Below are 72089 nucleotides of genomic sequence, written 5' to 3' on the forward strand. Positions count from 1 at the left end.
CAAACTATATCAATTAAAGTTTAATTATCATTTATTATCACTAAGGCTTTAGATGGTATTACTGGCTTGTATTCAACTTTATATTTGAGAACTTTAACCAACATTTCACGATTATGCATTAGCATATAAAATATAATTAAAACTACTATAATTATTAATAAAGTTGATTTGTATCTTGCATTAAATCTTAGACATTCATTAGAAAGGAAGTCATACATCACATTATATAGTTTCTTAATAATTATTTCCTCCACATATTAGTGAAATCATGATTAAGAATCCTTTATATATTAATAAGATTTACATATGTCAAAAAACTACATTATTTGCCTTCAAATATCCCTTTCTTGAATTTAGAATATATATTTCATTTATATAATAAAGATAACATTGTCATAGATAAGTTTGATTTAAAACAACTTTAAGTCAAAAGTGTTTGCATATAGAACTTAATTTTATTAATTAGTATATTGATATTTACTTTATAATTCTAGTAAGAGATCTAGTGTCATAAATAGAAGTTACTCATTTTAGAATATAAATATTATCATTATGAAAAACGACCAAGTAAATAATTAAACATTTAAATAAAATTAATGAGACATATATATTTAGACATGCTAAATTGAGAACATACATTGTTCCAAAACAAACATTGTTTTATATTACAAGCAATTTATGTTCTAATCATAAATAATAGGCTAAACTATGAGAGTGTAGTTCCAACTTTCTGTGTTCAGCTGGTTCAACTTCTGTAACTATCTGCAAGCGATTTACAAATATTATATTAACATTAAGTACCAATTACATGAGTGTTATATGAAAAACATTAGTTATATCCAATAGTTACCTGAAGTACTAGTCTCCCCACACTTTATTATCAGATAAGAGGAGCAGTTACTCTTCCAGTGTCTAGTATCTCAATAAAAAAACAAGATCAATCTGTGTAGGCATTCTTCGATTTCTTTGGCTTAAAGGTGTTTATTCCATAAAACATAGGCCTCTTAGATCACACAAAGTGACTCCTTCCAACCTTTCATTATTCCATTGTTTGATCTGGTTTAAAAGAAATATTATTGTATTTATTTGAATATTTCTTAACTTATTATTTCATCGTGTGTGTATATATATATATATATATATATATATATATATATATATATTATCCGAGACTTCCTAGAAGTCATGAATAACTATTCGTAGTATGATGTTAGAAGCATCTTGAGTCTCACAGTGATACCTTTACTAGGTATCATGTTCAGTTCTATTGCTCAAAACAAGTTGTTTAGGACTAGGAAATTTAAGTGTGTACAATTTCACATCTCTCACGAGATTGTCTCTCAAGACATGAACCCATTCATTGAAGTTGTATCTATTGAATGTTACTATTTTATTAAGCCATTAAAGAAAATAATAACTCATTTATAAGAGTGGATGATTTATATCTACAAAATTTTAGCAAAATTCATTTAGTACTTTAAATATTTAATCTTTAATAATTAATACCCTTTTAGTTTCCAAAAAAATTAGTTATCAAAGTCTAGGATCCAAGTTTCAAAACAAATAAATAGTTAGGTATCCTTGATCCCATTCATTTGAATCATGCACGGTAGATATCAATCATTAATTATATTCTACTATATAATTATTATATTTATGTGACCGCCAATAACAAATTTAATTAGATATGTTTGATCTAATCTATAACTCAGAACTCTCTTTCTTAGGTATCCTTTATCAAAAAAGATTTCCGATCAAATCATCCAGTTTGAAAAACTTATATAATCAGCATATAACTTGTTTATAGAAATTACGAAAACACATTGACCATCAAAAGATAACATTAAGTGGTTAGGTGTCTTTTATCCCACTAGTGTATACAAGAGATATGTGAGCGTTCTTCAAAATGAACTGGATAGATTTGAGGTTTGTAAGAGATCTTTAATGTTTTATAATTCTAGTTTTAAAAAACATATTATATCATGGTTATTGCATTCGAACAATAAGTCATGGTATCCATTACAACATATATATATATATATATATATATATATATATATATATATATTTTTATGTAAAATCACATTTTAACAATGTTCTTTTATAAAACCCGATTTTATATAATTGACACGATCGAATTCTAATAGCTAGTATTAAGTTTTACATTTGAGCGCTTTATAATACTTGTAAGCCTTTTAATAAAACTTCATTTTTTAAAATAAGGTTTGGAGTTTGATATTTTATAAATCTCAATTTTAATCCTGAAATTTTACCGGTTATTAGTTTTCATAAATAAAGTTTTTTTTTTTTTTTTTTTAAATTTTAAAACTATTTTTACGATCTTATGTTAAAATGTAAATTTCATTAAAATGTAAATATTATTTTTCATTTGAAAAACTAATTTATCAACCATAACATAATAATAGCATGATAAGTATTAAACAATACAAACATACAAAAACATATGTGTATAAACCAACCATCTAATGACATTTTATGAGCCGCCACAAAATCCCAAGTGCATTCTTAAAGAGGCACTTAAAGGGACCAAAAACCTTATAGTAAAGTTTTTGTAGTAACACTTGAGAAAATACTCATTTCTTGAAAAACTTGAAAAGTTTCTTGAAAGTAATATTACAGTGGCATGCAACACTTTTAGAAAACGTCGCAAAACGTTTTGTATTAGGACCTACAACTCCCATGGAAACTGGCAATAACAATACCGTTAGCAACAATTTGCAGAAAAGATTTTTTTTTCCCCTGCACACTAAAAAGTTGAGAAAATCACCTTTTGATCTTCAAAAAATAATTCTTTCTTCATTTTTCTTACATTTATGTATAAAATAAATTATTCCTAAAACTAATTTATTACTTACAAAAATAAATAAAGAAAACTAAACTATTTAACTATTACATACTATATGAATAAACAAATATTGCAACTATTTTTCAACAAATCAACACATGCGACAACACAATAGTCATGATTAGTTTATGCACATCATATATATATATATATATATATATATATATATATATATATATATATATATATATATATATAGCCCTCACTATTCCAAAATCCTTTGAATTAACGTCCAATAATTACCAAACACTCCCTGCCTTCAGAAACCTTTACAAAATCACTCCTAAATTACATCTAACCCTCAATATTAAAAAATTATAACATTTAGCTCTCAAAACCACTGCCTTGCTGAATTATTACGAACTTAGGCTACAATAAAACAAAATAAGAAAATGATATAATTACATCTCGGTGTCTAGGGCTACTTATTTATTTACTTATTTTATTTAATTTAAATGAAATGTTACACATTGGCGGCACTGCGGCTGTTTGCGGTGGCTGCTACCTTCGTCGAAGTTGCTGGAACCAAAGGGGAAGGGGGGGGGGGGGGACTCCGCTTCTGGTTGAAAAGGAGTCTTCCAAAGAGTATGTGGTAGGAGGTGGAGGTGTATAGTTGGGCAAAGTGGCGACGGTGGTGGTCTGGTTACTAGAAAATACAAGAGAGATTACACACACACACACAGAGGTAGAGATAAGGTGAGCTTCAAGAACTAATTTTTCTTATATTTATAGATAGGAGAGAGGTGGTGCACCATAAAATTTTGAAAAGTGCATCACCTAGGTGGTAACATGTGTCTCCGTCTCGAACTACATGCAAATACCAAAAAACAACCGACACCGTTCCAACTTTCTGAATATGCTCGTTAGATCTCCCGAACATGGTGATTTAAAATTTGTAATCAAAATTCCCTAAAATGATACTATGTTAAAAGCATTTTTGAAGTTATTATTCGGTTATAATAACTAATTTCAAGATAGTCCTGAACCATAAAAAATATATTAAAATACATCGAGAATGAAATAAAATATTATCGTATAGACTAAATTCAAAAACACGTAATGAGATCTGTAGCGAACCCCACAAATCAATATATTGTTTGTTTATGCGAAAATAATTTATATTACTCATATTAGCTTCCTTGAAAAGGGTGTATCTTTTGCGCACGATCTCCGTTTTCGATGCTCTTTATATCCACGTAATCATGTTAACATGATCTATCCATTTAGAGTATTATTTGTTCATGACACCACTTAATACTTAAATCTTATTTATAAATTCACTGAGTCATTACTTTATTTATTGTGAATAGTGTTTCATTAACGATCAATGTCCATCTAGGACAAAAAGGGTATTCCTTATACAATTGTAAATATGAAAACCTTATTTGCATAAAAAGGATGGAAAATGATACATTAGGTCTATTATAAGTGGCGTTCACGGTAACTGGAACCGGTGAATAATGATCTATGTCTGTTGATTGTCAAACTTACCTCAATCACACGTAGGTTAGCTAGTCCTCTTCTACTTCCTTTCCTTAGTTAAACACTCTCTAACACCACGTATATAACAAGTAGATGAAAGTCAAAAAATAACCAAACTCTTGAGGGATCATAAAACTTATAGACTCTTTTAAACATCATTTTTCAACTATTCCTAACTATTTAAATTGGAATCGGGTGAAATGGATGAGCCAAACTCAAGTTAACAAAAGTAAGTGGCATTTCTTAGATTGAAATACGACCCGTAGTTTGGTATGCAACACACAACCCATGATTTGGGGTCTGCACACACACAATAAATTTTCTCTTAATATGGTACACTACTTTCCATAACTCTTGAAGTCCTTTTACAATTAACTTTTTAGCACTTGTATATGTTCTCACACATGATTAGGAAGTATTTTATCATCCTAAAAGACTCCACTCAATCCATTAAACTCTCACTGAAACATTTTAAGGAATACTAATCCTTAAGCTTTAAATGAAGGTTTAGCTAGTCTAATTTCAAATTGCACATTTTAAAACTCACATAGTTTGTTCCTAACTCATTGAGTATCCATACGAATGTTGTTAAGTTCAAAAAACTACCATCAATCTCATTATAAGCACTTAATTTAACTATGGAATCCTCAATTCCATTACATGTTCCTTAATTGGCCTTCGACCAAAACAGTCACTAGCATTCCTTCTTGTTAATTACTCCAAACCATCTCAACTCCAAGTTTATGCATAATTCCACAATCATGTATAATCTCGAGCATTCCAAAGTTGCAATATCCCAAAGTTGGGTTTTCTAAGGTTCTTAGAGATTTCAACCCAAATCCTAAAATCCATCAATGGGATGGTTGGATTGAGATTAGGACCATGGAAACTACTCAAGCAAGGTTACAATACCAACCCTTAATTAAAAAATTAAACTAAAATCGCCATTAGGGTGTTTCCGACATCATGAAATCGATGTATTAGTTGATATGAAGATAAATTATGCCTTATTAGCCTTTGATTGCTTCCCTTCTTTCTTGGATGTTTCACACTTGCTTGATGCAAGTATTAGATGCACAAATGAAGAGAAATAACCATGATTAACCCTTTTCCTCGCCATACATGAACAGGTGGAAATGAGGGGATAGATTTCATCTTATTTCTCAAACTTGTTCACATTTAGTCCCTAAAGATTACTTATCTTGACTAAAACCCATCAAACCTCAATATTTGTGATTTTAACTTAGGTTTTAACATAATAAGTGATTCTTCATCCATTTATAACTTAGGTAGTCTCTTCCATTAATTTGACTCAACCCTTTGGATTCACATTTCCAACTTGACACTTTTGGTCCTTTAACTTTTGAAATCATACTATTTTCACTTCTCGCTTTGTTAACATCAACCAACTAATGATATGATTATTCCTTGATGAATTAGATATATAAATTATCATTTCATTTATTTATTGTATAAAATTAAGAACCTAGTCTTAAACTTTTAGGATGTTACAACTATCTACCACTCAAAACGAATTATGTGCTTAGAATTACATTGTGAGGGATATCATTAGAATTTCATTCCATCACTTCTAAAGTTATTTGATGGTTACATCATCATGGTTATTTTTTCACAATTTCAACTCGACCTAATAATTAATAATGCGTCAATAGTGGTTATTAACCCTCTTGGACACTTTTAACCGTTGTCCCTTTTAAACTTTTAACAAAATATTTTAACAATGGTATTTAATATTTTAAGACATATAGTCTCATCATGTTCCAACAAAATTTAAGGAGTGTAATAAGCCTTATCAGGTCCTTTTAACCTTTAAGCCAACATATATCTATTTCCTTACTTAGGTTGTTATTTGTGCAAGCATGTCCCCTTCGTGCTCAAGCATATCACCAACATTTCATTCTCCACTAATTCTATTAGTAAGTCATTACCCAAATGTAGTTTCTGATATATCTTTTCATCTTGCCCTTTTAAACCTCCTCTAATATTAAAGTCTCAAACATAACATAGTATTTATAACTTGGCCTGAATGCCTTCTATAACACCATCTGCATGGTGATACGAGTTCGAGTTGCATTTGTCCAAGTTCAAATTTGGATGATGTGAATGTGAAAGGCTATACTTTTGTGGTTTGGGCTAGGAATTCTTTTGTATAGTGCTTGGTAGGTTGATAGAGCAATAGTGTAGTGGTATGATGATAGATTGATAGAGCTATATGTGTGTTTATGTGTGCAGCCACACAAGTGTGTGCGGCCGCACACGCCGTTTGCGGCCGTACATGTGTGTGCGGCTGCACTCATATGTGTTGGTATGGGGTGTATATAAACGGTTGTGTCAGTCTTGTCAGGTATGAATGAACAATGTATGTGTGACAGGGTGTGCTTGACATTTATATGATATAAATGTGTGCATGCTTGCTTTGATTCTTCTTCTACTCCTTCTAACACTCTATTTGATTGTTGTTATCTTATTGATTACTATTTTGGATCCATAGTTTGGGACTTACAATTGGTATCAGAGCCAATTCAGTATCAATTTGAGCATTTTGGAGTGTGCGGTTGAGAAATTTTACCATTTCTATAGTAAATTCATACTATTTAATCAAGGAACTATTGTTAAACAATGTTTTTGATAGTTTGAAATCAAAATTCATTGAAAAACCTGAGATTGTTGGGTGTGTGGTTGAAATTTTTGGGTGTGCGGTTGAAGTAGTTTAAAGGTGTGCGGTCACGTGTGCGGTCAGGTGTGTGGTCAGGAGTACGACCAGTGTGTGCAGGCAGTGTGTGCGGTTGGAGTGTGCCGCTAGTGTGTGCGGTAGTAGTGTGCAGTTAGTGTGTGTGGTTATAGTGTGTTGTTGCAGTGTGCGGTTGTAGTGTGTGTGGTTACACTTATTCAAATATTTAAACAAATGGATTCTCAAAGCATGACAGTACATCAGGATTTTGACACCATCATGGGAACAACTTCTCGAATTCCCCGACTCTTAGATGTTGAAGGCTTTCCGGAATGGAAATACCGGATCGAGAAGTATATTAAAATGAAAGACTTCAAGATTTGGCGCAATATACTTAGGGGACCAATTCGAATTACTAATGTAGTGGATGACACAATTGTCGACAAATGGGTTGAAAATTATACAAATGACAATTTTGAAAAGGTTGAAGAGTAGGAGAAAGCCCTTGCTACACTTACAATGGCTTTATCTCCAGAAATCGCTCAGGGTTTCCGTGAGTATACATCTGCGAACGCACTTTGGGAAGCATTAATAGAAGTTTATGAGGGTAATGAGGATATGAAGCAGAGTTGTTAGGACATGCTTCGACAAAAGTTCAACATGTTCAACTATGTCCTGGGTGAAACTCTTGAAAACCAGCTCTAGAGGTTCATTACTCTCACCACAGAAATGAGTTCTGCAGGTGTTTCAGTAACATGATCAGAAATCAACAAGAAGTTGTTAAACTCCCTTCCAAAATCCTAGGATATGAATGTCTCAGTGATCAAGAAAACAAAAGATTTAAACAGGCCGAGTCTGGCAGAAACGATGGTTATCATCAAGTCTTGTGATCTTGATGACAAGCAGAGGGAGGTTAATCATGTAAATTCTTATTCCACTGCAAATCTAGGGATCCAAGCCACAAACAACAATGATTTTTCAGGTTTCACTATTGCGCAAGCTCCTCAAGTTTCTTCAACTCCACATGTTCCACAAGTTCAACGTTTCATGACTCATCAATCGATTCAACCTACACCCTATGTTATCCCCTCCATGCAACAAGTTCAAGTTCCTCAACCTCAAATCATTTCTCAACAAGTTAATCCCAGTGTTGGTTCATCTAGTGTTGGTTCATCTAGTGTTGTACCTCCTAAGTCTCATGGTTTCAGCTCTCAGATGTCAACCATGAAAGAAAAAGAAGAAAATATGGCTCTTGCCACGGGTTTGGTAAATTGATACAATGCTTTTGTGGTTGGAGAACTCTCCCCACAACTTTTGTTTTCCAACCTTGATCAGATTCATCCTGAAGATGTAGAAGAGATGGATATAACCTGGCAGATGGCCATGGCTGTGTTCAGGGCAAAGCAGTTTTCTAAGAATACTGGTAAAAACAACTAGAGTGTAAATTCTGACAAAAAGGTCGGATTCAACAAAGGCAAACTTCGATGCTACAATTTCCATGAGCCAGGGCACTTTACTAGGGAATGTCCAAATCCTAAAAAAAGGGAAAATGCTGATCGACCCATGGTAAAACTATAAATTTTTTGCGAGAATCAATAGATTTAATCAAGAGAGAGAACGAGGACTTAAAATATGAGTGATACACATTTAGGAAAAACCAAAAGCCCTTAAAGACTCAACTAGAAAATAAAATAAAGGACTTTAGCAAATTACAAGAGGATTACAGCAACAAATGTGAGAACTATGACCATATCAAACAAAAATTTGAAGTTGTGACCGCTGAACTTGACTCATTGAAAACATGTTTTGAAAATGTTGAATTTAATTTTAAAAAATTCAATGGGTCAAGTGAAACTATTGCAAAAATGATCGAGGGACAAATGCACTGGAGAGATATTACTCATGGAAATCAGATAAAAGTTGGACTAGGATTTGAGAGTTTCCCCCCTCCCTTCAATCATCATTATATTGCTATTCCTTTGTCTCAAGAAGAAATTAACAGTGAACCTTACATGGTATATGGAAAGTCAGCTTCTAAGCAACCAATACAGTTAAATAATAAAATTTTGGATACTAACGTTTCAAATTTGAGTGCAGACTAGTCCATAGCTCAGGGGGAGCAAAGAGATGAAAAGTCTGATGTTCTTAAGTCTAATAATGATGATGTGTCAAAGTTTGGTGTTAGTCTATGTAATGAGTCTGCATTAAATTCGAATTTAAACAATTTTTTGTATGGTGGTATTGTTTTTTCTAATGATAAGATTACAACTGATAATGCTTTGTCTGATAATGTATCTTTGTCTAATTCAAATGCTTCTACACCTTCAACATTTGCTTCAAAATCCTGTGATTGTTCATGCAAATGTGAAAGTGTTAGAAACAAAAACAAAAGAAAGAAACTTGTCAAAAACAGTGTCAAAACCAATGATAATAAACAAATTTGTTTTAACTGTGGCACTGCTGGACACATTGCAAGAAACTGTTTAAACTGGATGTTTGTATCTCACACATCAAAAAGAGGAGAGAATGAATTTCAGGGACGATCTTTAACTAGAAAATCCCCCAGAATTCGTTCTCGGAATGGTGACTTGAACATAAATCCAAACAAGAAAATGGAAAATTTTCAAAAGAATAAACCGGTTTTCCATAAATTCAATAATAGTTTGCCAAAATTAACTCAGGCTAAGCCTAAGTCTTGTCAAAGGGAAGGACCGGATCTTCAAACTCTTTGAGTGGAAAATCCATCGGTTTGAAGCAAACTAACAAAGTTTCAAAACCTAACTTTAAGTGGGTACCAAAATTGAATTCAGATCAGTCACCATTAACCTCTAAATCTAATGAAAGGGAAGATTCAAATGAAAAATCTGCGAAAGTAAAGGGTAAACCCAGGATTGTGATGACATGGGTTCCCAAATCTAAATAATTCCACTAATCGTGCAAGGATAGTTGCGGAGGAATGTCGTCAGACCCTGGTATGTCGACAGTGGCTGCTCCCGGCATATGATTGGAGATACATCCCAACTGCGTGACATTCAAACATTTAATGGGGGTATGTCTCCTTCGCGGGCGGTGATGGCGGAAGATAACTCAGAAGGGAACAGTTTCAAATGGAGTGCTAAGTTTTGAGAATGTTAACTATGCCCCTGAATTAAAGTACAATTTGTTAAGCGTATCCCAGATTTGCGACAAAGGCTACTCAACTCACTTTACAGATAAAGAATGTCTGATCTTAAAGCTGGGCATTGTCTTTCCAGAAGAGTGGATTCTCGTAAAATCAAAGCGAGATAGGAATGGATATATTATCGACATGAACAACAATTTTCCCAATGAAGTCAATTGTCTCTTTTCCAAAGTCTCAAAATATAAGGCAATGTTGTGGCATCGTTGACTCGGTCATGCAAATGCAAAGAATCTGAATCATCTTGCTAAGAACAAAATGGTCCGTGGTCTTCCTGTCAGAGATTTCATTACTTTTGAGAAATGTGTTTCTTGTGCTTAAGGCAAACACCATCGGAAACCACATCTGCCAAAGTAGGTCAACTCCATTAGTCAGGTGCTCCAATTATTGCATATGGACTTGTTTGGTCCGGTCAACGTCCTCAGCATCAATCGAAATTCATATTGTCTCGTTGTGATAGATGATTTCTCTCGTTTCATGTGGGTTTTCTTTCTGTCCAACAAAGCCAGGATTGTCGATCTTATCAAGAAGTTCATTGTGACGATAGAGAGCCAAACCAACCACGAAGTGAAAGCGCTTCGTACAGATAATGGAACTGAATTCAAGAACGCTGTTCTTGATCATTTTTGCGCTGAGAAAGGGATCATGCATCAATTTAGCTCCGTCCGAACACCACAACAAAATGGTGTTGCTGAATGGAAGAATCGAACACTACAAGATGCTGCAAGGATGATGCTTTGTGATTCTAAACTTCAAGTTTTCTTTTGGGCAGAGGCGATCAACACAACCTTTTATGTTCAAAATCATGTCCTGATCAACAAAGCCCAGATGAAGACACCATATGAGATCCTCTATGGACACAAGCCATCTGTCAGCCATTTCTGAGAATTTGGTTTCCCTTGCACCCTTCTTCACTTGGAATCCAACCCTAAATTCAATGCCAAAGCTGATGATTGTTATTTTGTTGGTTACGCTGCTCGTACTGCTTACCGGGTATACAACAAGAAGACAAAACAAATTGTGGAGGCTTTCGATGTTCGTTGGCTTGAAGAGAATGAGACAGACGCTAGAGTGGGTCCTGATTGGTTATTTGATTACACATCTCTATTCAAATGTTTTTGTGTGTCGTTTGATAACCAAGTTGGGTCTTCATCTGGCTCGAAGACTACAATTGAAGACGATGAGGAAGAGGTTGTCTACAGACCGCCATTGGTTTCTACTACTGATCTTCCGGTGGAGTCATCTGTTTCAACTGCTTCTCCAGAGTATCCAACATCACAAGATGCTCCAGATGCTGATGCTACTCCTCTAACTCTAGTTGAAAGAGAGTTAATGAACCAAGATGCTTCTGCTGTGACTAAAAATCTAATGGAACTTCTTTTCCCGAACAGATCGCAAATGAGTTTGTAGCAAATCCACCACATGACGCCAGTACATCTACCGTGGATTCTTCAGCACATGATGGAGCCATTAATATCCATAATCTTTCTGTCACATTCAATGGCATCAGGTACGAAATTCCCTCTCGCATACAGCGCGATCATCCGATAGACAACGTCATTGGCCAGCTCTGCGATGGTGTTCGAACGAGAAGTCAGAGTGGAGATGTCAACACATGTCTCTACTCTTCCTTTATTTCGACATGGCCTTAAATGAGCCCAGTTGGGTTGATGCCATGCATGAAGAGCTTAATCAATTCGAAAGGCTTAGGGTTTGGAAGTTGGTGGAGCTCCCTAAAGGCAAGAAAGCTCTCGACACTAGATGGGTGTTTCAGAACAAGCAAGATGATTCAGGTGTAATTATAAGAAATAAGGTGAGATTGGTGGTTCGTGGGTTCTGACAAGTTGAGGGTCTTGATTATACAAAGGTTTTTGCTCCAGTTGCACGCTTGGAGGCTATCCGTATCTTCCTTTCTTACGCTTCTCACATTAACTTTGAACTGTAGAAATAGAATAGGAAGACAATTAATTCTCAAGTGAAATCATTAACTTTGTGATATAAATTTTAAAAGTTGAAACTTCAAAAGTTTAGATTAAAGTCACATACACAACTCTTAACGTCAAATGATTCTCAAGAAAATACATGTCCATTGTAAATAGGCTGGAAAAGACAATTGTATAAGTTTGCTGCTATAATAAATTCATATTTATACAAAAAAAAAACAAATGGATATGCAGTATGTTCATATTCCAAATGTCTAAAAAATTTCTATCTATTTCAATTGTAATATGTAAAGAGGAGTCATAGAATAGAGTCAAGGATCATGGCTATTTATATTCTTAAAACAGCATGTATAATTGTACTACTTAGGATAAAGAAAGGTAGTTATTTTCATACACAAACAAGAAATCAGGTGAAAATAAAACATGAATGGTTTGAGCATTTACCATTCGGTCCATCCTCCGATTTCTTTCAGTCTTTATTTAGAATGAAAAAGGGAATAAGGTGAGACCTTAAGCTTACTTGAGGAGGGCATTTTCGTCCTATGATCCTATCACTAGTTCATGTAAACTAAAAAGGAAATAAGGCTCAGAGTAAATCTATAGTTTATATCTTATACAAAAAGGCTTGTTATAATTATAATAATGATATTATCAAAACAAATTTCAGACTCCAAATCAGCAATAGAAACAGAGCATGTTATGGTGCCAAAGCATCAAATTTGATGCATGTATCAGAAATTTAGAATTAACGATTAATTCAGATACAAGTTTCTCAAAACTTGAATTTCAATCCAATATATCATTATCAATGTTATATACAAGGATCAAACTAGGTTCATTGTCACATACACAAGTTTGTCCTATAATGTTGGTTGAATATAGAATCATATACATTCAAGATGTACAGCACAAGTAGGAAACAAATGCAAATTTGATCTAAATTGAACAATTATTGTTAATAATTGGTTAAGTGATCAAAACTTACACAATCGTATATACAAAAAAGCCTACATGATCTAGTGGTGATATCATGCGTTTATAACATCCTTTTTATCAGTTTTACCTTGTACGTTACTTTACACAATTTGCTATTAGAGAAATTTATTGGTATATAAGTTTGATGATAAGAAATCGCATGTAGATATTCATCAATGTAATAAAGATTTCAAATCTGTGGTGTAGCTTTATTGAAATCGTCATGCTAGTAATGTACAGACATAAAGTCGTTGTGCAGTGGAGTCCGGGTGGTAAAGTGGCTGTTGATTTCGTATCTGGAAAGAAGCAACTCGTCGATCAAAGGAGAAAGAATATTTATCGATGCTGATGAGGTCGGAGTTGAAGGCGATCGTCCCATGTGCCGGGGGTGTTCGGCGTCTACCAGTCACCGATCGAGAGAGAGGAAAATGTGAAAACAGTTGTGATTGAACGAGAGAATGTGATGACATATTCACGATTTCGGGAGTAGAAACCTATGGGACGATCCACACCCGTTCAATATTCTGATTAAACAACAAATTAAAAAAAACATAAAAATACATCTAATTTATTTGTTTTTGGGAAGACCTGTCGTCCTTGTATGCTTTCCGTATCCCGCCAAAATTCCCGCCTAAATTGCCGGGGGCGACATGTCGTAGCTACATCTTTTCAGAAACCCGCCAATTATCAGCATAACCTGTTGCAACAACACATCGTCTCTATAGATTAACGAGTCAAAAAATGGTGGTCAACCCTGTCGTCTCTATAGATGATCTATAGAAACGATTTTTGTCGTCCCTATAGGTATCGTCCCTATAGATGTGTATTCTTGTAGTGGCATGATAGTCTTTCGAGGTAAGATAAGGACCAAAAGCACAACAAAAATAAACATTAGGAATCATCCGAGTTAAAAAATAAGTTAGAGACCAAACATATAAATTACCCAAACCATAGAGACCATTCGTGTAATTTACTTACATTTTCAGTTTGTTGACATCTAGGTAACTATCTTTTTTTTATACATCTAGGTAACGAACTTTTTGAAAGTGTTCATATATATGATCGGTTATGACCGAATGTAACCCGCTAGAGCATGTAATAATGATCATATGGAAACAATCTAAAAAGTTCGTTACCTAGATGTGTACAAAAAAAAAGTAGTTACCCAGATGTAAATAAACCGAAAAATTAATAAGTTTATTTCCTAAATACTTAATATGATCACTTTCACTTAAAGTAAAAATTCAAACTGTTTAAAAATTTCGAGTAATAGCTTTTCGTAGGATTTTTTAATTTAAAATAAAGATAATATATTCTGTAAATCAAAGAAGGCACTAGTAAAATCATTCGTCGACAAAACTTTGGAATAATTACATATAAATATACTCTTTCATGGCCAAGAAATCCACAAAAAACTTGTGGCTCAAAGTTCCCTACCCACGAATATAAAAAATCCACACATGTGTGAAATAGATCCGTTTTCTTTCACTTCATATCTGTCTAATTTCTAATCTGAACAAAATATTTAAAATAAACAAAAGATTAAAATGAAAACTAATCTATAAACGAAAGAACTGACAAACACAAAATATGTTTACATTTCTTATTCTTTTTCAAATCATTTAAAAGTTTTTCTTAATAAAATAACTCGAGACTTGAGATTTGGCAGAAAATCTTGCAGTATATTGTAACCACTAATTTTTTTTCATTAAAAAAATACTCACTCAAGGCCAAGAACTCACCAAAAGAATTTGTGGCTGAGAGTTGTGCTGACGTGTCTCGCTTATACCAAAAGTGGACCAAAAAGTCGCACATGTACGCTTACAAGACGACGAAAAATCAAACAACACATACATACATTCATTCTTCAAAGAGAACTCAGTCGAGAGATAAACAGCTAGTGATGTCGGAAGTGAACGACGCGTCGATTAAGTTTTTCGGAAGCACGATTCAATCTAGTTACATTCTCAGTCAAACTGATGAACAACAACGGAGGTCTTACAAAGGCATCAAGGTATTTCAAAGCAATTCTAACACACACCCATTTCAAAACAGTTAATTACAATTGTGTATAATTTTGTATTTTCGGTTTTGTATTTTAGGATTTAGTGGGGTTTCGGTTGCAGTATCATGATTTGTTGTTTGTTGAAATGCATGTGAAAGATATTGAGCATTGATTAATAATTTAATATTTAATTATATGATCGAACAATTCACTGGAACATAAATAAATTGATTCTGTTAATTTTTTTTTCAGGCGTTTCGATCAGAAGGTGATGAGATTGCACGTGGCAAGAAAGCTTTGGTCAATTTGCGAGCGAACCCTGCAGCCATGTCAAGATCAGTTAACTTCCATGAGACCTCGTAACATTGAACAACATTCCATGTTGAGAAGTTGATTTTCATACGAATCAATCAAGCATGTGGGCATCAAACTGTTAAACTGTTATCTAAAAAATAGACTAATAGATTTTCATTGAAGTTACTTCGAAAGAATAGTCTTGAAATGTATCAAGATCACGTGTAAATGCCTAATGGTGATGTGAGCTAGTATTCTATTGAGAATTTATAATGCTTACTACCGTATATTTCCCACTGGACTCTTGTTTTTAATTGAAAATATTGATATTACAAGCTGATCTCTTATGTGTAAGACTATCTTCAATCCACTTTCTATTTAAAACTTAAAAAAAAAAAAACTAAAAAATAGAGTAAAAAATTGGATAAAGAGTGTTCAATCTCCACCTCTACTCTATTTTTTTTTACCTTATGTTTTATTTCAAAAAGTATATTTCTAATATATTCTATTCTTCTAACTTACATATATTATCAACCACACCCTTTCTGCTAATTTGGTTTTAACAAATATATAATCCATATTTTTTTTCATTACAACAATATTAAATAAATAAGATTATATTTATAACACATTTATAAGCTTTTGTAAAATACGTGATTGTTTTTTAAAGTTTCAATATGTATTTAATTTTTTATATGAATTTGATGAACAAAAAACAAACTTCATATTTATATATTATTAATATAATTTAATAAATAACAAAATATTTTAAGTATTAAATATTACATTTAAATTATAATTAGTAAATAAAAGTAAACTAGAAATGTATAAATATATAAACTGAGAGATTAAAATCGACAACACAAAGTTCATCCCTATTTTGGGAGAAATGAATAATATAACACCATATTTGGTGTAGTACTAGTCATATCCTCCAAAATCGGGGAGGGTTGGAGAAGAATAAGGGATAAAATGGGAGAAAAATGGAAAATGGAAGTAGGTTGGAGATGCTCTGATAGTTCAAATTAATATATTATTGAGATAACCATATATGATTAGGAAGAACAAGATTAATTTTGATGCATAAACTGACATTAAACTAATTGAAGAAACTTTGTTTGGAGGGAGTCATAGTTTTAATGGAGTTGAAGATCATGACACATCAATTCTTTTCCCTTCCGATAAAAGGCGTTTCGTTGAGTTTGTTGGAAACAAACCACAAACAACATAAAATTTGCAAGAAGAGTTTAACAGAAAACAATGAAGGAGAAGGATTGCCTTATACACAAAACATAATTCTTTATTACTTACTGCAACAACCAAACATTACATAGACACATACATATATATAGACCTATGTGTAACGATAAAATGCTAGTTAATATCCCAACTAATGACATCGGTCAAAGGAAACCAATTCAAAACACCACATTTGCTCAAACTAATCGGTCTAGAAACAATACCATAAATACTAATCATAAATACTATTTTAACAGATAATTACCAAACTACCGTTGTCTAGCTTATATTTTCTAACACACCCCCTTAATCTAGACAAGATTCCAAAAAACATCATCACCAAAAACATCATCAGAAACATTCTTCACCAAACACATCCATAACTTCTAATTCATCACAGAAATATTGCCCAACATCTTTTTCATCTAGTACAACTTCACACTTGTTTAATGAAACAACACAATCATCTACAAAGTCTTTATCATCTTCTTCAATCATCAAAAACATAGTTTCCTTGGACTATTTCACAAACTTGGCATGTTCTTTACTATCATCTTGTTGCTTATTCTTTAAAAACCTCATTAAATGTCCATAATTATAACAATAATAACACTTTTTTTTTCTGAAAAATGTATTCATTTCATTTGGAGGATCCTTCTCCCTTGGAAGTTCCTATTGGATTGGGTGTCTAAGTCCATAACTATAATTGGTATATACTTAAATTGATAGTGGCACTGTCCTTTTGAGTTGTCTTCATACTAGCAACTAGACATGATGATTGATTGAGAAAGAGGAAGAATTTATTAATTTGATTAATAAATTGAAATGAATGATTTATTAATGTGTTATGTAAATAATATATTAATGAGAAACCATATTATTTAATTAATAGTTAATCAGAAATTAATTGGAATTAATTTTAGGATTAATTGAATTAATTCAAAGTGTAGGGTTGTTTGGTAATTTATTGATAGTTGAGGAAAGAAGCTCTAGAACACTCCTAAAGAGGCTTAGACTAAAACGCTCAGAGCGACTCACAATCCACTGTTCATTCGGAGGTTCGCTAGTTCTTGTATCCTTTGTATATTTTGTTTTCTTAAGTTTCTATATACTTGTGTTTTCGTTTTTATTTTCTATTTTTATTTCTTTTTCAGAAAATCCAAAACTCAAAACTATTTTCTTTATTTATGTTTTTATATCTTTTTCATAAAATCCAAAACTCAAAAAAAGTATATATATTCTTTATTTATGTTTTTATTTCTTGTTATGAAAATATCAAAAATAGAAAAAAATAATAGACAATTAAGCGGGATTGAAGGAACACATTATAACACTCTCAACTACGAATGATGGGGAAGGTATAAAATTCTAAATCTTTATACTAGTTAAGTGTCTCTCGAAGCATGCTGCTGCATATTGTTCGAAGCCTTTGACACTCTATGTTCAAAGCCTTAATGATTCGATAATACCAATAGTTTCTTCCCAATCAGGCTGATTATTCACATAAGTCATTGAGGTACCTGACTCTTCTCATATTGAGTTAAGAGTTAACTGCTTGGTCATTCTTTCATATAGCAGAGGTACATTCATCTCTGGAACCACCTTCCAAAATTTCTCCATCTCTTTCACTTCCATGAACGCAACCCTTGAGACTCTTGTATTATAGCACTGAGGTTTATGGTTACACAAATTATGTGTTTATGATCTTAAAATTCGTTATCACCACGAATTGAGTGAAACCCAAAATCCAACATACATTTACGAATTGACGGGGGATAATTTATATTTTCTAGATTAATCACTATGGAATTTTCAAAACTCCACTTTTGTGGTTTGTACCTTGAAATCTCTCTCTTTTCTTTTTTTTTTTTCTTTTTTTTTTGCGTGATCTTAATAAAATGTTCTAGACCTAAGAAATTTCTTCCCATAAAATCCAATTTTTATTTTTCTTGAGATTTCTATATTTAACCAGTCATTTAAATTTAATCCAAAACATACTTGTTCTTATGGCTACACTAGTCAGACAAGTACTTCCAACGTTCGGACTTATATTGATTTTTGGATTTTGTTTGAAGATGAAGCCATCCTTAAGCCTTATTTAAAAGATTCGTTTCACCGTTTCTCAGCAAACTGGTGATCGTAATTCAACAGGAAACCACACAGACACTTCCGGGTATTTCTTGACTCCGAAGGAAGAAATTGTTGTCCGGGATATAAATGCTTCATGTCGTTACTGGCATCACTAGAATCCCTTAGAAATTTTGCTTTATTTCTTTATCTTTGGCACACTTTTGCACGAAGATCCTTGTGATTTTCAAAACATCTGGTTCATAATTCTAATGGTTACTTTCACATTCCGAGAACAGGCATTGGTAATTAGATATGAATGGGTGAATCAGAAAAGGCAGTCTTTAAGGAATATGAAACCGTGAATCTTAAGGGATATGATTCCAATGATGGCGCTTGAAAATTTCAACATTTTCCTAACATCATGCTGTCAGTTACGCCGCTTGACGCAAGTCTAACACACACTAACATGTCACGCCTTTTTAGGTGCTTTTTCAGGCTAACGGAGCGCCAACCGTTGATTTTCTCTCACCTAATACTGATGTATAAAAGAACTTTGATGTTTCATTCTTCATTACCGCTTTCAAAAACTTTCTGCTACCGGCGATTAAAACATTTTCTCTCTTGAGCACTGTTTATCATCTTCTTTAACCATTTCAACGGCAACTTCATCTGATACTCTCTCTGATGTTGGTCAGACAGCTTCATCAAGTTTATTGGGTATCATGCCTAACCAAAACCTGATTCTTGATCTTGATCCATCAATATATGACACATTTCTTCAACCTCTCATCGAATATCTTCATCATTCTCCTCTGGCACCGACACTTTTTGTGTCAGAGGTTGTTCCTTTGGTTCAACTATCTAAGACGTATTCTATTGCTTGCTATCTAGAAGGTGAAGCAATGATTAATTATGAAATTGAAAACTAGAAGACCAATATTACCAATGTAACAACCCGTGATTTCAGGTCAATGTAATGTCTAAAATTCAAGTCTTGTAATCTCTTTGTGAAGTAATACACATTTCTTCAACCTCTCATCGAATATCTTCATCATTCTCCTCTGGCACCGACACTTTTCGTGTCAGAGGTTGTTCCCTTGGTTCAACTATCTAAGACGTATTCTATTGCTTGCTATCTAGAAGGTGAAGCAATGATTAATTATGAATTTGAAAACTAGAAGACCAATATTACCAATGTAACAACCCGTGATTTCAGGTCAATGTAATGTCTAAAATTCAAGTCTTGTAATCTCTTTGTGAAGTAATAAGAATATCATCGAAAATGAAATGTTCAAAAAGCTCAGTTTGAGTACACTATGTGGTAGATATCGTGATAAGGTTTCCAAAAACATAAAGAACACTAAAATCCGAATTATAACGAAGGAGTTATGACCAATCAAAGATTCGTAACAATACCGGTAAAACACTGTTAAGCATAAAACGAGAACTTTCAATAAGATACTTTTCAACCTTAGGTGTCTAAATGAAAGTTATAGATATCCTAAAACTGTGAACATACATAAAAAGAATGCCCAAATCTGACTCCATATGAGGAGATTATGATTTTTGGAAGTTTCGGACGTAGCACTAGATAGCTAAAAACTCGAAATAGAGATCGAGCGACTTTTTGCCAACATGACCTAAACGAGAATCGAAGATCTCATCGATGGTATTGCAACGGTAAAAAGTCTGACGAAAACGGACAACGGATTAAGAAGTTATGGATTTTTAACGGAACTTTCCTGTGCTGGCCTTTTAAAAATAAATAATAATAATAATTTAAAAATTTGCTGACGGAGTCTAAACGAAAGTTGAAGGGCATATTCTCACCTATGCGTGGATATAAAGAACATCGAAAACGGAGTTCGTATGAGGAAGATATGAATTTTTGAAGTTTATTAAATAAATAAAATATAAAATTTAATTTAAATACCCGGTATTATCCGAAGGAGGAGGAGTCACCGGGCTGATCCGAGTTACGCCCAACGTACCCTCGTACGCCCAGCGTACTCGGGTCCTAGGTTTCGGATCGTCCACGTCGCCCTTACGCCTCTATGCCCTCCCATAAAATGCTTCGTCCAAGGTTGCGGTAAGCAATGACACACGAGTATGCCCCACGTAACCCCGTACGCCCAGCGAACCGAGGCGTTTTAACCTCCTATAAAAGGGGTGCGAGGGTTCCGGGAAAATTTGCTCAATTCCACTCTTTCTTCTGTGTTTTTACTCCGTTTTGCGTACAAGCAATATCCCGAAGCCCCGGTTTTCATATCCAAGTCTCGAAGGAAGTTTCACGCTCCCCATATTCCCGAGAATCTCGAGAAACCCGTTTTATACCTCTTCAAATACTTTATAATGTACTTTTAATACATTTCGGGGGAGAATACAAGTAAACACCCAGTTAATCCCGAGTGAAAACGTAAAAACTCTTGTTATATCTTGCATGCATTAGATTTACACAAAATGCATGGTATCTAGGGTAGCCATCCTTGTTAAACCATCTTATGCATTCAAAGAACTTATGATTTATGCTTTGTCAAACATTGTGAAAGAGGATAAACGTTACATACAAAACTATCATTTTAATACAGACTTAGTCGAGAATCTGTGAGACGATTACATCTTTAATGCTACCTTTTTGTTAAAAGGTACTACCTAAAGTCCCGTCTATTATAACAAGAGTCTCCCGTTTGGAGAGCGTGTCAAATGTGTATAGATCTATACGGGAAGTCATGATCTCGCGCCCTGACTGTTAGCTACAGTCCATTGGGTGACAGTTTTTCATAACGCTTCGACGCCTGAAGCCCGCGCCACATGCATATTATGTTTAGTATGGTTATAAAACTCACCGGATAGACAATTACTATAGTATTCTGCTTTTATGAATGAGTAGTTATTATATTAAGACTATTCTTCATCTAACAAGTGTGATCTTCTTATAGCTTTATTTTATAAAACTATGCCTCAACCTTTTAAGCATTTCAGTTGCTTTCGATTTTCGGTCTTGGACATTAGAGACTACCTATTACTTTAGGAAAATAAGGGATTTTCCTGTATCCAAAACAATCAACTAATAGGAAAATAAGGGATATTCCTGGTACAACTATTTACATTTCACAACACGAGCATTCATATGCATTTCATACTTTTATAAGAAAATAAGGGATTTTCTTGGAAAAACGCACAAACTTTGGAATGGCATACATTTTTCTCAAAACCGCTTATGAACTCACCAACTTAATTGTTGACACTTTTTCTTTGAAATAACTTGTATTCTCAGGGAACCGCTAAGCAGGTTTGGAAACCAACTTTTGGGGATTAACGCTCTAACGTTAATTACTTCTTTTGAAATATGTTTATGTATTTATCTTTTGAATATGTAACGAATACAATTATGTAAACATTTTGAAACCTTTATATGTATGGTGGTGTGTATTTTCCTTACTATGAACTGTTATGATACTGAATATGACTTCCTCCGCCCCCGAACGTTTCTGCCGTTCTAGTTTGGGGGTTTGACAGATTGGCATCAGAGCATAGTTTATAGTGAATTAAGTATATCAAAACCATTTTTGTTATACAGCTATAAACACAACTGGGCAAAAACACTCTGAGTAAGAGTCATACTTTTAAAATTAAATTTATTTAATTTTTGTAAAATAGGAATGCATTCATTTCATATTAATAACAATGTCATAAATAGATCAATATAGAAGTATTATAAATAAATTGTGCAGTGCAGGTGTGCCTTGGGATATGTAATCGGAACTGGGTTGAATATAGTCTGATCAACTATATTTGTCTGAGAGCCGACTAATGTATGCCAAGGAGTGTCTGCAGTGGACAACAAATTTAAAACTTACCAAGAGCATATCATTAAGAATACTATGGGAGTATTTGGGTACCTTCAACCATCAGACTTAAGGGTAAATTTTATGTGCTTTAGCTTATAGTTAATTCTTAACCCTATTCTCGTATAGACTCAATGGCTAGATTTCATCACCCCGGTGACCCTTACTATCCCAACCAAGGTAATGGGGGATATATTAAAGATGACCCCGAGGAGGAACCCATGGAAGACGAGGAGGAGGAAAGTTCAGATAGCTCAGCCTAAGAGCCTAAGATAATCAATCTGCCAGCCGTCCGACCTCCTTTCAGGATGGGATTTCAAGGACCAACTCCCGTCTAGGGAAGCCACATCCAGCATTGGAGCCAGCAGCAAGGACTACGTCCTCCTTACGGTATGCGTCGGGACTTCTACGATGTCAACGGAGGAAGTTCAGCTGATCGAGCACTCCCAGTTCTGGTAGTCAAACTTGCCAATCAGGCTTATTAATCCGGAGTCCAAGCAAACCGGATTCGCAAGGTTGAAATAAGGATGGAAGATAACGCAGATGATATCCATCGCCTAGACATGCTACAAGGGAATGCTCAACTCCACACCAACTCCCTCCAGGAGAAAATGACTACAGCTCTCTCCGAAATGAGGGATTTGAGGGAGCAACAAGCTACCTTTGACAGACGTCTCATGGGAGCCAAGAAATCGGATGCGGAGTCAAGCTCCAAGCGTAATCCGCACAACAAGTAGTGCTCACCTAACTCCCAAATTTTGATATAGAATAGGACCATCGGATAAAAGTCTTACTTTCTTTAACTTTTTGTAATCAGAGACCTTTAGAAAGGTCAAAAAGTTTCTAACTTCGGATGTAATGCAACTATATGTTTAATATATATATATATATATATATATATATATATATATATATATATATATATATATATATATATATATATATATATATAGGGCATATCTCTTTCATGTGTAAGTCCTGTGCATTTCATCCGATTCATGAGTTTATCTATTGCTTTTCAAACTCCATTTGTGAATTAAACTCAAAGCCCTGTGTAGGTCAAACCAAATTCTTGAACTACTAAAGATAGTTAACTCATTATCATTCAACTCTCAACCACCAAAACTTATAATCTTTCATTTTTATTTCGTGGCAGCACGATGCCTCCTCGTCCAAACCTAAGACCCAGACTAGGCACGATACCAACACCACCTCCACCACCAGCTTATGATCCGGCCATGGTCCAGGCTGCTATCACAGAAGCAGTAACCGCTGCCCTCTCACAAATAAACTCCAACGAAAATGGAGGGGCAGGAAGCAGCACAAATCATTCCAACCATGGTACTGGTCTTGGCCGCGTAAGGGAATGTACTTACAAGGAGTTCTCCAACGCAAAGCCAAAAACTTTTAATGGCACTGGGGGAGTCATTGCACTGATGCAATGGTTCGAAAAGACCGAAACAGTCTTTGAGATCTGATCTTGCCAAGAAGAGAGCAAATTCAAGTTCGCTGCTTGCACCCTCACTGATCGAGCCCTCACCTGGTGGAAAATCCATGTGATGTCCGCGACTCTCACTGTCGCCAACGCCATGAGTTGGGAGGATTTAAAGGTCCTACTACTGGAGGAATACTGCCCAAGGGGCAAGATACAAAAGCTAGAGCAGGAGCTCTGGAATCTGAAAATGACTAGGTCTGACCTAGTCGCCTACACGGCCAGGTTCAGCGACCTTGCTGCCTTGTGCCCTGCCATGGTCAACCTAGAACCGAAAAATGTTGAAAGGTACATTTAGGGGTTGTTACCCCAGATTCAAGGTCATGTCTTGGCCTCCAACCCTATCACTTTCAACAGCGCTCAGCGCTTGGCTCAGCGACTCATCGACTGTGACATCCCCAAAATCTCGGCTAGAAAAGACCGATTTTCATTTAGGCTTTTAAAATAATTTCAGAGTAAATCCTTTTGATTTGAAAGAGTAGCGGAATTTGTTCCCAAAAACAAAATGCGATAAAATAATATTTACCAAAGCATTTCATAAAGAAATGTATTTTCATTATATAATCAAAACTCGGGATGTCATGTTCCGATACACACCATAAATCATAAACGATAACATTACAAGTCATTCAACAAAGATATACATATACAAACTTGTAAACAAAACAACTTGATGATTCATCCATCTTATGCCCTTGCGCCACTTCCTGTAATACAAATAGACTGAGTGGGTCAGGCTTGGGAGCCCGGTGAGCATATAGGGTTTTCAACCCACAATAAATAATTATATTTAATTCCACCAACCAACAATAACCCAATTACCCATTCCCGTTATTCTCACTTTACGTCCCTAAAACAACTAACACAAGGGACCTAGTCTTAGAATATTTCATCGGGGCGACAACACATGCATTTGGGGGTTTCCTGACAATATATGTCAAATAAGGCAACAATGAGGGGGATGGAGTACATCGAATGAACACCCAAGTTCATTAACACCTACAGGTGGCGAACCTTCTAGCGTTCCACAGGACTATCTAGAAAATTCTGTGGTCGTCATCTAAACTCCGCTAGATGACTGAATCAAAAACAACATCGAGGCCTCTCATCTGTTTATCACACAACTATCTACCCATGTTCTACCCGACATAATAATAGATAAAAATATATATTTTTATACATAGTTTAAAACATGTATAGCATTCTCATTCAATACATATTCCAAACAACAGATGAGACACATACACATAACACGTATTTCATAGAGAATAAATCATATCTATGATATAGAAGAAAGTGAATATACATTCACACATATAACAACAAAATATACACATAACACGTATTTCGTATAAATACTTCATAATTATGCGTTAGAAAAAAGTAACCACACACTCACTTGATCAGAAGATGATCGGACAGCACTACGGCTTATAGAAGTAGTATTCTTCGGCAGATTTGGAAGATCTTCACAAAAACCGGACTCCTCGCGAGCAGAGCTTCGGCTCGGGAATCGCACTTCTCGGGATCTTCGGGGCTCGGGAATAATACCGGGGCTTCGGGGTATAAATGACACGCAAATCGAGGTAAAAACTAGAGAGAAAGGAAGAATTTGGCAAAAGAATAAGGCTGCCCTCGCATGCCCTTTGATAGGAGGTTGAGGCCTCGCAGTACGCTGGGCGTACAGCTTTACGCGGGGCGTATTGCCTCGGATCGTCATTGCATGCGTCATCGGAGCACTCGAGTCCGAGGCGGTGCATACATCGGGGTACGCTGGGCGTACTCAACTATGTTGGGCGTAGTTCGGATCAGAACGGTGACTCCTCCCCCCTTCAGATATTATCCGATATATATATATATATATATATATATATATATATATATATATATATATATATATATATATAAATTTATATTTTAATTATTTAATAAACTTCAAAATTCATATCTTCTTCATACGAACTTCGTTTTCGCCGTTCTTTATATCCACGCGTAAGTGAGACTATGCTCTACAACTTTCGTTTAGACTCCGTCGGCTAATTTTGAATTTTATTTTTATTATTTATTTTTAGTAGGCCGGGACAGGAAAACTTCGTTATAACTTCGTAACTTCTTCATCCGACGTCCGTTTTCGCCTAACTTTTTATCGTTTCACTACTATCGATGAGATCTTCGATTCTCATTTAGATTGTTTTGGCTAAAAACCTCTCGATCTCAAATCAAGTATTCGGGTTGCACACTCCTAAGTTGAAACTTCGAAAAATCATAATTTCCTCATACGAAGTCAGATTTGGGCGTTGTTTTTATGCATGCTCTCGGTTTAACGAACTCTATGACTTTTGTTTAGATCACTAAAGCTAAATATTGCTCTAACGTAAATTTCACTTTTTACGTCATTCGACGTTGTTGGTTATTTCGCGAAATTTTGACAGGTCATAACTTCTTCGTTATAACTCGGATTTCGGCATTCTTTATATCTTTGGAATCCTTGTTTCGACTACTACATCTTTATGCAAAGATATCGGGCTTATCTCATACTTTAATTTTGACGCTTATTTTATTCTTAATTCATTAAATTATAATAATTTAGAAAATAAACACATAATACTCAAATATTTCATCATTAATACTTCAAAAAAAGTTACAAGGGTTAACTTAGACTATTACATCAATGATAATGCCTAGCCTGGAAATGTGGGCGTTTCATCGACCACGGGGTCAAACAGGGTACTGTTGCAGCTACTGCCGATCCATCAAAGGAGGTACAGGGCCAGGGAAGGCCTTGGAACAAGAGAAGGGGACAAACCCTACATGGGAACCCCAAGAAACAACAAGTGGTAGTGGCTCAAGCTGTTACTGTTCCTACCACCATTACACCCACAAGTTCTTACAATGGGAAACTTCGGAAGTGCAACCAATGCAATTTCCACCACCACGGTCCTTACCGTGACTTCCAATGCACTAGGTGTAATAAGAAGGGGCATACGGCCCGCTTCTGCAAGGAGCCAGCCCAAGAAACCGAACCCACTACTAATGTCGGAGTAAGACGCGCCTGCTTTGTGTGCGGATCCATGGGGCACTACCGCAGGGACTACCCAAAGGCAAATAACAAGAATATCGGCGGAAGGGGATAAGTGTTTGCAATGGGACAGGATGAAGCCCTTGCAGACCCCACTGTTGTTACGGGTACGTTTCTTCTCGATAACTCGTATGCATGGATTTTGTTTGATAGTGGAGCAGATAGGAGTTTTGTGAGTCGTAATTTTAAAAGCCTGTTAAAACAAACACCCCAATCATTAAGTGAACCATTTATAGTAGAAATGACCAATGGTAAAACAAAAGGCACTAAGGAGATATACTTAAATCGTACCCTAACTCTAAATGATAATCCCTTTCCGATCAACCTCATGCCAGTCGCGATTAAGAGTTTCGATGTCATCATAGGCAGGGATTAGCTGAGTTCTCATCATGCGGACATTTTATGTTACGATAAGGCCGTTCTCGTTAATCTGCCAACTGGCGAAACCCTCATTATCTATGGTGACAAACCCAGTACCACACTTCGTATTATCTCGAGTATCCAGGCTCAGAAGTGCCTACACAAGGAATGCCACACGTTTTTAGCACATGTAGTGGATGTCAAACGCGAAGTCCAGGACATCAAGAGCGTGCCTGACGTATGCGAGTTTCACGATGTTTTTCCCGAAGATTTTCCAGGAATACCACCCGCGAGACAAGTCGAATTCAGAATCGATCTGATTCCTGGAGCTACCCCGTTAGCCAAATCGCCCTATCGATTAGCCCCAGCTGAGATGCAGGAGCTACCCAACCAACTGAATGAGCTACTCAGCAAAGGATTCATCAGGCCGAGTTTCTCGCCGTGGGGAGCACCAGTGTTGTATTTGAAAAAGAAGGACGAATCATTTAGGATGTGCATCGACTATCGAGAGCTCAACAAACTTACCATCATGAACCGATATCCCCTAACACAAATCGATGATTTATTCGACCAGCTCCAAGGAGCCAACTACTTCTCGAAGATCGGGATATCACCAGCTGCGAGTCCTAGAGAGTGATATTCCCAAGACGGCCTTCCGAACAAGATATGGAAATTATGAGTTTGTAGTGATGCCGTTCGGACTAACCAATGCCCCTGCCGTATTCATGGACTTAATGAATCTGGTATGTCGTCCATTCTTGGATAAATTTGTGATAGTATTCATAGATGACATACTCATTTATTCAAAGAGTAAAGAAGAGCATGACCAACATCTGAGACAAGTCTTAGAGACATTAAGAGTTAACAGACATTATGCAAAGTTCTCAAAATGCGAGTTTTGGATTAGGAAGGTGGACTTCCTCGGTCACGTGGTCAGCGAAGAGGGAATCCACATGGACCCATCTAAAATCAAGGCTATCGAAAATTGGTCTGCACCAACTACACCAACGGAGATTCGCCAATTTCTAGGCCTTGATGGTTATTATCGAAGGTTCATTCAGAACTTCTCCAGCATCGCAAAGCCTCTTACCTCCCTAACTCAGAAATGTGTGACCTACAAATGGGGACAAAAGCAAGATGCCGCATTTCGGACTCTGAAACAGGCCCTATGCAGTGCACCCATTATTTCTCTTCCATAGGGGATCGAATATTTTGTGTTGTATTGCGATGCTTCGAATCAAGGGTTGGGATGTGTGCTAATGCAGCGAGGAAAAGTTATTATGTATGCCTCCTAACAAATGAAAACACACTAAGTCAACTACACCACTCATGACTTAGAACTTGGAGCTGTGGTCTTCGCTCTAAAAATTTGGAAACGCTACTTATACGGTACCAAGTGCACCATCTTCACAGACCACAAGAGCCTTCAACGTATACTCGACCAGAAGGAGTTAAACATGAGACAACGATGTTGGGTCGAATTTCTCAACGACTATGGATGTGAGACTCGTTACCATACGGGAAAAGCGAATGTAGTGGCTGATGCCCATAGTCGTAAGAAGTACTCTGGTCGAAAAGTGAAGTCATTAACCATGTAGATCTATTCGCATCTTTCGACACAAATCAAGGAAGCTCAAATAGAAGCCTTGAAACCCGAAAACGTGATAGGTTAAACCCTTGGAGGAATGGACAAGAATCTAGAGATCAAGAGTGATGGAGTGCGCTACATCATGAACCGAATCTGGACACCAAAGTTTGGTGGGTTCAGAGAGATAGTCATGAACGAAGCACACAAGACTCCATACTTCGTACCACCAGGTTCAAATAAGATGTATATGGATCTCAAACAACTCTACTGGTGGCCAAACATGAACACAGAAATTGCTACCTATGTGAGCAAGTGCTTGACTTGCGCCAAGATAAAAGTAGAACTCCAGAAGACCTCAGGTCTACTCCATTAACCCGAAATACCTGAGTGGAAATGGGAACAGATTTCTATGGACTTCATAACAAAACTACCCAAGACTCAGGGTGGTCACGACACCATTTGGGTGATCGTCGATAGACTAACCAAGTCTGCTCATTTCTTACCGATCAACGAAACTGATAAGATGGAAAGGCTAACGAGAACTTACATCCGAGAGATCGTGCGACTTCATGGAGTGCCGATGTCTATCATCTCGGACAGAGACAGTAGATACACTTCTAGATTCTGGCAATCATTGCAAAAATCCATGGGAACAAGGTTGGATATGAGTACAACCTATCACCCACAAACTGACGGACAGAGTGAGAGAACGATCCAAACTCTAGAAGACATGTTGCGAGCATGTGTGATCAAATTTGGCAAAAGCGTGGGATGTTCACTTACCATTAGTCGAGTTCTCTTACAACAACAGGTATCATATTAGAATCAAGACTGCTCCATTTGAAGCCCTTTACGACCGTAAGTGCAGATCACCTCTATGTTCGACGGAAGTGGGCGGCATGTAGTTGGTAAAAGGTATAGTCCCTGATAGCACTCTCACCAGTCCAGAGATCATTAGGGAAACAACTGAAAAGATCGTCCAAATTCGAGAGCATCTGAAAACCTCTATGGATAGGCAAAAGAGCTATGCCGACAAAAGACAAAAACTCTTGGAATTCCAGGTTGGTGACCGCGTTCTACTGAAGGTCTCACCCTGGAAGGGCATGATACGCTTTAGGAAGCGTGGAAAACTAAATCCAAGGTACATTGGATCCTTCGAAATTACTTCAAGGATTAGTCCAGTGGCTTACAGACTTCAACTTCCATTCGAGCTTAACAAAGTTCATCTAGTGTTCCACGTATCGAACCTGAAAAAGTGTTTGTCTGATGAAACTCTTGTGATTCCACACGACGAAATCGAACTTAACAAAAATCTTAACTTTGTGGAAGAACCCGTCAAGATCATGGATAGGGAAATCAAACAAACTAAAAAGAGTCGCATACCAATAGTGAAGGTTCGCTGGAACGCTAGTCGAGGACCTGAATTCACTTGGGAGCGAGAAGATCAGATGCAACAAAAGTACGCGCATCTCTTCCATAGTCCATTGGCACTTAAGTTGTAATTAATTTCGGGATGAAATTCCCTCTAACGGGGGGATGATGTAACAACCCGTTATTTCAGGTCAATGCAATGTCTAAAATTCAAGTCTTGTAATCCCTTTGTGAAGTAATAAGAATATCATCGAAAATGAAATGTTAAAAAAGCTCTGTTTGAGTACACTATGTGGTAGATATCGTGATAAGGTTTCCAAAAACATAAAGAACAATAAAATCCGAGTTATAACGAAGGAGTTATGACCAATCAAAGCTTAGTAACAATACTGGTAAAACACTGTTAAGCATAAAACGAGAAATTTCAATAAGATACTTTTCAACCTTATGTGTCTAAATGAAAGTCATAGATATCCTAAAACCATGAACATACATAAAAAGAACGCCCAAATCTGACTCCATATGAGAAAGTTATGATTTTTGGAAGTTTCGGACGTAGCAGTAGACAGCTAAGAACTCGAAATAGAGATCGAGCGACTTTTTGCCAACATGACTTAAACGAGAATAGAATATCTCATCGATGATAGTGCAACGATAAAAAGTTTGACGAAAATGGACAACGGATGAAGAAGTTATGAATTTTTAACGGAATTTTCCTTTTCCAGCCTTTTAAAAATAAATAATAAAAATAATTTCATAATTAGCCGACAGAGTGTAAAAGAAAGTTGTAGAGCGTAGTCTCTCCTACGTGTGGATTTAAAGAACGTCGAAAACGGAGTTTTTATGAGGAAGATATGAATTTTTGAAGTTTATTAAATAAATAAAATATAACATTTAATTTAAATACCCGGTATTATCTGAAGGAGGAGGAGTCACCGGGCTGATCCGAGTTACGCCCAGCGTACCGTTGTACACCCAACATACTCAGGTTCTAGGCCTCGGATCATCCACGACGTCCCTACACCTCTATGCCCTCCCATCAAATGCTTCGTCCGAGGATGCGGTAAGCAGTGACGCACGAGTACACCCCGCGTACCGAGGCGATTCAGCTTCCTATAAAAGGGGTGCGAGGGTTCCGGGCAAATTTTCTCAATTCCTCTCTTTCTCCTGCGTTTTTACTCTATTTTGCATACAAGCAATATCCCGAAGCCCCGGTTTTCATATCCATGTCCCGAAGGAAGTTTCATGCTACCGAGATTCCCGAGAATCTCGAGAAACCCGTTTTCTTTAGTCGAAATTCTGCTCAATTCTTCTCTCGACTACTTCAATCAAGTGAGTTCATACCCCTTTTATACTTCTTCAAATACTTTATAATGTACTTTTAATACATTTCGGGTGAGAATACAAGTAAACACCCGGTTAATCCCGAGTGAAAACATAAAAACTCTTGTTATATCTTGCATGCATTAGATTTACAAAAAATGCATAGTATCCAGGGTATCCATCCTTGTTAAACCATCTTATGCATTCAAAGAACTTATGATTTATGCTTTGTCCAATATTGTGAAAGAGGATAAACATTACATACAAAACTATCATTTTAATACAGACTTAGTCAAGAATCTGTGAGACGATTACATCTTCAATGCTACCTTTTTGTTAAAAGGTACTACCTAAAGTCCCGTCTATGATTTATGCTTTGTCAAACATTGTGAAAATAAGGGATTTTCTTGGAAAAACGCACGAACTTTGGAATGGCATACATTTTTCTCAAAACCGCTTATGAAGTCACCAACTTAATTGTTGACACTTTTTCTTTGAAATAACTTGTATTCTCAGGGAACCGCTAAGCAGGTTTAGAAACCAACTTTTGGGGATTAACGCTCTGACGTTAATTACTTCTTTTGAAAGATGTTTATGTATTTATCTTTTTAACATTTAACGAATACAATTATGTAAACATTTTGAAACCTTTATATGTATGGTGGTGTGTACTTTCCTTACTATGAACTGTTATGATACTGAATATGACGTCCTCCGCCCCCGAATGTTTCCGCCGTTCTGGTTTGGGGGTGTGACAACCAAGACCAGGTTTTGTCGCCTGCTAGGGTTTTCTCGAGGTTGTGATTTGGTTGATCCTGAAACTATCTGCAACTATGCTCTTTTGGAAATGTTCTATAATATGGGCTATCATGAATATCTTGTTATCATCTTCAAATTCAAGAAGCCTAACCTTCCTCCTATGTGGAATGGTTTATTTACTTTACTATTCAAGAGGTTTTCAGAGAGAGTGACTAGATCTAACAGTGCAAGTGAGCTTTTTTCTTACCATTATGTATGGTGTTTATTCAGGGCTTAATCTGGACTATGGATCGGTTCTTTAGGATCAGCTTATCTAGAGTACACTTTCTATCACGAGGCACACAGAGATTTCTTGTGCTTCATTTTAGTCCATTGATGTTCATTGGGCCATAAATTACCTCCATATTCCAGTGTTCGAAGGTTCATGTGTTGCCGCTATTCCTATCTTTCACACTTCAAACTTTATCATGGCTGATAGTTCAAGATTCACAGTTATTGGATCAATTCATGAATCAATGCTTTAGAATGTACCGACTGACAGTGCAGTAGTTCAATCCTATCGCCTCCAACTGGATTCAGGTCCTCATCCAAAGACAGTTGTAATACAACTTCTTGAGGAGGCTGACAAGCCAAAGAAAGGAGGAAAAAGAAAAGCGAAGGTTGGACCCTCCAAACCTGCTCAGATTCCGAAGAAAAAGAAGTTATCCAATCACAGGCAAAGAACTCCAACTCCAAGATATTGTGTTCAGTGATGACCAGGATGACCTTGAGGATTTACATTACAGTCCTTTCAATGTTCCCCGGTTTAGTGATGGCGATGCTCATATGACTCATCGACAATTCAAGGTTCTTCAAGTGAAGTTGGATTGTTTGATTGAATTATCCAAGACCTCCTTCAGCTCTAACTACTCAATTGCAGCCCACAATGCTTTACTAGAGACAATGACGAAAGATCATACTGCAAACCTTGAAAAAGCAAATAAAGTTGTTGAGGATTCATCGCATGTCTGCATGGAAACGACCGAAAAAGCCAAAAAACTAATTTTTGATGCTCAAACATTTACGGGTACTTTCCAGACATCCTTTGAAACAAATGTTTCCAAAGCACATAAGATGATTACCACTCTTGAAACTATTCTTCACACTGAGAAGGATGCTCTTGAGAAGGTTCGTACACGCATTTAAACTGATAATACAGAGTTTCACACTTCCATCTCTTCCAAAATCGACAAGCTTCATGATGATTTGGTACTTAAGAACAAGATAATGGATCATCTCACAGTCAAAAATGAGAAGGTGAAAGTTCTCTTAGTAAAATTAGTGCATGAAAACTCCAAAATTAACGATCTTAAATCTGAGAAAGCCGTTATCAAAAGTTGTGTGGCTGATTTGAATGCTGCTTTGCACAATTTAATTGAGACTCGTGATTCTCTCCTTACTGTCTCCGTTAATCAGCAGTTAGCCAAGAAATTCAAGCCCATCTTCTCGATGCTCGACAGGATTGTAGGTGTTTCAGAATCCTCTATTCCAAAACAAGGTGGATAACTTGCGAGAACTTTTGGAGCAAGAACAATAATTTGTGGTGGTAATGATGAAAATGAAGAGAACCCCGAGTCAAACAAACCGAATGATAATGTAGCTTGGAGTTCGATAGGAAAAGAAAAAGTGATTGATGATGATGGTGATGAAGAAGAGGATGATGATGTGAAATTAAAGCGTAAATCTTGCGATGTAGAACTCAATGAAAATCTGCGACTAGCTAAGGAGGCCGATGAAAAAGAAAAGGCACTTCGTGAAGCCCAAGTCACATTTGAAACTGAGATAATTTTATTTCCTTTGTGGTATGTGGCGCATATAATGAGTGAAGTAATTGATAATTTAAGTGTGTACTGTCTAGAACCTGTTGTTTCATTCGAACTGGAGACTACCTTCGATTCGCAGCTTGATCTGTTGATGACTCCGAAGGCTTTCCAGTTTTGCTCCTTTGACAGGGTTGTGGAAATTGATCTTTCTGATTCAGGTGTTGATCAAATGATCTTCTCGTTTTTCCTGAAGCACATGAAGCCTCAGTACAAAACCTGGAGCTTGAAGAAAATCACAATTGTGAAGGTTTCCAGCCCGATTGGAGCTGATAGTTTTCCAAATGCTCGGTTCAAAGTTGCAAGAGGAGCTACAAGTCAAGTGTATGATTTTACTCTCACAGATCTTCCATTCCTGAACCCGTCTGATTGGATTTTGCTGCTTCATTTATAGCTGAGAGATGAAAAGAAGTTCGAACCCATTGTTGCATATCTTGAGGATGTTGATTGATAACGTCTATTTTATGCATATGTTTATGAGGTTTTCTTATTATTTTATACTATGTTTTTATTATATTTAGAACTAAAAGATACCTAATACGATTTGAAATGTTAAATTACAGTTAAAATGGGAGTGAGGATGTAAAAGGAGGAGAAAGTAGCTAAAAAGATGCAAAAAGGGTGTTGCTGGACAACTTGACCCCTCGTTAGTGTTTTGGCCATATCTCATGACTCATAACTCTGATTCATTATATTCAAAATGTTCCAAAACTAGACACAATTTTAGATGAATTTTGTATTTTAAGACAATGGTGATTCCCAATGAACTCGTCGATTGTAACCCAAATCTATGAGTTAAATGAAATCTTCACGATTCTTGATGCTGACTTGCGGAATATGAGATTTTAATGAAGAAATCACCGAGTTTGTGTCCAAAATCATCAAGTTGATGTTGAAAACTATAAACAGAGCCACAAATTATCCCTAATGAGAGATATCATGACCTAGATTAATTCCTGTGATTATAAACCCCCAAGAAGCCGTTTTGAGGGTCTAGGAGGCGGCCGAAAGGCCATTAAGTTGACAGAAGCAAATATCTAAAGGATTCGAGAGCAGATTTACGCTGATAATCATGTGGTACATTTTTCTGACCAAGATGAACATTCAAACATGATTCTATATGCAATTACTTTCTTATTTGGGTGGTCAAACCCTTTGCTTTGTGTTTATGATTACATGGAACCTTGATTTTGTGGATTAATTTCTATTTGGATTGTTTTATTTGTGTTTAATTTATCTTGTTAAGCTTGTTAAAAGATCCTTATGTGTTAATGACAATTCTTTTCTATTAATTACTAAGTGTATCGAGTTGTATGAACATCTGCTTGATTGCTTGCCTCTTTTTCTTTTGATGACCATCAAGATTGTAAGCCTAGAGTTGTGAACATAACCTAGGGTTAATTAGAAAATAAGTAATTTAATGTTTGAGCATGTGTGATGACCAAACACATATGAGTTAATTGAACTAACCAATTTTATTAACTATTATTACAAGTCTTGCTTGATATGAACTGAACACTAGGGAACCTGTTAGTTTAATCAACTAATCACTGCTGTAATTGAACTATTTGCTAAAGGATTAGTAATAGCGAACATGAACCTAATCATTTTAGAAATCGGTGAACATGAATAAATAATTTTGTGTATGCAATTATCTATGATTTTAAAATGTAATTTATCTAAACCAAAGTACCTAAAGAGATTTGTCTTCGGCCAGTTTATCATGATTTTGCTATTTAGTTGTTTGTTTGAGATTTAATTCCATAAACCCATTCTTTACTGCTTTCGTGTGTTTTGTGTAACCTATAATCAAACATTCTAAATTAATTCACTATTTTTCCCCTTGAGTTTGACACCCTTGCTTATCAAAACTATACTATACTCGATCGGGTTCACTGCCTATAAGGTGTGGGTTAGATGTGATAAACTAGGAATTATAAAAAAAAAAATTAGTCCATTAAATATACACATCACTGATCTGGTACATCCTGGAGGTTGGGAAAATGGATGTTGAAATTTTTGCGGTATTGCGAATGAAGCCAACCATTTTTCCTAAGGAAGCTCCTAAAGACATTAACAAAATGAAGATAGGGAGAATACGAAAGGATGGATTGTAACGCCCGTAGATACGGGCTAGTCAACTAGAGACGTTAAGCGTCAAAAAATGACTTTTTGATGGAAGATTATTTTGAAGGAATAATCTTAATTAAGTTATAGTATATGTTACAAGGTTTCCGTGCATATAAAGAACGCCTAAATCCGAGTTATAACGAAGAAGTTATGACCTGTCGAAGTTTCGCGACAGAACCGACACGACACAAAGCGACGTAAAAAGTGAATTTACGTTAGAGCGATATTTAGCCTTAGAAATCTAAATGAAAGTCGTAGAACTCGAGGGAGTGATTATTTTCCCGATGAAATCGAGGGCAGAAGTTTTAAATGGGTAGGGAGTTTACGTTAAACCGTGAGCGTGCATAAAAAGAACGCCCAAATCTGACTTCGTATGAGGAAGTTATGATTTTTCAAAGTTTCGACTTAGCGGTATGCAGTCCGAATACTCGATTTGAGACTGAGCGGTTTTTAGCCGCAACAATCTAAATGAGAATTGAAGATCTCATTAATTTTAGTATAACGATAAAAAGATAGGCGAAAACGGACGTCGGATGAAGAAGTTATGATTTTATAATGGAGTTTTCCTGTCCCGAACTACTAAAAATAAATAATAAAAATAAATTCAAAATTAGCCAACGGAGTCTAAACAAAAGTTGTAGATCGTAGTCTCACCTACGCGTGGATATAAAGAACGTTGAAAACGGAGTTCGTATGAGGAAGATATGAATTTTTGAAGTTTATTAAATATTTTCGATATTTTATTTAAATATAAATTTTCGATATTATGCAAGGGGGGAGTCACCGGGCTTATCCAGGTTACACTCCGCGTCACCTAAGATTACGCCCCGCGTAAATCGTCCTTCCAACCCCTATAAAAGGGTGTCGAGGGCAGCCGATGTGACATCCCCAAAATCACGGCCAGAAAAGACCGATTTTTTTTTTGTTTATGCTTTATGAAAATCAGAGTACTTCATTTTATAAAAAGGCTGCGGAATTTGTTCCCAGAAAAAAACATGGTAAATACGTTATTAAAACATTTTCGAGGAAACGTATTTATTTCATTTTAAAACGTTTGGGATGTCATCGTTAATACCGAAACATAAGCATAAACAAAACTTACAATGATTTACACTAGTGATCTACATCTCTTTAAATCTCTCAGTAGAATGTCACTTCACTTCGTCACCTGTGATATACATAAACTGAGTGGGTCAGGTTAGGAAACCTGGTGAGTACATAGGGTTTTCAACCCACAATAATATAATTATTATGTTCAATCACACAATCAACCCAATTACCCATCCCCGTTATCCTATTTACTCTTAAGAATTTAACCTAAGAGTCGTCTATCCTGCATTCGTTTATTTCGAAGTCCCTTACTCCCATGGTTATAGGACTGGCACTAAATCCATAGCTGCCGATATTCGTTCGTAAAGCACTAATTCCATAGCTGCTATATCTTACTCATCGGGTACTAAATTCATAGCTACCAGTGCTCAACAGGTACTAAGTCCATAGCTACCAATTCCTACAGGTACAAAATCCATAGCTACCAAAGTCTAACAAATAGGTACTAAGTCCATAGCTACCAACTCCTAACAGGTACTAAATCTATAGCTACCAACGTCTGACAGGTACTAAGTCCATAGCTACCGGTGTTTGTCCCATAGGCACTAAATCTATAGCTGCCAATGTATACTCACGTCATCTTCTATCTTTCACCATTTATCTACCCATCTCATACCCAACATATTCGTAAAAATACATATACAGTTTAAATTCTTTAAAACACGTATAAAACGTTCATCTAACATAGACAACAAGTCTTCAGATAATATGCACACATAGCATGTAGTTTATATAAATAACTTCATATCTATGTGTAAGATGAAAGGGACTATGCACTCACCTGATAGGTGGTGACTCAACACTCGGACAACGCTTCGATACTCTCAAAACAACTTTCCTTCGATAAAACCTAGTATCAACACCACTAGGGTTTAGTCTACCGATATCCGCGACAAATTAATAGTCTGACAATTATTATTATTATATAAGCGTTAAATAACACTCAATATAACTCATAATAATAGCCCAAATAATTATTTTCAGGTCCTAATAATGTTACTATAATTAATCAGAAGCTATATTAAAACTAGCGTAGGCGTAGCTCACTTACAGCGGGTTTTTTGCATAACCAGGCTTCGCTGGAGCAACGTTTCCCAAGCCGAAAGGCTCTTTTCTCGGAGCCGTCGGGTGCTCCGGGGATTCCGCCTCGTGCTAGGGAGTTACCCTAGGCTTTAGGGGGTTAGGGAGGCTTAGAGAGAGAGTTTACAGAGAGAAAGAAGGTTTGGAAGTTGTGAGAATTAATGGAACCCGACACCTCTATTTATAGTGGAAAAACCTGATGGACTCGCTGAGTAGGGGGGACCTACTCGCCGATTTGGTCCATGTGGTGGCCTTCTGGTGGTGCCACGTGTCTAATTCTGGTGGTGCCACGTCACCCCCTATCGCGTATCAGCCTTCAAACTTATAAAAATCATAACTTTCGCATACAAGCTCCGTTTTTGACGTTCTTTATATCCATGTGTAGGTAAAATCAAGATCTACAACTTTCGTTTAGACTCTGTTGGCTAATTCTTGACCGATCTCAAATTTAACAGTAGGAGGCGTTTAGACTGTTAAATGACCGTGAAGAATTCATAACTCCTTCATACGGACTCCGTTTTCGTCTGTCTTTTTACCGTTGAGTTCCTATTAATGAGATATTCAACTCTCATTTAGGTTACGTAAGCCAAAAACCGCTCGAACTAAAATCCGAGTTTCGGGCTATACACTACTAGGCCGAATCTTAGAAAATCATAACTTCTTCATACGAAGTCAGATTTGGGCGTTCTTTTTATGGATTTTCTCAGTTTAACATATTCTACGACTTTCGTTTAGATCACTAAGGCTAAAAAGTCCTCCATCGTAAATTCACTATTTATGCTTCCCGGTGCCGTGCCGGTTCCATCGTGAAACTTCGACGGGCCATAACTTCTTCGTTATAACTCGGATTTCGGCGTTCTTTATATGTACGGAAACCTTGTGACATATTCTAAAACTTGGTTAAGATTGTTTATTCTAAATAATCTTTTGTCGAAAAGTCATTTTCGACCCCTATTGCCTCTAAATTAACTAGCCCGGATCTGCGGGCGTTACAATTATCTCCCCCTTAGGATGATTACGTCCCGGAATCATCAATGAAACAGGGTAGTATAATGACTCCATATGTTATCTCTTCATCCTAGTTAATAATTATAACTTCTATGCTGCTTCGAACGAGTATCTAACTCTTGCACTCCTTGTCTGCAGGCGGTGCTCGGTCTTGCACCTGCTCGTTAGATTTTCAATCATGACCTTCATGTAACAACCTCATTCTTTATCAGAGACTACTTCTTCTTCTTAAAAAACTTAGGATAAGTTAATTTGATTACTATAATTGACTGGTGTGTCATATTCTAATGACCTATCATCGTATGTTGCAACGCTTAGACTCAAGTCTCTTAGAGTCAAATTCCGGAATGGAATATGCCTTCCTTCATGGTCTAATGTGTTATAATGACATGTAGCATTTCTAGCCACCAACTTCTTCGAGCGCGATATTTCTATTGATCGCTTTGATTTCAATCGTTTGGTTTAAGTCGGACGCTACATCGACCTTGATTTTCTAAACCACATAGCATACTAAGCGTAGTCGGACTCAATTCGATATGACCACTAGGGTCGGATTATCAACAATCTTCTTAGTCATTACCGAAACAATGGTAACAACACACTTGAATAAAACAAAATCAATTACTAGCTTCTTGGTAACCTTGTGACTTTCACTGATCCAAGTGTGAGTCCTGTGCTTCCGGTAGTATAGGCCTCTACTACCATTCACACCTACTCATACTCGTCCCAAGTATTGTCTCGCAGTTTCCCAAGTCACCATGCAGCAAATCACACAACAATTTCACACACCAGATAACAAAATGAAGATTTTATTATTTCTCGAAACTATTACATAGGTATTCAAGTTCACCCTAGACTATGCCTCTACTAGGCTACATCATATGAAACTATGGCTACTCCATAATCCAATCTTTGGGTAAGAAGTCCTCATTCTTGATTCCTTTCATGGTTCTTTGCCTCGTCAAGGATCATGTGAAATGCCCTCGGCCTTGGTGGCGTTTCTGGTCTTGCTGCTTTATTTTTCCTTGGGCAGTCTCTGGACATGTGCCCCTTGCCTCCACATCCGTAGCATACTTTGTCATTATGCGTGCAGTCTTTGGAATAATGACCAGTCCTCCCACACTTTTAACAAGTCACTTCTTCGTTGCACTTTCCACCATGCTTCTTCTTGCATCTATCACACCATCTTGCTTCACCTCCATCTGCTCCTCCAAGCTTTGAGAATTTGCTTTCCTTGTTCGTCCTCGAAGATCCTTCAAACTTCCGCTTCTCTCCTACCTTATCTTTTTCTAGACCCTTTTCTCTTATCTGGGCCTCTACGTTCTTAGCTGCCCTAACAGCTGCTTTCAAAGTAGTTGCCATTTTGACCATTGGGCCAAAGTCAGTGGGCAGTCCGTTAGCAAACCTATCAATCTTGGAGAGTTCAGTAGGCACCAAGTAGGGGAATAGCTTCATCCTTTCGGTGAATGTGGTGGCATACTCATCAACACTCATCTTATCTTTCTTCAGGTTCTGAAACTCGTTGTTTAGGTCTATCAGATCTATCTCCGAGCAGTATTGCATTTTCAACTATTCCAAAAACTCTTCCCACGACATCCTTAAGGCTTCTCCTCGTGGCATCGTATCTACCAATAACTTCCACCAGCTCAAGACTCCAGTTTTCAGCTGTCTTACTGCGAAGACAGTCTTCTGTTTCTCGTTACAGCTGCAGCTCTCAAACACCATCTCCATCTCAGAGATCCAATCCATAATCTCAACCGGCTTCGGGCTTCCTGAGAGGCTTGGTGGTTTCGCACCCAAGAAATTCTTGTACATCCGCCCATCCTTGTTTTTTCTCCCTTCTGGGCCATCCCTTTGCTCACCTTGAGTCCCTACTTGACTCAATTGGCGACTGTAGTTCCCTTCCTCAGATTGCTCGGGAATTGGCTCCGTCGGTTCAACATGTACGGTAGGTTCGTCCCTATTCAACATCTGTCTCATTTCTTCCCTTTGTTCAGCTAACATAGCCCGAATCATGGCTTGAACTCCAGCCATGGTGATTGGCTCAGGCGCAACTTCTTCAACAACAGGTATTTGCTAAACCACTGGGGGTTGGTTTCGGTTCCCATTCGCATTTACATTTCCGCTACGGGTTCTTGCCATCCTGATCTCTACACCGAATAAGGTGAATCTAGACCTTTACTTAGGATTGACGTTTAAATCATCCTTATCACTCCGAAACGTTTATATGCTAGTTCTAATATCGTATTCGTATGTTTAGAATCCTAAACACATAAGGTTTCCAGATCCGGTCGGCAATAGACCATAAATCCGATCAAACTATAGCATAACAAATCATTTAGCACATAAAAGCAATTTAGGCATCATTCCTAAATTAAGCTAGTGCTCACACCTCACAATCATCGCTTAACATTCTAAGTTTAAGTCTAGAAATAAATCCATATTCCTAGTTCGCTTAAACTAATGCTCTGATACCAACTGTGACATCCCCAAAATCACGGCCAGAAAAGACCGATTTTTTTTTGTTTATGCTTTATGAAAATCATAGTACTTCATTTTATAAAAAGGTTGCGGAATTTGTTCCCAGAAAAAAACATGGTAAATACGTTATTAAAACATTTTCGAGGAAACGTATTTATTTCATTTTAAAACGTTTGGGATGTCATCGTTAATACCGAAACATAAGCATAAACAAAACTTACAATGATTTACACTAGTGATCTACATCTCTTTAAATCTCTCAGTATAATGTCACTTCACTTCGTCACCTGTGATATACATAAACTGAGTGGGTCAGGTTGGGAAACCTGGTGAGTACATAGGGTTTTCAACCCACAATAATATAATTATTATGTTCAATCAAACAATCAACCCAATTACCCATCCCCGTTATCTTCTTTACTCTTAAGGATTTAACCTAAGAGTCGTCTATCCTCCATTCGTTTATTTCGAAGTCCATTACTCCCAGGGTTATAGGAATGGCACTAAATCCATAGCTGCCGATATTCGTTCGTAAAGCACTAATTCCATAGCTGCTATATCTTACTCATCGGGTACTAAATTCATAGCTACCAGTGCTCAGCAGGTACTAAGTCCATAGCTACCAATTCCTATAGGTACTAAATCCATAGCTACTAGTGTCTAACAAATAGGTACTAAGTCCATAACTACCAACTCCTAACAGGTACTAAATCCATAGCTACCAACGTCTGACAGGTACTAAGTCCATAGCTACCGGTGTTTGTCCCATAGGCACTAAGTCTATAGCTGCCAATGTATACTCACGTCATCTTCTATCTCTCACCATTCATCTACCCATCTCATACCCAACATATTCATAAAAATACATATACAGTTTAAATTCTTTAAAACACGTATAAAACGTTCATCCAACATAGACAACAAGTCTTCAGATAATATGCACACATAGCACGTAGTTTATATAAATAACTTCATATCTATGTGTAAGATGAAAGGGACTATGCACTCACCTGATAGGTGGTGACTCAACACTCGGACAGCGCTTCGATACTCTCAAAACACCTTTCCTTCGATAAAACCTAGTATCAACACCACTAGGGTTTAGTCTACCGATATCCGCGACAAATTAATAGTCTGACTATTATTATTATTATTATATAAGCGTTAAATAACACTCAATATAACTCATAATAATAGCCCAAATAATTATTTTCAGGTCCTAATAATGTTACTATAATTAATTAGAAGCTATATTAAAACTACCGTAGGCGTAACTCACTTACAGCGGTTTTTTCGCAAAACCGGGCTTCGCTGGAGCAGCGTTTCCCGAGCCGAAAGGCTCTTTTCTCGAAGCTGTCGGGGGCTCCGGGGCTTCCGCCTCATGCTAGGGAGTTACCCTAGGCTTTAGGGGGTTAGGGAGGCTTAGAGAGAGAGTTTAGAGAGAGAAAGAAGGTTTGGAAGGTGTGAGAATGAATGGAACCCGGCACCTCTATTTATAGTGGAAAAACCTGATGGACTCGTCGAGTATGGGGGACTTACTCGCCGAGTTGGTCCATGTGGTGGCCTTCTGGTGGTGCCACGTGTCCAATTCTGGTGGTGCCACATCACCCCTATCGCGTATCAGCCTTCAAACTTAGAAAAATCATAACTTTCACATACGAGCTCCGTTTTCGACGTTCTTTATATCCACGTCACCCCTATCGCATATCAGCCTTCAAACCGCGAAGAATTCATAACTCCTTCATACGGACTCCCTTTTCGTCTGTCTTTTTATCGTTGATTTCCTATTAATGAGATATTCAACTCTCATTTAGGTTACGTAAGCCAAAAACCGCTCGAACTAAAATTTGAGTTTCGGGCTGTACACTGGTAGGCCGAATCTTAGAAAAATCATAACTTCTTCATACGAAGTCAGATTTGGGCGTTCTTTTTATGGATTTTCTTGGTTTAACATATTCTACGACTTTTGTTTAGATCACTAAGGCTAAAAAGTCCTCCATCGTAAATTCACTATTTACGCTTCCTGGTGCCGTGCCGGTTCCGTCGTGAAACTTCGACGGGCCATAACTTCTTCGTTATAACTCGGATTTCGGCGTTCTTTATATGTACGGAAACCTTGTCACATATTCTAAAACTTGGTTAAGATTATTTATTCTAAATAATCTTTTGTCGAAAAGTCATTTTCGACCCCTATTGCCTCTAAATTGACTAGCCCGGATCTGCGGGCGTTACAACCGAGTAGTTTGCTCATTTCTTCCTGTTTTCTCGCGTTTTTGCATCGTTTTTCGTGCAAGAAATATCCCAAAGCCCCAGTATCATTCCCGAGCCCCGAAGCAAGTTACGAGGCCCCGAAGATCCCGAGAAGTGTGATTCCGGAGCCGAAGCTCTGCCCGCGGGAGCCCGATTTTTGTGAAAATCTTCCAGATATACCAAAGAATACTACTTCTACAAGTACTAGTGCTGTCCGATCATCTTCTAATCAAGTGAGTATGTGGTTACTTTCTTCTAACACATAAATATTAAGTATTTGATATAAAATACATGTTATGTGTATAATATAAAGTTGTTTATATGTGTGGGTGTATAGTCCCTTTCATAAAAACGGGTATAATACAAGTATTGTTTGAATGTATTAAGTATATGTTTGGGTGAGTGTGTGGTTACTTTCTTCTAACGCATAATTATGAAGTATTTTATACGAAATACGTGTTATGTGTTTATATATTGTTGTTTATTTGAGATGAGTCTGGAATGGATGTTTTATATAGGCATTAAATGAGTTAATATGTATATGTATTTTATATATGCAAATATGTTGGGTAGAACATGGGTAGATGAATTAGATGATGTGTGATGATAACTAGGTGATGAGAAATAGGTGATGATAATTAGGTGATGAGAAATAGGTGACGATAATTAGGTGATGAGAAATAGGTGATAATAATTAGGTGATGAGAAATAGGTGATGAGAAATAGGTGATGATAAATAGGTGATGTGAGATGAGAGGAGATACCATAACCTTGACCGCCGAGGTGGCAATTTGGCGATGTAGTCATCTACCAGAGTATAGATGGCGACCACAAACTATTCTAGATGACCCCGTGGAAACACCAGCAGGCTCATAACCTGTAGGTGATGAATTACGAGTCGAGGCGATGTTGTGGCTATGTATTCATGCGATGATACTCTAACCCTTACTATGAATTACGAGTCCAGGCGATGTTGTGGCTACGTATTCATGTGATGATACTCTAACCCTTACTATGAATTATGAGTCCAGACGATGTTGTGGCTACGTATTCATGCGATGATAGACTAACCCTTACTATGAATTACGAGTCCAGGCGATGTTGTGGCTATGTATTCATCCGATGATAGTCTAACCCTTATTATGACTTACTAGTCCAGGCGATGTTGTGACTACGTATTCATGCGATGATCCTTAGGAAAAATTCCTTAGGAACAAACATACAAGGAAATGTGATGTAAGGAGATGAGAGGTAAATACGATGTAGGAGATGACCCTTAGGATAATTCCTTAGGGAAGGTACTTAAGAAATAAATGGAGATAACGGGGATGGGTAATTGGGTTGATTGTTTGATGATTTAATATATATATATATATATATATATATATATATATATATATATATATGATATAATATTGTGGGTTGAAAACCCTATATGCTCACCAGGCTCCCAAGCCTGACCCACTCAGTTTAATTGTATCACAGGTATCGATACGAAGCTGCTTTGCACTGAGAGATTAAAGGAGATGTAAATCACTAGAGTAAATGAATGTATATTCTGTTTATGCTTATGTGTTTGTATCGGGACATGACATCCTGAGGTTTTATTATTTAATGAAAATACATTCTCTTTGAGAAATGTTTTGATAAGTTTTTATCATATCTTGTTTTGGGAACAAATTCTGCAACCGTTTTCTTTAAACGAATACTCTGATTTATAAAACAAAGCATAAACAAATCGGTCTTTTCTAGCCGTGAAATTGGGGATGTTACATGGATGTTGTATGGCATTTCAAATCCGAGAAAGGCCGGATGCTGATTTTCACAAAGCTTGCTTCCATCTGCCTAATAAACATCTTTTCTCTACATCATGCCTTGAATACATTATAGAGATGATGAATAAGTGCAAAGAAAACAGTGTTGGAGACAAGAAATGTTTCTCGGATATGATCAATTGGTATATCCAAGTTCGCAAGACTTTGTTGACCATCCTGGCGAAACTCTTTACAGTAATTGACACAAAGCGGGGGATTATTGAGGTTATATTGTGTTGTGTTAATTTTGTATTGTATTATTATAGTCTATTAGTAACAGGTTGGTCATGTCCAACCGATTCTTTACTTTTTAAGGGTTAGAGTACAAATAGTGCATGCATGTACCATGTTTTGGATCGATGTTCTTGTAACCCTACACTACCTTTATAGTAGTAGTTCTTTGTAGAGCTCTTCTAAGGCAGTGCTTATTAATCATTCAGAACAACTTCAATCTCCATTCTTTGTGTTTGATTATTCTACCTGTTTTGAATCTATCAATCTTATAGTTTTAATCTTATCAAGATTTGATGGATTAGCCGAATTTGAATATGCGGCGGCGGAAATGGTCGGATGTGGTGAAAGATATGATTGTGAGATCCTATACCACCTTGGGAAGTCCGATGTGTTGGTCGATCCTTTGAGCTGCAAGGCGGTAAGCTCATCTATTCAAGATATCTTTTTAAGGATGACTATCACTTCGCCTATGATGGATTTGATCAAGAATTCTCACGTGGAAGGATTGAAAAAGGAAAATTTGAAGATCGAGCAGATTAGAGGACAAATTCCTTAATTTGTTAGCGACAGTAGGGGGTTGTTGACACAATGTGGTAAGGTTTGGGTTCCGACAAGATGTGAGGTGAGACATCCGATTTTGGAGGAGGTGCATAAATCAAAGTTTTCTATCTATCTGAGGGCCACAAAGATGTACCGAGATTTGAGGTTGAGTTACCGTTGGCTCTTCATGAAGAGGGAAGTTGATTGGTTTGTTAAGAGGTGCTTGACTTGTAGAAGGGTCAAGGACAAGCATCAGAGACCCTACGGCAAGGTACAACCGTTACCCATTCTTATGTGGAAGTGGGAAGAGATCACTATGGATTTCATCACAAGATTGCCTAAAAAGACACGGGGTGTTGATTCTATTTGGGTCATCGTGGACAGGTTGACCAAGAGTACTGTCACACCCCTAAACCGGAACGGCGGAAACGTTAGGGGGCGGAATACATCATTTATAGTATCACAACAATTGAATAATAGTAATCAAAGAAACAACAACCATTGTATTAATAATATAGTATTTACATTGTATTTGAATCACATATGATTGACTCCCAAAAGTGATTAGCAAAATAAAGACTTGAAGCTACTATGCTCCATCTTCTAGAATCTGTGTGAGTACCTGTCTACTAGTGTCCTAAGAATACAAGTGGTTTTGAAAGTGTCAACATTAAAGTTGGTGAGTTCATAAGCATTGGTTTTGAAAAAGTATGTTCTTTGTTCCTTGAAAACTTTGGTATGCTCTTCTAGAAAATCCTATATTTTCTGTTGTGATGTAAACTAGGAAATGTGTCTCATGATATTTCCTTCTACAAGTACTTAGTGTACACAAGTTATATACAATTTGGATCGCATAGACAATCGACTGTGTGGTTCTGCCCTAAGCCCACAACCAAACAAGGAATAGGAAATGAGGCGGAAATCACTCATTCTACTGTCTATTGAATCTTCATTGTATACAACCCTAACGCATTCACTAGGTACTTACCGAGTTAACTATAATGATCCTTTTTGAAATGTAAGTATATTCTTTCAGAAAATCCTATATTTTATGATGTAATTACATGTAAGTTCTATTGAATCGTACTTGGAAAAGTAATGTAATATGATTGTATTTGTAGTGCGACCCTTTTTGAATGCATGTACCATGTTATACGTTCTCTCAGTAATGTATGTTTGGTACTAGAAAATAGTGTACTGTACTTGTATATAGCGACCTGACCCATACCTGTTTTCCCCCTATAACTACTTAGGTTATACATGTCATATATAACCAAAATTGAATATATAATAAACTGTGTGAATCTGCTCTAAGCCCACAACCAAACAAGGAACAGGAAATGAAGCGGAAATCACCCATCATATTACATATCGGACCCTATAATTATAAATAAACTTTGACTCATAAGCCAAGAATTCATAGTGTTAACATTATAGGTCGCTTTTTGATTTGTATGTTTATGTTGCTTGTACAACTGTGTGGCCGTAAACACCGTTTAGTTGATACTATTGTGAGTTTCATATGACCATACTAATTGACTATTGACCTCTACGACGTTTTTCAGGCATCAGAAAGTTAATGGCGTTTGTCACCCCAGGCTTACCGGCCTAGCTGTTGCGAGCAGATCATGTGCGGGATTGTCAGTCCCGTATAGATCTATACACAAACCCACACTCTCCCTCCAGGAGACTCTGGTTATAATTTGTAATATTTGAACCTGTACCCTGGTTGGTACAATGAAGTAGTGCCTCACAACCCTTTATTAACTAGTTTACATGTAGTGTTATAGTGTTCTCTTGTATTAGTTACCGTTTGTATTACCTTGTAGTGATGCACTTTGTAATATAAAATAATTATACTTAAATAGTTATTTAGTATTGTACTCTTGTATTCGCGAAATCATATTGTATACCATAAACTATATCTACCATGGTTTATATGTTCGTTTCTATATAATGTTCTTGAAGTTATAAAACAGTGTGATGTATCCCAAACTATACCCATTATAGTTTGTATGTATGTTCTCATTTCGTGTATTGAATTCTGTAAAAGTAATGTGATGTACCCAAACTATATCAACTATAGTTTAAATGTATGCTAGGTACTATACTGAAAACTTTGCAATTTTTCCTATATGTTGGAAATTACCCTTATTCTCGACATATTACAAAAGGGTTAAAAATATCTAAATATTTTCATAAAATGTAGTGATTACTCGGTTTCTATCAATTGCAAAAGTTTTTAATTTGTTTGAAATTGTTTGTATGAAAAAATAAAAATCTTAATGTTTTACTTGTATTCACACCCCCCCTCCCATGAAAACATTAAAATAGTGAAAATGTATGGGTATGAACTCCCCTCAAAAGTGTGTCAACTGGAATTAGCGAGTTGTAGAAACGATCTCCGGCTAACCGTACACGCTAATAACGTTACCCTAAAAATAATTATATCTGACGTCGTATTTAACATAATTATAAATTAATTTAAATAATGTGTTAAATAATTAATTATGTAAGAAATACTTACATAAATTAATTTGGAAATAACAGGAAATGTTTACGGATGAATGCGGTTGCAAAATAGAGTTTTCGGTGGGAGTTTTGGGTTTTCGGTCAAGACATGAAGACTTGAAGATCTTGTTGAATGTTATTGGTGTTCTTGGTGAATTTATGAAGATCCGAAGATCTTCTGGGCAAGAAACTTATGAGTTTTGAGAGAAAAATTAGCAAGAATTTGTTGTGATTAAGTGGGAAATAAGATTGAATTCGGCCGAACACACACACACACACACATATATATATATATATATATATATATATATATATATATATATATATATATATATATATATATATATATATCATTGGGAATTCGGTCTTAAGGGGCTTGGGCCTTCGGAGAATTCAGTTCTAATGGGCCATTTTTAGGAGAATTCAATCATGCCAAGACCTAATTCATCTTTGATTGTTTGATATGGCTGAAAACAACAATTTCTTTAGATTCCAAAAACCGATTTCACCCTTAATTTGATTTCCATGACCGAATTCCCTTTTATATGATGTATATTTATGTTATAAACCTTTTTCATTTGATTGTATTACATTATGCTAACCTAAATTAACTTAGGTTTAAATCTAGGCTTAGTTATTTAGCTTATAAACAAGCCCTTAAGGCTATAGAGGACACATGGCAACAGGGAGTGCAATGTAGATTCACTTGTGCTAGATTAGGGTTTAGACATTGCTATGTTTAAAATTTTGAGTTGTGACATCATCCCCCCGTTAGAGGGAATTTTGTCTCGAAATTCGAATTCTGAATGGTTACTGATGTACTAAGGAGAGAGGTGGGCACTTCTATTCCATATGATCTACTTGTTCCCAAGTGAATTATGATCCTCGCTTGACAATCTAGCGGATCTTCACTATTGTGTTTGCTATTTCAATTGGCAGGGAGTGTATGGGTTTGGTTTACTTGCATGAGTTCATTCGAGTGGTAGAGTGTGCGCTTGTAGTCCTGGGCAACTTTTGTCCTAAAGTTCATGGTAGGACTCATATCTGGTCATTTATCACCGCCTCGTGTATACAAGTCGTATATAATTAAGATTGACTAGATGGTCGGATGGGTGACTCTGCCCTAAATCCACAATCAAACAAGAAACAGGAGATAGGGCATAAACACACATCCTAAGTCTGAATTTTTTTAATTATATACCACCCTTATGTATACATTTAACAACGAAAGGCAATGTAGATTCACTTGTGCTAGATTAGGGTTTAGACATTGCTAGGCTTAAAATTTCGAGTTGTGACAAATACACATTTTATCTCGATTTCCCAGAGGCATATCTGCGGAGAAGCTAGCCGATATTTATGTTTAGAAGGTGGTAGTTTGGCACGGGGTGCCCATTTTAGTGGTCTCGGACCGACATGTCCGTTTCACCTCCATATTTTGGAGCAAGTTTCATGAAAATTTGGGAACTTAGTTGCATTTCAGTACAACATACCACCCACAGACCAATGGCTAGAGCAAACAGACAATTCAGACGCTCGAGGATATTCTTCGGGCGTGTGTGTTGGATTTCGAAGGGAGTTGGGATACTTACCTTCCACTATCTGAGTTCTACTACAACAACAGTCACCATGCTAGTATTGACTGACCACAATTTGAGTTGTTGCATGGAAGAAGGTGCAAGACCCCGATTTATTGGGGTGGGGTTGGTCATCGGTTCATGGGAAGCATTGAGGTGGTGCTTAAGATCATAAAGTTCATTCAGCTGGTATGCGATTGGTTGCGAGTCGCGTAGAGTCGATAGAAGAGTTATGCTGACCGAAACCAAATTGAGTTTCAAGTGGGAGACTTGGTGCTACTGAAGGTGACACCTTGGAAATGTCTCATCCGATTTCGGAAGCGGGACAAGTTGGTCCCCCAATTTATTGGTCCTTTCAAGATTACTGCCCGTGTGGGGAGGGTTGCATACCAACTATATCTTTCTGATGAGCTCATTCAGACCCATAACACTTTCCATGTATCTCAATTGCGGAAATATGTACGGATGATTTACCAGTGATTTAGTTGGATGATATTTACGTGGATGAGCACTTGAATTACATGGAGAAGCCGATTGCAATTCTCGACAGGGAAACTAAGTCTTTACGTAATAAGGTGGTGAATCTGGTAAAGGTGCAATGACAACATCAAAAGGGCTCTGAATGGACGTGGGAACCGGAAAACGAGATGAGGGAGCACTACCTTGATTTGTTTGATACAACATACTTTGAGGGCGAAGTCTAGTTCAAGTGGGGGAGAGTTGTAACATCTACAATGATCAAGTTTGCTTTATAACCATTGAGTTTTGATTTTGTTTCAAAAAGGGTCACGGAGTTAAAATCTTGAATTTTTCGTGTTGCTCGTGTATGCGTAGTGTATGTCTTGGTACACTTAGCGTACTAGGCCCCGTGCGAGTACGCGACACATAGTCCAGTATGCAGGGCATACGTGGCTCAGACCAAAAGCCTAATAATTAGGATTTGTGCACTATTTTAACCTCATTATAGCCCAAGACCTTCCCCTACCTCAGCCTCCATTCCTTTCTCGTCCCTCTTAGCAAACTCAAGTTCATTTAGAACATTTTGAGCTTTTTAGAGTAATTGTGTGTGCTTTTTGGTTGTGAAGAAGGTTATTCAAGTAGAAAGCTCCCAACTTGGTGTATGTGCTTTTTGGTTCCTTTCTGGACCCAGTTTAGTCTGAATTGTGTTTCAAAACAAAACCGATGAGCTTGCTTGTTGGGGTTGGATCTTGGATTTTATTGGGCTTTAAAGTCTAGTTTGGCCCATCCTACATTCGACATTGGGCGAGTGTTATAAGTCCTAGTCCAGATTATGACCCAACTGTTTATTGGGACTTTATTGTTTAGTTAGCATGAGGATTTCTCCAGTCTAGCAGCCCAAGCGTTTATCTATGATTTTCAGCAGTTGAGGTGAGTTTTGTCACCATATCCGTGGGTTGAATTCACTAATGCCGACCTATTTCTTGTTATGTGGAATGATTGATGTCTTTGTGATAATTATATGAAAGACCATGGGGGTAGTCGATGACACTTGTGTGTAAGACCGCGATTTGGCCATCGGCATTGCAAGGAAAGACCATGGGGGTAGCCCATGGCAATCGTATGTAAGATCGGGATTTGATCCTTGTCATTGTGAGAAAATACCAAATTAAGGGGAAGCGCTAGACACTTGTATGTTTTGTGTATGTGGTACATTAGCAAAATGTACTAAGAATTTGATTATAGTTTGTATTTGTGGTTTCAAATACTTCTGGTATTAAATGGAAGAGCCCGACTTGATGACACAACATTCACGCCTCACTATTTTTTGTGTATTTTTTATATTGTATTATGATGATTTGAAACTATTATTATGAGATGATTTTTGGAACAATGTGATAGTTGTAAGTTTTTTTAGATGAAACAAATAATTCTGGTTTTCGGGCTATTACAAATCCGTTAACCACTACAGGCTCTACCCAAATCTCCTAAACAACATTACGATTTCCATCTAAATACAACCATGAATTAAAATTTTTAAAGGGTATTGGCTTATGATCGAAATAACTAGTAACCAAGATGATCGAACTACAATTTGAGTGAAGCCTCAAAAGCACCGTCATCAAAGCCACCCCCATCTATCTAAAAAATCATTACAAGCAAGAAACATATCTTTCTTACTTAAATTGCTGCCATAAAATGATCGGACGTTGTCGTGTGGTTTCTTCGATTATTGCATGAAGCATGGTGTTGTATACTATGTTTGATAAATTCTAGACGACTTACGGTGCTCTATAATAAAAAACCACAAACCATTTGAATTTTATCTATAATTGACTCTCGTCTCTCTTAGTAGATATCTCATCTCTCTCTGAATGTGTGTGTGCGGACACTTGTAGTCATGCATGATCCCAAAATGCTTTCCTCACAACTTTTCGTAGATTTTAGAACCTCTGTGAGTGTCCATCTTCCTCCCCCAGCTCAAGCTTTGGGGCCTATTAGCATAACATATGTTAGAGTAGCATATATTATTGTAAGGATATATTTTATTTCTTAAATCCCATCATTGTCGAGATGTAGTTTGTACTCACACTATTTAAGTCGTGATTATTTTAATAGAGTGGCAAGCACATTATATGGAAATTATATCAAATTATAAAACATTGATTTTTAAACAAACTAAATTGATTTTAAATTGTTATTTCATGTAATTTGTCATATATTTGTATGTATATGTTAAGTGTTCGGAGGTGCTAGTATATGTGTGTAGATGTGGATTTATATATATATATATATATATATATATATATATATATATATATATGCTGAATTATGTAGTTTAATAATTAGATATTTGAGTAAAGGAAGAAAAAGCAGAATCTTTTGGCCAAGTGGCTAAGTTATTTCTAACAGTAGCTAAAAACGTCCAGACTCGAACTTACCCAAACTAATTACTGAAAATACTCTTCATTTCTCACCCCCACGAGTGTCTGCAGTCTGTGATTTGTGACTACTCTTTTGAACCCTTTTCCTGTTCCTCTTCAAAATCATCTCTCATTTCCAAGACTTCTTCCCCACAACATGACGTTTTTCATCTCTATTTTTCTCTCTATCTTCGTACATTCGGTCCAAACAGCTCAGCTAGCAACATAGAAACTACTGTAATCATCATCATCATTATCTTCTTCTTCTTGTTCTTTGTTGTTTCATCAATGGGCATGATTTTTGCAGACTGTTTTGGTTCTTTGTCGATCAACAATGAAAACCCTTCAAAGATCAACGATCATTTCATCTATAGCAGTCTAACTACTTCTTCGTCGTCGTCGTCTCTCTCTTCTTCTTCTCTGGAGTTCCCTTTTATGCTCCCTACAACAACTACTACAACAATCAATAATCACAATCCTTCAAGAAAATTTCATGAAAATGAAAATCAAGGACATGATGACGAGGAGGAAGACGAAGAGGGGGAGAGAGAAGAAGATGACGACGAAGAAGAAGAACACATTGGCCTAAATATCAGTGGCAGTTCCTCATTCAATGGTAACATTGATAGCCATCAAAATGGAAGAGTTAGATCGGGTGGACAGTTAAAGACAAGTGCAAGAGGCCATTGGAGGCCAGCTGAAGATGCAAAGCTCAAAGAACTTGTTGCCCTTCATGGCCCCCAGAACTGGAACCTTATTGCTGAGAAGCTTGAAGGCAGATCAGGTACTTGTACACAGTTTTGGTTTTAGTTTTCTAACTTTTTTTTTTTAGGAGAAAGAAAAGTGTGTTTGTGTGTGTAGTTTGTTACACAAAAAAGGTAAAGATTTGTGAGTGTTTGGGCATTCCTCTTTCCTTTATGTTTCCTTGATAAGAAAGATAAAAGAAGTGGGGATTGGAGCCAATATATGTTTCTTTTCCCATGAACAAATGCGACAATCAGAAAACTTCTAGTTTCTTGATTCTTGTTTCGAAACCCTTGTATATTTTCTTGGTGGAAAGACTCGATCGTTGTGTTGATTTTCTTATTATTTGTTGTCGGTATTTTGAAAAAAAAAAAAAAAAAAAAAAGGAAAGAGTTGCAGGTTGAGATGGTTCAATCAACTAGATCCAAGAATCAACAGAAGAGCATTCAGTGAAGAAGAGGAAGAGAGACTAATGACAGCACACAGACTGTATGGCAACAAATGGGCATTAATGGCGAGGCTTTTCCCCGGTAGAACTGACAACGCTGTCAAGAACCATTGGCATGTGATCATGGCTAGAAAATATAGAGAACAATCTAATGCCTACAGAAGAAGAAAGATGATGATGATCAGTCAAACTCAAACTCAAGTGGCACTACCACCACCACCACCAGCGGTCTCAGCCACCACTGCCGCTGGTCATCTACCTTACACCGGAGCTCTCCACCAACTGCCACCGTTAGATCTCGTTTCTGGTCAGCTCTTCTCTTAGCTTCCTTTCTTTGTGGCGAGCTTTTGAGGGTTCTTGTGATGAGTTGCTATTTGGTCACTGTAGCTTTGCATCATTACATTGAATCCAAAATTATGCAAACAGCATAAGTCATGGAAATTCATTAATAAATGAGTCGAGCACATAACATAATTAAGGATTCGTTGTGAAATTATTAATTTATGAATCTAACATGAATAATTAGACAATATATCTAATTATCATACTAATAAATTTGTTTTCTGCCGTTCCAAAAAAAAAAAAGTTATAGATTTGTTAAAATTGTCATCGACACTTGTTTACCAAGAATGTACGACAACGAGTTCACCCTAATTAGCTTTTTAAAAAATATAAACATATACTGTACATGAAAGAAGGGACAATAATAATATATCCTCCGAAAACATATATAAAATTATAAAACTCATGTAAAAGACATAAAAGTGATTTAAATTTGTAGTTTTAATACTTATTATAATATTGACCTAATTGTATAAAATAACCACTGACTATTAACAACCTTAGTGATTAACTCAGACAGTTTCTTTTGGTTGTTCAGTGACAAAAGTGTATTCTAAAAAAAGATTAATAGTTACATATATTTTATGTCCAACATACTTCGTATTTCTTTAAGATTAATACAACTTTATTCTAAGTTTAATCAATTTATGAACACCAAGGAGCGTATTCAAATTTTAATTTAATTATATAAAAACTTTTATTTGTCAAAAGTCAAAACACAATACAACTTAAAAAAAGACCTTGGGATCCCCATCAAAACTATAATTTGCACACAAACTTGTGTGATAAACCTAGTTTCGTTATTTGTGTCATCCTCCATTGGACTGAGTTTGCATTACAAATTGTTTTTCAGGTCTCAACACGAGTAACCATGGCAACATCATGTCTTGGGAAAACCATTCGTCATTATCGTCATCATCATCAAACACATCATGGATGATGAATACTACTAACCCCATCAACTTCCAGTATGATCGTCAACATCAGCATCCTCCTCCATTGATGAATGCAAATATGGAGCAGAAGTACTACTACTACAACCACCATCTTTACGGCAGCAGCTACTTACCAACAGCTGCAGCTGCACCACCAGCAGAAGAAGTTTCAGGGAGCCAGCATTTTTCTGAAGCTAATAATAACTTTTCACCACCATTTATAGACTTTCTTGGAGTTGGAGCCATATGAAGACCCAAATGTAGGATAAGAGTCTTGGAACCTTGAATGCAAGTAAAATCTCAGAGAAAGAGGGTTTCCTTTCTTTTCATTTCCTATATAACCCACTAAATCCGCAGAGAATCTCAAGTGTTGACTGTCTTTAATGAGCCATTGGAGAATTAGAGGAAAAGAATTACAAAAAAGATAAGCAGGGGTAAACGAGTAGTAGTTTTCTGATTCTCAATCTAAGCATGGGTGAAAGTGAAATTAAAATGTGGCACTTTATTGCTCCCATTTTTTCTTTTAAGTTTTCATTAAAAAATACTTCATTACTAACCGATGCATTTTATCCATGGTAAAAAAAACAAAAATATCTCTGAATATATTTAATCATTTTCTATATTGTATATGATGTCTATTAAAATTACAAGAAATTAAATATCCTTATACATTTTATTTTTATTTATCTTCTTACTCTCTCAAATGGTAATATGTATCATATTTAATGATATTCATATTATTTTAGTATATTTATCACCATTTAATGTGGATAGGAGGATAGTATGAATAAAATGTAGGAGGATTTTTAATTTCTCTAAAATTATATGAATTGTTAAAACTCTACTATTACGACCGGGGATTGTAGTTATTTTTTGGGATAATGACTTAGGAGATCATCGAAGTTTCAAATTTGTTTAAAAACATCATTCAAATATTACATATTCAAATAACTACATCAAACTAAGATATGTTCAAAAAATACTAATAAAGTACATATTCTGGTCAAAAAACACAATCTCTATGGTTTGGGGTAATTTACATGTTTAGCCCCTAATTTTTTTTATTAACTCGGACGGTCCCTGATGTTTATATTTATTTTGCCTCATGATCGAGTTAAAAAACTAATATACCCTTATTAGTTTCATTTAATATTTATTTTTATTACTTGTTAATTATTTATACAGTTGATATATTTATAATAAATAATAAAAATAATGTTAAAACGAAAGTAATAAGGGTATATTAGTCGTTTAACTCGATAAGGATCCGAAGTCGAAGCAAATTTAAGCTAAAGGGATCGTCCGAGTTAAGAAAAAAAAAAGTTAGGGATTAAATATGTAAGTTACTCCAAACCATAGAGATGATATTTTTTGAACATAACATATATTTCTTTGATGTTTTTTAAACATATATCTTAATTTGATGGTGGGTTTTAAATATGTAATACTTGAATGACTTTTTTAAACGAATTTAAAACTTGGATGATCTTTTAAGTTATTTTCCCTTATTTTTATTGTTCACGATCAACTTAAGCTTTTCATTGAACTATATACACAATTCATTTTGCACTGTCACTGTTCACCTCTAGCTAGCAACAAACACCATCGTTCATTATTATCCGCAAAATAACAATTAAGTTATTTGTTACATTTTTTTTTTTTGGGATTGCCGGTTTACAGTGAAGATTGAAGTAGACAGTGATGAAATCTTAATCGAATTCTCAAATGGATTTCAATGACGCTTGTGAAGGGGCCCAAAATATTGCATGATGTCTAGCAAAAAAGCATGTGCAATATTAAGAAAGAAAAGCGGTATGGTCTCCGTTAGTTTCGACCCAACAGCTATGAGTAAGTATGCGTGCAAAGCTTTATTGTTGCCTATTTGGTTTTTTTGCCGATGTTTTTGTTTTTCGGCAATGGATGTCTAGTTATATCAACATCGAATTGTGTTGCACCAAGAAAATGACCTGAAAATTAATTATTTTCGTAACATATAAAAATTACTAAATCTTTTAAAAAAAACTAGTCACTACTACAAAAAAGCTTATATGACCTGGTTAAATCAACTAAATAACCATACTTTGGACGGGGTCTTATGGTCGGCAAGTTTTATGTGAAAGAAGAAATATGTAACACTTCGAATTTCAAAACAAAATTTTCATTTTTATTGCACCAAACATTATTTAAAAATCCAAGTCATCACAAAATTATAATTCATTATCAAAACAATATCAGAGTATCCCAAAATCCACAAGAAATCATAAGCCGACGAATGTGTGTAATCATGCATCTGCCTTCTCGAAATCTACAAAAGTACCTAAAACACATTAAAATCAACACTGTAGGCACGGAGCTTAGTGACTTTTCCAAAATATCACTTACACAAATAATTAGCCTCACATGGCTATATCTCGATAAGGACTCTCTGGTCATGTGTCTCAGTGAAGGTCATCCGGCCTCATGTCTCGGTATGGACCCTCCAGTCATAACTCAATATATATACACAGAATAATATCACAACATAAGTCACAAAGAAAAAATGCATAATAACACATATCTCAATATAAGCAAATAAGACCCTCCAGTTATGTACTACAAATAAGACCCTTCGATCAATACTACAAATAAGACCCTCGGGTTAATAACACGAATAAGTCTCTCTGGTCACACATAAATTACCACACAGGTAAGTATAGTGAGAAGACTCAACTCAGATGATAAACAGATCCTACAAATGTTACTGCTGCACACCGACCCAAACACTCAAATGAGCTAGAAATGGAGTAGGGAGTCTAGATCTACAAGCCTTCCTTTGAACTCCAAACTTGCAGCAACCACCTTCTTCAAGAACATGCACCAAAAATATACCAAAGGCACAAAATAAGCTCGTAACACTCTTGGGAGAGTTAGGGTTTCGAAAATGGGTCTCAATGTCAATGAAGGGTAGGATATGAAGGTTACAAGAGCCATAAATGTGTTTATATAGTGTCTAAACCTTAAAAATTAGGGTTTGACACTCTGCCAATTCCGATGGGCGTACCCCAGCTTACGTTGGCGTACGCAGCCAAACACACACCTTTCATCCTTGCATGCACAGGACCAATTTGCCAATCTTTTCAACCAAGGACCATTTTTGCCATTATTTCAATCTACCATAACTTCCTCGTCTTAGGTTCGTTTCCAACGAACCTTATATCCACAGAAAGGTGGTGAGATGCCCTACGCTCTTAACAACTGACCATAACCTTAAGACTTCTCGAAAGAAACCGAAAATTCATAAATGACCGAGTTAATGCCTTTACCGATACCCATGGGCTCTAAAGCACAAGACGAACTCTTTTATCATACAACCTACCTTGCCCGCATCCAAAAGGGTCTAAACATTTCTTGTTTAAAACTTCAAAACATTCTCATACCCAAATTACGGCCTACGAGCCTTAAATCACAGAATGATTCGAAACGGGATGTTACAATTCTTCCCCACTTAAATTAGATTTCGTCCTCGAAATCATTCCTTACCAATCCCGGCCAGCTAAACAACTTGAGCAACATGGCCACATCCCCGAGCATAACACAACCTTCCCAAGGCAACCAAAACCAACCCTCGTAGGGCTCTCCAACTCACAGATGAACAAATCCCTTTCACCATCCGACAATAATCCCTTGCGAAATAAACATAACTACTCAACCTGGAATCTGGAGTCTTGAGATGATCTGAATCCCTATGAGACAACTCATACCGAACCATTGTTGAATCTATCCACTTAATTTTTCCCATCCGACTACTCGACTTCTGATAGTTGAGATTCCTATTAGAAAACATAACCACAGATCGATTATCCTTGCAGGGCACTTATACTCGAAAAAGACTCCGATAATCCTTCAAGTAAGAGACTTATCCCTGCAACAGTTAGACTCAAATGAGTGCTACGCAACAGTATCAAATCATATACTCTGAGATTATCCAATCCCAAATGCAAACGCCCTAACATCTCCTCCAAACAACAATCTATTACACACACAAGTTCCCTAACATCTCCTCCAAACAACATCTCCTCCAAACACTCGCGATACCCGAATTGAGATCCTACTCAGAAACCAACCCAATATTCAACTCATAACCAGAGTTCCATGGATCTGCACTTGCATTTTACCCAAGACTTTCTGATAATGATAGCCCTTTCCTAGACCGAGATATGGGTCCTCCAATTCATCAATAAGACTACCAGTATCGAACCTTGTCCAACCACCAAGTTCCCAGAAGTCCAAATAACAAGTCTAACCAGCCTATCAACCCCTCTACGACACGCATTGACCGCCTACAAAATCTTTCCACTCAAGATCTAATCCTTGGTCCAAATCATCCTAGGGAATTCTACGAGCCTAGTCGTAGACATCACACACTCCCTCAACCTATTTCCAACCTAGTGGATGCTAGAGCTACCCTGCATCCTTATAGCATTTCCACACTGATTAGTGAATGCTACAACACCATGCAGTCATACAACACTCCCCCACTGATTAGTTAATGTTACAATACCCCACATTCTTACTTCAATCCTATATTTATTGGTGGAAAACTACCTTCTCAAACCGAAAAGAACCCAAATGTTAATGTAGTAACCTTGAGAAGTGGTAAACAAACCGGAGAGAGTACCTCCAAGAAGAAGTGAATGGAATATGAGGAAGAAATAGAGATAACTCTCCTTGAGGATCCTGTTATCAAGAATGATGCACAAACCGGAGTTCGAAAGAAGACTACCTCTCTAGTGACATCGATAGCCACTCAACCACCATTTCCATCTCGATTTACGACTACAAAGAAGAATGCAGAGGGGAAAGAGATCTTGGACACCTTCCGAAAAGTGGAGGTAAACATCCTTTCGCTTGATGTAATCAAACAAATCCCTAGATAAGAACATTTTTGAAACAACTTTGCACAAACAAAATAAAATTAAAAGGGAATGAAAAGATTTCAAAGAATGAAAATGCATATGTGGTTTGTCAAAGAAAACCTCCACCTAAGTCTAAAGACCCCGGAATGTTTACAGTTCCATGCAATATAGTAGTGTCATGCTTCATCTTGGCGCTTCAATTAATGTCATGTCCTATTCAGTATATGAATCGTTAATTGTTGGTCCCTTAAATGAAACGGGTGTCATAATTTCACTTGCGGATAAATCAAGTGTGTAAGTCCCCAATCTGCTTGTGTATCAATTGATGGTGCAGAATCAAAATCAATTGGATGATGCCAGATCAAAAATATAGAAGAAGGAGAAGAAGAATAATATGAATCTTCAATGTATTGATGAAAGGAATGATGCTCCTTTACATGAGATTCACACACACACACACACACTTAAGCTCTTTTCTCTCTCCATTGGTTGTACACACTCCTTACTCTCCTACACTCCTCACCCCTTACACACACACACACACACACATATATATATATATATATATATATATATAGGGAACATGGGCCGAACACGGGTTCACGGCCGTAAACCAGTTCACGGTCGTACACACCAACCTGGCTGTGGACACAACTGCAAACACATATTACACTATAGAATAGTTGCCTAGAAAAGAAAAGTATAAACCATAGTTTTAGACCCAACAATCTCCCCTGGGTTTATAGCTTTCTTTTCTAACTGACCCAACAAACTCCCCTTAAAAAGTAGCTAGCTTTTTTTTGTCAATCTTCATCGGGAGCTTGACTTCAGCATAATCTTCAAATTCTTCACAACTTCAAGATGAACTTGATGAATCTTCAACGAATGACTTCATCTTGAGCAGTTGGCATTTTCTTCAAAATTTGACTCTAAACGCAAGTTGGGTGAGGAGGCTTCTTGATAAGATTCTTGAAAGATAGCGCTTTCAGCTTGAGAATCTTCAGAGATAAAATCAAGGAGAACTAATCTTTTTGGATCACTTCAGCAGGTTCAAGATAGCAGCAAATTAATTGAGGAGGCTTCAATGCAACTTGACACATAATCTTCAAGTCAGCTTCACCTTACTTCTGGGGTTGAAGGATTGAATGTTGAAAGAATAATCTTCATTTCTTACTCATTCGAATGAGAATTCTTCGATGCTCACGGATGAAGCCTTCGCTCAGAAATTGTCAACATAGACTCTAGGAGTTTCATCTACATCTAAATTCACTTTTCAAGACAAAACAAAACTAAAAGAAAACTTAGCACACAATATTTTTTAATTTTTCATATTTTCTGGAAAAACAGAAACAAAAATATTTTTGGATTTTTGATTATTCTGAACAAGAAATAAAACAAAAATAACACTATTTTTGGATTTTTGAATTTTGTTTGATTTTTTTAATTATTTTTTAATTCTCCCCCTAAATTTGTGCATAGAGGAAAACTATGAACAAATTTAACAAAACCAAAATATATGGGATCAAAGTTGTGAGACAGTCTTAACTTGTTTATCAATACACGCCTGCATGTCTGGAACTGGTCAATCACCAATATTGTGGTCCCTTAAGCACGAAGAATATTGATAAACTTTTCTAAATAAACCATTTAGCTGATGACAACCACGGGTATTGTTGTCTAATTAAATTAAGCAGCGAGATTTACAGACAACCTTTAAATGGTTCAATTTTAGTTGCACTAGAACGTGTCCCCCACTTCCCGATATACCCCGGTTATCAAGAACTTCCTAAGGACTCCTTACTTTAGGTGAGTAAACAACATATGACTAACAGAGATAGAGGGATTCAGAGGTAGAATGTTGCATATGTTGTGTAACAGGTCGGATCTTCCGATCACATGGAGGGAGCAACATATGACTGACAAATAGAAAGAATTTCATAGATAAGGAGGTGCGTAGAATTAAAGTGGCATATGTTGCATTCCAGGTCGGATCTCTTCCAATCACGTAGAGGGAGCAACATATGACTAATAGATTGAGAACAGGAAAATAACTTCTACAAACCTACTTTATCATAACCCCCAGTCGCCCTATCGGAACCAGAATTAAGGACATAAGTCCGTACATCAAGGAAAAGTTAAGCCACAGTTCTAGATGCGTATTAATTTAGTGTATCGCGTGGGTTCCCATGTTTATCTCACTGTGTAATCTACCCGAGCGTCGTATGATCAGTCCAAACAATCCTATCTAAATCCACACTGTCAAATCCTTCGTGCCTGCCAGCACATTGAACACAGAGTCTAGACAATTTAGATTCAGCCCCTTACACATGTTTTAGACTAGCCATTGTCACATTCTTGATATCACTTACCTTACAATACCTATTAAAGAAAAACTATAAAAAAGAAAATAATTGTCTTCAAAAAGAAACAATTTAAGATAAACTCAGGAGCGTCAAGAAGAAAACTAAAACTGTAAGTCACCGATTGAATTTTCATCCAGAAGGTCTCAGAACAACTCGTATAATCTTAGAACTGATCCGAAAATTCTTCACATCGTTAAGCACAAAACCCATGAGTGATCCCTTCCTTTCTTCCGTTCCCGCAAAGGACACATACTCTCAAATAATGTTCTGAGTGTTGTATAGTTGAGAGATGCCTCTTATCATGTTCCTAGAATAGCCACTACCAACAAACCGAAATTTGATATATTCTTCCATAGCTGCTCCGACACAGAGCGGGATCAGTTCGTCTTTGGAACCCAGTCCATTTTGAAACTGGGTTGACCTTTATCATCTTTGCAAGGTACTCTCTCCTATAACATGTCCTGCTTATCACAAACAAAAGATGTAGAAATATTAGAATCATTAGAAGATTTGGGAGATTGAACCTTTGGTATCCGATGGGTGCCTCGGCACTTGATTTTGAACTTGAAGTTGACTGTAAAGATGACTATGATTTTTGTTTCTTGACCGACATTCCCTTCTTGACCTTGGGAGTTGGATTCCTGGCCTTTTGGGTTTGATTCTTAGCCTTCTGCACATTCCATTCACCATTGCGTGACTGTGATATGGAAGGGTTTCTTTTGGATTATGTCCCTCTTGGTGCATTCTTCTAGCCTTGTGCGTAGTAGGGAACATATGCGCGATTAGGACAATTTTTGGCAATGTGTCCAGGTGTTCCACAGTAAAAGCAAGTCTTTTTCTTTACAGGGAAGTTGCTTCTTCCTGCCCCTCGTGGCGTGCCCTTGCCTTGTCTCTTATTGTTCCCACAAGCACACTTGCAACAGGTACTCTATTTAGCTTGAATTGATGGCTTGTATTTACCAACAACAGGTTGATTAGAAGCAGCAAATTCAGAGTTCATGGAGTCATGTGTTTGTTCAATAGTGCTTTCCTTGCTCTCATCTTTTACTAATTTACCTGCACAAGAAGTAGAAATAATACAATTCTTCACCTCAACACCCTCAGTTAGCCCTGATTGTTCAGTCTGACTGGAGCTGGTTCAGGGAGTGGGCCAAACTGAGCAGGTGTCTCTTCCTCATTAGTTTCAAGGGGTGCGATATAGTTGTCATTGAGGCGAGGTGAAACATTGTGATACTCTAACCCCTTATATTGATTATCTTTGAATTTTAATTGCTTCTCAATCATCGAGGCAACTACCTCACTTGACACATCATATTTTCTAAAATTAAAATCTGCATTTTCAAATTTGTTTTTCAATGTGTCAAGCTCGGTAGTTACGGAGGCAAGTTTTCTCTTAATATAGTTATAATTTTCACATTTGTTGCTATATTCTTCTTGAAGTGTTCTAAAATTGTTAGTCTTGGCCTCTAATTTCTCTTTTAGTGGTCTTTGATCTCTTTTTAGTTCATATCTTTCATATTTTAAGTCATCGTTCTCTCTTTTTAGTAACTCGATTTTATCACAAAAAAATTTAGCATTTTTAATGCAAATTTGAGAGGATGAAACTTCATTGACTGGAATGTTTAAGGAACTCATTGTTTAAAAATATGCCCTTTGACTTAAAACTCAAAAGCGAACCTTAAAAGTTAAATTTAAAAAGTCATACTTAGAAGTCAAACTTGAAAAGTCAAACCAAAAAGCTCAATTTGAAAATTTGCAAGTTAAATGCGAAAGTCAAAGTTTAAAGTTAAAGGTCAAACTTGAAAGTCAAAATTTTAAGATCAAAAGTCAAAAATAAAAATTAAAAATTAAAAACTAAAATTTTTGGTTGAAAATGAAATTTAAAAATAACAAGAAATTGATTTTTGGGCTGAAAGTGTAAAAAATGCGAAAATAAGATCAAAATGCAGCCCTTTTGAATTAAATTCGGAAGGATTGGAACAACGCGCTTGCTAGTTCAATTGGTAAGGCGTTTGAATGATGAAGCAGGGGACCATGGTTTGATCCCTGACAACCCCAAAATCGTTTCCCTTTTTTTAAGTAAACAAGCTGCTGCTTTGCAGAGACAATATAAGCTAAAAAAGGAAGATGATAAACGTATTCCTTGCTAGTTCAACTGGTAAGAAGCATGTGTTGTTGACTCAAGGGACCCGGGTTCGATCCCCGACACTTCCAACTTTTCTTTTCCCTTTTTTTAAGTGTACACTGCTGATGATCAAACACTCCTTGGGCCATCAACTCCGGGCCGTAAACATCGGTCTATGGCCGTACACGGGTCTGCGGCCATACACGGGTTCGAGGTCGTACACCCTTCAGAGGCCGTAAACACTGCTTCAGATACGAATAAAAGCAACGTTTTTCCCTCTTTTTGCTCCAAAACTCGTTTATATCAAAAATGCAAAGAACAAACCCCCCTTATTTTACCAAGAGCTATCCAAAAATGCAGAAATCCTTTAAAAATAAGATCAAATAAATTCCAGATCTGACAAAATTGATTGATACAATCCAAGCTCTGATACCACTTGTAAGTCCCTAATCTGCTTGTGTATCAATAAGATCCAATTGATGGTGCGGAATCCCAATCAATTGGATGATGCCAAATCAAAAATAGAGAAGAAGGAGAAGAAGAAGAATATGAATCTTCAATGTATTGATGAATGGAATGATGCTCCTTTACATGAGATTCACACACACACACACACACTTAAGCTCGTCTCTCTCTCTCTCTCTCTCTCTCTTGGTCGTACACACTCCTTACTCTCATGAAATCCTCACCCCTTACACCTATATATATATATATATATATATATATATATATATATATATATATATATATATATATATATATATATATATATATATATATATAGGGAACATGGGCTGAACACGGGTTCATGGCCGTGAACATGTTTACGACGGTAAACCCGTTTACGGCTGTACACACGAACCAGGCTGTGAACGCAGCCGAAAACACATATTACACTACAGGAAAAATACAGTTGCCTAAAAAAGAAAAGTATAAACCATAATTTTAGACCCAACAAAATGTTTTTCCTAGAGGTGTCTTAGAAGATGTTTTGGTACAAATGAATCAAATTTTCTTCTCGTGAGATTTCTATGTGATTGATTTAGAGGAACAAGTTTCTTCCAAATCGACTCTAATCTTGCTTGGAAGAGCATTTTGAAAACAACTAGGATAAAAAATCGATGTGTATGCAGGTAGTTTAACAATGGAATTTGATGGTAAAAAAAATAAAGCTTTAGTATCTATGATGCTATGAGATACGCTTGTGATGTCTCATCTCTATATTTTGTTGATGTTTTTGAACCACTAACCCGAGAATTCTTTGAGTTGCCTATTGGTGACATATTGGAGATGATTCTAGGCAAAGGGTTTGGTTGTGGGAAACTAGCCAAGAAATTGAAGATCTATTATGTAAATCCGGAAGTTGAAAAGTTGTTTAACAATTTGGAGGTCAAGAAAACTACACAATTTAGTGTAAAGCAAATTGAGTTACCTCAAACTCACACAAAGTTTCCACTTTCCCTTGTTCAACCACCGAAGTTAGAATTGAAGGTCCTACCTCCACACTTGAAGTATGCGTGCTTGGGAAAGAACGAGACGCTTCTGGTTATTATTTCCACTCACATATCCGAATTTGAAGCAGAGACACTCCATAAGTTGTTGAAGGAACACAAAGAAGCCATGGGTTAGACAATTATGTATATGAAGGATTATGCCCCTCCACTTGTATACACAAGATTTGATGGAGGATGAATGCAAGCCAAGTCGGGATGCACAAAGAAGATTGAACCCGCCTATGACGGAGTTTGTGAAGAAAGAAATATTGAATTTTGTTGATGCGGGATTGATCTATCCAATCTTGGATAGCAAGTAGGTGAACCTGGTACAAGTGGTACCAAAGAAGATGGGAATCATGGTGGTTGAGAACAACAATGGCATTATGGTCCGCACCCATATACAAAATGGGTGGAGAGTATGTATTGACTACGGAAAACTTAATTCAAGCACAAGAAAAGACCATGACCCATTGCCTTTTATTGATCAAATCTTAGAAAGGTTGGCTGAGAAATCTCATTATTATTGTCTAGACGGGTATTCCGGTTTTCACCAAATCCTGGTGGCACCGGAAGACCAAGAAAAGACAATTTCTACATGACCATTTGGCACTTTTTCATACCTGAGAATGCCATTTAGATTGTGTAATTCCCCAACCACTTTCCAGCGTTGCATGGTTAGTACTTTCTTGGAATATGTCGAAAACATAATTGAAGTTTTTATGGATTATTTTACAGTATACGGAAACTCCTTTTAAGAGTGGTTGACTAATCTGACCAAGATATTAAAAAGATGCATTGAAACAATTTTGGTTTTGAATTTTGAAAAATGTCATTTTATGGTGAGTCAAGGTCTTATCTTAGGTCATGGTTTCTCAAAGAAAGGAATCGAGGTACATACAACTAAAATTGATGTTATTCAAAGCTTACCTTACCCGACTTGTGTTTAGGAAGTTCGTTCTTTTTTAGGTCATACGAGTTTCTACCTAAGATTCATCAAAAATTTCTCAAAGACAACAAGACCAATGTGCCAACTCTTGCAAAAGGAAGTTGATTTCGAGTTCAATAAGGCGTGGAAAGAGGCTTTTGACAAGCTCAAGGAGTTGCTTACATCCGTCCCATCATACAAGTACCAAATTGGGATCTCCCATTTGAGATCATGTGTGATGCAAGCAACTTTGCTAAAGGAGCCATTTAGGTCGAAAGAATGGAAGAATCTCTTGTGTGATCTACGATGCATCAAGAACACTAGACAATACTCAAAGAAACTACTTTACCATGAAGAAGGAACTATTGGCCATAGTGTTCGCTTTGGAGAAGTTTAGGCAATATTTACTTGGTACCGAAGTTATTGTATATTCCGATCATGCACCTCTCAAGTACTTGATGAAAAAGAAGGATGCAAAGCCAAGACTCGAACAAGAGTTTGATTCAAAACTAAACAAGGGTATACAACTTTCAAGTACATTTAGAGTATACTAAACAAGGAGAATACTATCAATCATTTATTTCCAAATGATTGGGTTTTTATTATACACGTAACGTTTATATGCTTTTTATGAGACAATATGTTCAGGTTGTTTATTCATTTAAACAAAGTCCTGATATTATAACTAGAATATCCAGCCGGGGATCGAAACAGGTGTGTATTAGAGCCTTTGGGATTGACAACTTCGCACTCGGGTTGCTAGCCACAATCGGGCATACATGCCTATGAGTGACAATAGTTATCAACAGTTTAAACGCCTTCAAAGCGTTTGTTTCAGGCCATCTAGTCATAGTATGGTTATAATAACTAATTAAAAGATATTAACGATATGTAAGTGTATAATTAGCTAAACATGAGTACATTTTATAAGTACTAGTTTACAGAAATACAATTTTATAGTATTACATTACAGTTTACAATAACAGCTGGTGGAGTGAGGCACATTCACTTTTACAGGTTTTACAAAAGGATACAAACACAGAATAATGGTTTACAAAGAGAACGGTTTTATGCGATTAAAACTACTTTTCATATACAATAGAAAATATAAAATTTTCTGGAACAGTTTACATATTCAGGGAACAGAAAACATACTTTTAAACATAAATACTTATGCACTCACTTAACTTTATTTTGATACTCTATTTTCAAATTACTTGTATTCTCAAGGAAACAATAAACAGGTACTCCCCAAACTTTTGAGAAGATAGAGTCGTGTTGAGTCATATCTTCTGTATTTTGTTGTAGCTATTTTGGTGTCAATATACAAAGATTGAACTGATGTAAATACCTTTACTTTTTAAATACAATGGTTGTTTTCACTTTGATTACTATGATGCATGTGTTGTGATACTACAAATGAAGTCCTCCACCCCCGGACGTTTACGTCGTCTAGTCTGGGGGTGTGACAGATTGGTATCAAAACATTGTTTATAGTGAAGTTAGTATATCAATCCATAAAGGATATACAAAGTATAAATACATTGGGGCTGAGAGCTCTAACTACAAGTATGCTTTTAAAAATTTAAATACTTTTATATGAAGTATAATAACACTCATACATACAAGAACAATATCACAATCATAACAACTCAAAAGTATTTGGATGTTGGACGTTGCAGTCAAACCTGGGTAGTTATGTAATCTTATCTAGGATTAATATAGCATGATCAACTATATTGATTTGGGATACAACCAACATGTGTTTGGGAGTGAAGGTAGTGTTGCAGCAAGTCTAAAACTTACCAACTAAATATATAGAAGAAACTCTAGAGCCGAACACAAATTTTAAATACAATAGAAGTATTTTGTAAAACTACATCATTACTTTGAATCTTATCTTTAATTCTTCGTATAGACTAAATGGCTGGATACCCTCCACCTGGAGATCCCTATTTTCCTAACCAGGGGAATAATGGTTGGATAGAAGATAATCCTGAAGAGGAACCTGAGGAGGCTAGTGATGAAGAAAATTCAGATGGCACAGACTCGGAACCAGAGGTATATAATCCACCGCAAGGAGTACAACGCCCAGTAGCCAAACAACATTTTCAAGGTCCAACCCCAGCATGGGGTGAAGAATTACACAGGTGGAGCAAACAACAAGGATAACGCCCTCCATTTGGAATGAACAGAGATTTTTATAACATCAGTAATGGAGGATCGGCTGACATGGCCCTCCTTGTTATAGTGCGCCGTATTTCTCGTCAGTTTGATCATTCCCAGATATCGATCAACCGAATCCTAGAAGTCACTGCTGCCTCCCAAGAAAACGCTGTAAATCTTCATCGTCTAAACATAGATCACGATGAAACCAGATATCACACAGACATGCTCCATGTAGAAATGATTGTTGCTCAAAATGAAATGAGATCACTTCAAGAGAGTCAAATTACACTAGAGAGGCGTTTAAGGGAATCAGAATTGCATGTGACAGAGCCCAGTACTAGGAGCCGTACTCGCCACAAGTAGTGTTTACACTACTTTTATTTTCTATTTTAATGTAAATTAAGATATCAAATGTATATACTGCTTTTTACTATATGTACAAAACCGTATATCAATAAAATGATAAGCATTTTACTTTAATAAGAGTTATTACAATTTTCATAAACATCTTATTTCATAAATTTTGGTTATAGTCTAAGTCTACGTATATGTTCTAGTGTTATTTTTCATGTTTTTCAATATGACAACGAAAATTTCATTTCGATAGGTCGGTTTGATGTTGATGTTTTCCCAGTATTGTGGTATATTGTAGACCTGCTGTAAGGTCAAATTTTCCAGACTATATGTATTTAATATAGCAATACAATTGACATGCATTTTCATACTCATTGAAAAATAACCACTCAAATTCATATTATTTGTTGCAAGTTGTACTTGTAATAGATTTCTATTACTAAATATTCACAAGATTCAAATTGAACTAAGTGTTTTAGTTCATAGATATTAGATTCATGTTTATTCTTGATATCGAATTGTCTTTTCATCTTTTATTTCTTAAAGTGAAAGATGCCTCCACGGAGAAACCCAAGGGGTGTCAATGTTAATGAAACACCAACACCACCTCCGCCACCATCTCCTCAATTTGACGCTGCCACATTTCAAGCGGTGGTCACTGCAGCTGTTGCAGTTGCTATGTCACATATAAACACCACTGGCACATGTGGATTAGGGAATGGCGCACACCCATCCAATCAGAGTGAAAATCAAGGGCACCATTGGGAGTGTAACTACAAGGAAATTTCAAACGCCAGATCTAGGACCTTTAACGGGACTTGGGGAGTAATGGCCTCAAGACAATGGATTGAGAAAACAGTGGCAAACTTCGAAATCTACTCTTGTCCGGAAAGTAGCAAAGTTAAATTCACTACTTGTACCTTTGCTAATAGAGCCCTAACATGGTGGAACGGCCATGTTAAGTCACTAACTCTAGTAATGGCTAACTCGATAAGTTGGGAAAACTTGAAGTCAATGTTGATGCGGGAGAACTGCCTGTGGGGTAAGATACAGAAGCTCGAACAAGAGCTTTGGGGTCTTACTACGGTTGGTTCAGACATAACAACCTACAATAATAAGTTCAACGACTTAGCGATCCTATGTCTGGATATGGTTGCTCCGGAGAGCAAAAAGATTGAAAGATATATCTGGGGACTGTTACCTCAGATTCAGGGAAGTGTTAGTGCTTCCAGGCCTGTTACCTTTGACAGTGC

General features: G+C 36.5%; 1 protein-coding gene and 1 long non-coding RNA gene across 3 annotated transcripts; both read left to right on the forward strand.

Moving 5' to 3' along the window:
- The first annotated feature begins 14800 nt into the window (after nucleotides 1–14800).
- Nucleotides 14801–15731, forward strand: LOC145038299 (uncharacterized). Its single transcript, XR_013679300.1, has 2 exons — nucleotides 14801–15150; nucleotides 15394–15731. It is a non-coding gene; the product is annotated as an uncharacterized LOC145038299 (long non-coding RNA).
- Nucleotides 15732–54074: 38343 nt separating this feature from the next.
- LOC145041216 (uncharacterized) lies at nucleotides 54075–57129 on the forward strand. 2 transcript variants are annotated; one of them, XM_078989196.1, is made up of 4 exons: nucleotides 54075–54277; nucleotides 54348–54824; nucleotides 55171–55539; nucleotides 56428–57129. In XM_078989196.1, the coding sequence occupies exons 2-4, from the start codon at nucleotides 54476–54478 to the stop codon at nucleotides 56757–56759; spliced, it is 1050 nt and encodes a 349-aa protein (XP_078845322.1). In that variant the 5' UTR covers nucleotides 54075–54277; nucleotides 54348–54475; the 3' UTR covers nucleotides 56760–57129. The 2 variants fall into 2 exon arrangements, with proteins under 2 accessions (XP_078845322.1, XP_078845323.1); XM_078989197.1 differs by having other exon boundaries at nucleotides 54076–54824.
- Nucleotides 57130–72089: the final 14960 nt, after the last annotated feature.

The sequence above is a fragment of the Lactuca saligna genome, chromosome 4 (assembly GCF_052625555.1).
Source record: "Lactuca saligna cultivar CGN05327 chromosome 4, ASM5262555v1, whole genome shotgun sequence".
NCBI classification, from domain to species: Eukaryota; Viridiplantae; Streptophyta; class Magnoliopsida; order Asterales; family Asteraceae; genus Lactuca; species Lactuca saligna.

Excerpts from the sequence above, each read along its gene's own strand:
- LOC145041216 (XM_078989197.1), top strand. The coding sequence starts at position 54,329 with ATGGGCATGATTTTTGCAGACTGTTTTGGTTCTTTGTCGATCAACAAT. Across the intron at positions 54,825-55,170 it reads GAAGCTTGAAGGCAGATCAG|GAAAGAGTTGCAGGTTGAGA; the intron begins GTACTTGTACAC and ends AAAAAAAAAAAG. Across the intron at positions 55,540-56,427 it reads ACCGTTAGATCTCGTTTCTG|GTCTCAACACGAGTAACCAT; the intron begins GTCAGCTCTTCT and ends ATTGTTTTTCAG.